Source organism: Drosophila subpulchrella, unplaced genomic scaffold (assembly GCF_014743375.2).
Source record: "Drosophila subpulchrella strain 33 F10 #4 breed RU33 unplaced genomic scaffold, RU_Dsub_v1.1 Primary Assembly Seq20, whole genome shotgun sequence".
Taxonomy (NCBI): domain Eukaryota; kingdom Metazoa; phylum Arthropoda; class Insecta; order Diptera; family Drosophilidae; genus Drosophila; species Drosophila subpulchrella.
Genome location: NW_023665530.1, coordinates 1,269,518 through 1,341,606, shown reverse-complemented (window position 1 = coordinate 1,341,606; position 72,089 = coordinate 1,269,518). Strand labels below are relative to the sequence as shown.

Here is a 72,089-nt window from a genome sequence, read left to right as displayed (position 1 = left end):
GCATATCTACATGTACATTGTACTAAGCCACCACGAATACCACTTTGAATAAATTTATACTGATCTATATCAGTTAATAAATCTAATTCAATTTTAGTACATTTTAACATAGCTTCCCATGATAATCCTGGTGTAGTGAAAAAATGTGCTGGATCGAGTGAATTAATTTTAGTACGGAAGTTTTCAAAGACATCAGACTTTAATAAAACATCTGTTTTCAAATATAATTCTAAATAATCTTTAAGATTCTTACAAGAAAACTCATTCCATACCTTTGTGCGTGAGTATAATTTTCAATTGAACATTCATTTTCGGTTAAGGAACTATAGAAAGCTTCTCTAGGAGGTAATTTACTTTCTTTTAATTTCTCAACTGAATCTAAATATTCATATGGAAATACACCCTTCGCATTAAGTTGAAATGATTTTCATTAGGGAAAAATGATCTTGTTATATACATTTGTTCACTATCTAGATTTGAAGCTAATGTATCTAATGCAGAAGGCATAAATCGAAACGAATCTAGAAAACGGATTTCAAAGTTATCACCATTACTTATAGTTATATATTTTGGCTTTTACGGAAACTTGGCTGAAACCAGACATATCAGACTCTGAAGTTCTGTCAAATAACTTTAATGCCTATAGGACCGATCGCTCCTCACGTAGGGGAGGCGGTGTGCTGATTGCCGTTACCACTAGCCTCACATCTGAAAAAATTTACTTTGATACCCATAACGAAATTGAATTTGTTAGTGTGAAAGTTTCCTTGCAATCCATATCTATTTTTGTAACATGTTCCTATATTCCACCTGGCTCTGATTTAATAATTTATGAGCACCATCTGTCTGCCATAAAATCTGTTCTATCCCTTCTTTCTAACAGAGACCTTTTGATTGTTTTGGGTGACTTTAATCTTCCTGATATCTCTTGGTCTTCTCCTACTGACTCACTTGTCGCTATACCCTTATCCGTCCATGATTTTGTAGATGGTCTTTTAGAATTATCGTTACAGCAAGTAAGCTTTATACGGAATTCATTAAATAGACAACTAGATCTTGTGTTTGTTTCAGACCCGTCTGAAGTCACGGTATCTAGAATTGACGCTCTTGTTGTACCTGAAGACCGATATCATCCAACAATGGAATTGTCAATCTGCCTCCCATGCGTTGATACCCTCTCTCCTTTAGTTCCTCAAACTAAAATGAGATGTTTTCGAAAATGTGACTATAAACAAGAAAGGAAGTTAGCTTCGGCAAGCCGAAGCTTATATACCCTTGCAGCTATAATTATTAAATTTAAAAACACAAAAAATGATATTCCCAATAGTATAAGATAATATGTCAAAAAACACCGAAGCTATAATTTGTTTCATATTATTTTCCTACCAATTTTCCGATCGTTCCTATGGCAGCTATATGATATAGTCGTCCGATTTTGATAAAATTAAATTCGAAACTCAGAACTAATTAAAAAATGTTATTTCCAAGCGTAGGAGGTTATATGTTAAAAAACACCGAAGCTATAATTTGTTTCATATTATTTTCCTACCAATTTTGCGATCGTTCCTATGGCAGCTATATGACATAGTCGTCCGATTTTGATAAAATTTAATTCGAAATTCAGAACTAATTAAAAAATGTCATTTCCAAGCGTTGGAGGTTATATGTTGAAAAACACCGAAGATATAATTTTTTTCATATTATTTTTCCACAAATTTTCCGATCGTTCCTATGGCAGCTATATGATATAGTCGTCCGATTTCGATAAAATTTAATTCAAAATTCAAAATTATTTAAAAATTGTTATTTCCAAGCTTAGGAGTTTATATGCTAAGAAACACCAAAGATATAATTTTTTTTCATTTTTTTGTCCGATTATTCCTATGGGAGCTATAAGATATAGTTGTCCGATCCGGCTGGTTCCGACTTATATACTACCTGCAAAAGATATAAGACTTTTGGGAAAGTTTCAGCCGGATAGCTTTAAAACTGAGAGACTAGTTTGCGTAGAAACGGACGGACAGACGGACAGACGGACAGACGGACAGACGGACAGACGGACAGACGGACATGGCTAGATCGACACGTCTAGTCATGCTGATCAAGAATATATATACTTTATGGGGTCGGAAACGTCTCCTTCACTGCGTTGCAAACTTCTGACTGAAATCAATATACCCTCTGCAAGGGTATAAAAACTTAACGATATGATTATAACGATAATTGGACAGACTTGTACAATTGTATGGATATTGAAAGTGCCACTGAACTATTCTATATAGTGTTAAATACTTTTTTTAATGAATGCGTTCCTGATAGGCTTCCTTCAAAGCTAAACAGGCCTCCTTGGTTTACCAATGCGCTTCAAAGACTTAAAAACCTTAAAACAAACACCTATAAAAAGTATAAAAAATCGGGTAAGCCATCTGATTTTTCGAAATATGTGGTGGCTCGATCGGACTTTAATGTTCTCAATAGTCATTGCTATTCTATGTATTTAAGTCGATGTAAATTCGAATTTTCAAATGATCCGAAGCAGTTTTATAACTTTGTTAATGCCAAGCGTAAGTCGTCGGCATTGCCTTCATCTGTACGTTTTAACTCAAAGGAGGCATCGACGGATTCTGAAATTGCTGATTTATTTGCCGAGTTTTTCCAAACTACTTATAGTTCGGTTGCTTGGTCAAATTCTAACTACCCTAATCCCTTAAATAGGGCAAACTGTATTTTTACCCCTGAAATTACGGAAAGTTCTCTCATAAGAGACTTAGCAACAACATCGCCAACTTATTCTCCCGGTCCAGATGGACTCCCCGGGTGTGTGCTTAAGTTTTGTGCGTCAACCATATGTAAACCGATTCTTAAACTTTTTAATTTGTCTATTTCATCATTAGTTTTTCCTACTATCTGGAAGGACTCTTTTATCATTCCACTTCACAAAAAGGGTGCAAAGGCGGATGCCCAGAATTATAGAGGTATTTCCAAACTGTCGGCAATTCCTAAAGTATTTGAACGTATTATTACTTCTCATTTGCAACATTTATGTTCCTCGCTAATATCACCGTGTCAGCATGGTTTTGTTAAGCGAAGATCGACCACCACCAACCTTCTGGAATTGTCATCTATTGTAATAAATGGATTTAAGAATAAAATGCAGACTGACGTTATATATACAGATTTTAGTAAGGCCTTTGACTCTGTCAACCACTCTCTTCTAATATTCAAATTAAATCAGCTTGGGTTTCCATGTAAGCTATTAACTTGGATTTCAAGTTATTTGAATGGTAGGACTCAGAGGGTTATATTCAAGAACGCTGTTTCAAAATTAATCTACGTGACATCTGGAGTGCCTCAGGGTAGTCATTTAGGTCCTTTGCTGTTTACTTTGTTTATTAACGATGTTCCCTCTACCATAAAACATTCTCGTGTACTAATGTATGCTGATGATGTTAAGCTTTGTTTATCATATAACGATATAGCGTCGGGTTTCAACTTACAGTCTGATATTGATTGCTTTCAGGGATGGTGTGAGTATAACCTTTTAAATTTGAACTGCCTTAAATGCAACGTTATGACTTTTTATAGGGGTACTCCTACTTTTGTTAGTTACTCTCTTCAAAATACGTCACTCGACCGTATATATTCCGTTAATGACTTAGGCGTTCTTCTGGACCCAAAACTTAAATTTGACTGCCACATATTGTCCACTGTCAACAAGGCCATGAGTGTTCTTGGGTTTATAAAGCGTTGGTCAAAAGAATTTGATGACCCTTATACAACCAAATTATTATTTACCTCCCTTGTCCGCCCTATTTTGGAATATTGTTCTTCGGTTTGGAGTCCACAATATCAAGTGCACATTGACCGTATTGAGTCGGTACAAAAAAAATTTCTTCTTGTTGCCCTTCGTAGTTTGAACTGGGATCAAAACGTAAGGCTACCTTCCTATCAGAGTAGATTACTATTGCTTAATTTACCTACACTTGTAAATCGTAGAACAATGCTTGGTACTATTTTTATGCAAAATCTTATTAGAGGTGATATTGATTCTGTAGAACTTGTAAACCGCCTAACTTTCAATGTCCCTGCTAGACTAACACGAAATTATTATCCCCTAAATTTGCCACGATGTACATCAAATTTTTGTCTGCACGAGCCCTTTCGCGTTCTATGTAATAATTATAACAATCTTTACCATTTAATTTGCACATCATCTTCTATCCCGGTATTAAAAACTAATATTTTAACTCATTTGCTTCATTCTTAGTTGCTTCTTTTATTTTCATTTGTGTCCCGTCTCTTTGTTTTTTGTATCTTCCTCGCGAACTCGCATTTTCGCCCAAATTTATAGAAGGGCCCCGCGCGTAACAAGCACGTGCTTGGTGTCGTTGGGCCACTTGTTTGTACTGCTCGTAGTGCATCAACGTCCATCATATATAATTTTTATACCCGTTATTCGTAGAGTAAAAGGGTATACTAGATTCGTCGGAAAGTATGTAACAGGCAGAAGGAAGCGTTTCCGACCCCATAAAGTATATATATTCTTGATCAGGATCACTAGCCGAGTCGATCTAGCCATGTCCGTCTGTCCGTCTGTCCGTCTGTCCGTCTGTCTGTCCGTCCGGATGAACGCTGAGATCTTGGAAACTATAAGAGCTAGGCTATTGAGATTAGGCATGCAGATTCCTGAGCTTCTTACGCAGCGCAAGTTTGTTTCAGTAGACTGCCACGCCCACTTTTACGCCCACAAACCGCCCAAAACTGTGGCTCCTACAGCTTTGATGCTAGAATAAAAATTTTAACTGAAATGTATTGTTCTCATCAATACCTATCGATTGACCCAAAAAAAAGTTTGCCACGCCCACTTGAACGCCCACAAACCGCCCACAAACTTCAAAAAATCGTAAATATGAACGCAGATATCTCGGAAAATATCAAAGATAGAGAAATGGGATTTCAGATTTAGATTCCGAAGGCTTGAGCGCAGCGCAAGTTTGTCCCGCGAATATGCCACGCCCACTCTGACGCCCACAAACCGCCCAAGCCTGTGGCGCCCACAATATTCATGCTAGATAAAAATTTGTAACTGAACTGTATTGGTCTTGTCAATACCTATCGATTGATCCAAAAAAAACTTTGCCACGCCCGCTCTAACGCCCACAACGCTTAAATCTGTCTACTGCCGGTAGGTGGCGCATTTCAACCTCGCTTTCCTGCATATCTCCATTTTCCTTTTCATTAGCTGAGTAACGGGTATCTGATAGTCGAGGTACTCGACTATAGCGTTCTTCCTTGTTGAAATTGAAATTTGTTCCTTATTTAATGGAATTACCTTCATATCACCAGGTGTGATTGCCAAATCTTTTATAAATAGATGGCAATCATACCTGGTGAAATTGTGGAAGAAAACAGGAATAAATTTTGGAACTTTATATTTTAAAATGCACTCATTATGTGCTGCACCCCTTAATATTCCTGTGAAGAGACAGTGATCCCTAACTGAATCTAATAAAAGAGGAGTGTTGCATATATGACAATTATTAGATTTTTTGAAATCATTTTCTTCAACATCTGACATTATTATAGGAACAGGTTTTGAAATATGGTTTTCGTATATAAAAGTTAAATTTTCTATTAGAGAAATTCATTCCTGAGTTGAATCTAGTTTCTAAAACAAACTTATCTAAACTGTTATAATGTGCACACTTTATATAGTATGCATATGAAACAGGCTTATGTATATTTATAATATTTAAATTTAACATTCCGTTTTTATTAATCGGTTGAAGGATGCATTGAAAGTTAGCGTAAACTGTGAATGGTACCATCACTTCCTTTTGAACATTCGTGTACCGTAAAGTGGCATCCTTCATGTTGGGTAAGTGTGAGACTTTTTTTCCACAGACTTCTGAATGTCGGTTGGCAGCATCTTCACTCAACGAGTAATTTAAACAAATTTGACAGAACCATTTTATTGATTTATCTCTCGAAACTTGAGAGGAAACCAAACTAAAATAAAGATAAACACAAGAAAAATAAATTTTTTATTTTTATACCCTTGCAGAGGGTATATTGATTTCAGTCAGAAGTTTGCAACGCAGTGAAGGAGACGTTTCCGACCCCATAAAGTATATATATTCTTGATCAGCATGACTAGACGTGTCGATCTAGCCATGTCCGTCTGTCCGTCTGTCCGTCTGTCCGTCTGTCCGTCTGTCCGTCTGTCCGTCTGTCCGTCCGTTTCTACGCAAACTAGTCTCTCAGTTTTAAAGCTATCCGGCTGAAACTTTCCCAAAAGTCTTATATCTTTTGCAGGTAGTATATAAGTCGGAACCAGCCGGATCGGACAACTATATCTTATAGCTCCCATAGGAATAATCGGACAAAAAAATGAAAAAAAATTATATCTTTGGTGTTTCTTAGCATATAAACTCCTAAGCTTGGAAATAACAATTTTTAAATAATTTTGAATTTTGAATTAAATTTTATCGAAATCGGACGACTATATCATATAGCTGCCATAGGAACGATCGGAAAATTTGTGGAAAAATAATATGAAAAAAATTATATCTTCGGTGTTTTTCAACATATAACCTCCAACGCTTGGAAATAACATTTTTTAATTAGTTCTGAATTTCGAATTAAATTTTATCAAAATCGGACGACTATGTCATATAGCTGCCATAGGAACGATCGCAAAATTGGTAGGAAAATAATATGAAACAAATTATAGCTTCGGTGTTTTTTAACATATAACCTCCTACGCTTGGAAATAACATTTTTTAATTAGTTCTGAGTTTCGAATTTAATTTTATCAAAATCGGACGACTATATCATATAGCTGCCATAGGAACGATCGGAAAATTGGTAGGAAAATAATATGAAACAAATTATAGCTTCGGTGTTTTTTGACATATTATCTTATACTATTGGGAATATCATTTTTTGTGTTTTTAAATTTAATAATTATAGCTGCAAGGGTATATAAGCTTCGGCTTGCCGAAGCTAACTTCCTTTCTTGTTTAATATGAAAGCAAATAAATGTTATGAAATTTAAAAACAAAAACAAAAACAAAAAAAATAGATATAATAATGATATGATAAAACAACTTACTTTGAGAGATTTTTAGTACAAGTATAGTGTGCTTTACATCCTTCCTCCAGTATCAACATATTTATAGAATTTTTCCCCACTTCAGGGGAGTAAAATATAGGTCCAAATATAACTCCATCGTCGAACCCGAAAAGTCTTTATTTATTTTCATAAATTTAGATATATCCGCAGGCTTAAGTGGAAATTGCAATCCAGTGAAATTTAATGTGATCCCATTGACTTGAATGAGTTCAGCATTTATATTAACTTTATAAGTTGTACATCTGTTTGCATGCTTATTTAGATTACTTAATGCTGCGATTAAGCTCCATTTAAAATAATATTCATCATTTATGTTTTTTTTTTACATTTATAATTGCTTTTTTAGCTTCCAAACAAGAGGGTAGTTTTATGTATGATGATCCTCTTAAAGGTGAATATTGATTAATATTCGTCTCCAATCGAATGAGATGAAGTAAAGTCCGTCCACTATCCCTTTCTTGGAATTTTTCCATCCTCACCAAAATTTTTTCCATATGTTCCTTGTATTCATTTCCTATATTGGAGTAGGCACTAATTATTGTCATCTTACTTTGAAATGACTTTATTTCAATGCATTCCCTTTCTTCCTTCAGCTTCTCCTGCTTCCTCCATAAATTGTGTTGGATAAATTACATCTCTGTTGGTGTTTTCATAGAGGTAGTGAATAATCCTTCCTTGGAATCCAGAACTGATTTGTTTAATCCTTGAATCCACCGGTTCAATATTATTCCTCTTATGTTGCTCCGTTCGCAGATGATGAGTCCACGAAATGTTACCCGATAGGGTAATGTTGCACTTTGCACAATACTTATTCATTTTTGTTTTGATTTTTTTGTTTTGTTTTTAGAAATATTGTATTGTTATTTCTACTTTTCACTTTATTATACTTTACTTTAACTGTAAAGAACTTTACGTTTTATCAATTTGATAAGTTCACACAAATCAAATCTGGGTAGCTCACAAGTTCACACAACTTTACTTTACAGTAAGTAAAGTATTTTAATTGTTATCAATTTGATAAGTTTACAACAAATCGAATTCGGATGCAACGTAAATTAACACGACTTTACTTTAACTTGGAAGTACCGTAGGGTTCGCACGACGACGATTTTAGATGTTTCACTCAACTCGAATAGTTTTCTTAAACTGAACTACTTTCCACATTTCTCCTTAACACATACATTTTTTGAAAACTTAGAAGGTAACCGTTTTCTCTTTCTAAAGGCGCGTGAGAAGAAATTTTCAAATATGATTAAATTAAAAACGTATTTGACTAAATAAACGATCTCATTTGTTTTTGTGTTTATTCTGTAAGGAACCACCACCATCACCACCACCACCAACACCACCGTTTTGACCACAAGTCCGTAGACCTTTTACACTAACAGATTTCATTTACAACCCTAATTGAATCAACAAAACTCCCACTCATAATAAAAAAACTTCCCCTCCTATTCTCCTCCTACACTTAGTATGCGGTCTAATATCCCTCAAACCAATACTTTTTGACCACAAGACCGTAGGCAGGTTACACTAACAGATGTCAACTACAACCCTAATTGAATCAACAAAACGCCCACGTATAACAAAACAACTTCCCTTCCTCCTTTACAAATTCATACGCATGACAAAACACCCCTCCACCCTTCTCTCACACTCCTACACACCCCTTGTAAAATGAATAGTTTTCTAAAACTGAACTACTTTCCACATTTCACCTTAGCACATACATTTTTTGAAAACTTAGAAGGTAACCGTTTTCTCTTTCTATAAGCGCGTGAGAAAAAATTTTCAAATATGTTTAAATAAAACCGTATTTGACTAAATAAACGATCTCATTTGATTTTGTGTATATTCCGTTAGGAACCACCACCACCTCCACCACCATTACCACCTCCACTATAGAATTGAAACATTTAAGATTACCCTCCCCTTAACTTAATACAAGTTAGAAGCAACATACTTTAAGTGACCTGTGTGCAACCATTACACTCCTACACACCCTATTCGGGTAAAAAACACTGTAAGCAACCGCAAAATCTTACGCATGACAAAACACCCCTATCACACACACACCTTTGGGGTGAGAAAAAGACAAGACAAAACAAGACATGTCAAAACACCCTTCTCTCACACTCCTACACACCCCTTTCTAACCTCATTAAGTGACTAATTAGGGTCGCCACCACCACCACCCCTTTTTCGTTGCAGGATACCCGCTTGCTGTCCGGGACTGTTTATTCGTTCACTATTCCGTGTTTGACTTCCCCCACCAGCTTATTCACAGTTGACCTCGAGAGAGGTCGTCCGCTATCCGCAACCTGCGACCCGCTCGGTTGCCCCAGCTAGGCGGCTTTGGAACCATCTCACAAGTCCCTCAGCCGAGAATCGATAGGTATTGATGAGAACAATGCATTTCAGTTAAAATTTTTATTCTAGCATCAAAACTGTATGAGCCACAGTCTTGGCAAGTTTGTAGCCTTAGAGTGGGCGTGGCACGCTGCTGAATCAAACTCTGCGTAAGAAGCTCAGGAATCTGCATGCCAAATCTCAATAGCCTATCTTTTATAGTTTCCGAGATCTCAGCGTTCATCCGGACGGACAGATGGCTAGATCGACTCGGCTTGTGATCCTGATCAAGAATATATATTATTTATGGGGTCGGAAACGCTTTCTTCTAATATACCCTTTTACTCCACGAGTAACGGGTATAAAAATGTGACATACAGAATGGCTCCCATAGAAGGACACAAAATTAAGAAAAATATTTTTTTGATGTAATTTATTAAGACTTTATTATTTATATTCATAAAAGTATTATATTAAGAAAGAATGGAAGATATTTTTCATATTCATCAAATATTCATCATATTATCAAAAAACTAAAATAAAAATCAACAAACAAGATTCAAGTATTTTATACACAGATGTAAGCAAACTTAACTTATCTTTTTTTGAAAGTTGTCTCTGTCCTGTTAAAAATGGATCTGAACGCAATAACAGGTTGTTCATGACATCTGTGTTTCTTAAAGTACGAGATACTTTCCGACAGTGCTGAAGTCTACATTTTTTTATTTCCTTGTTATTGGACACTGCAACTTCCTCCGAAAGCTCTCCAATCGATACTAATGCATGCTCTATTACAGCTGAACCATGAATTAATGCTTTATGGAAGGTAGCCGGTAAATATAGTAAAAAGAGTAAATAGTAATAGAATATGCAGCTATTAGATATTTAGCTGTATCCAGCGCGTAATTTTGAAACTTCTCCACATAATTTTGTATCCCGATGCCATGGCTTGCAATAATGTTTCTCATCTGTGAATCAAAGATGCATCGATTCCTGTTATCTTGGAGTTCAAAGCTGCATAAAAAAAAAATAATTTTTTTGGCGATATATCCGTCGCTTGACGATCCTCTACCACCATCTCCAAGTTTGTCCACTAGTATTCCCATTTTTTCGCGAAATTCCTCCTGAATGCGTTTCTTCCTGTTCAATACTTGAATCTCCTTTTCCTCATCTCGTACTTCCCACATTTTGACCTCTAGTTTATATAAAATGTGTAAAAAGTATGTGAATGTAGTGGATATAAGCCAAATTCATAAAATCTTGTGCGATCTTCATTCTCAAACATTTTTGTACATTGTTCATTTCTGTAGTCTTTGCTTCACATATATAACACGTTGCCGAGGATGATTCACTGATTGCATTGCACACTTTTCCATCTACCATAGTAAGATGCAAGCTATGCGTAATGTTTTTATTAGAGACGCTTAATTCTTTTGGCTTTAATTGTTTAATTTTTGCGTCAAAATATTCTGCTTCGTCTTTCGACACCTTAGCGGTCAAGGGACCGCTGATTGGTCGACGGTAACGAGCCGATGATGGGGGGCGGGGTTTTTTTTAGTTTTTTTTTATTGTATTATATATATTAGAGTAACCAGTTGGCTTCTGTCGTCCGAATCACCGTTTGAAAACTTTTGCTTATACTCGCTATTCCCCGTACTTCCATCAAAGCCCCATTTTCCAATTAAAGTTAAATTCTTAACTATATTTTCAGGAATGGTTTCAATTATGTTGGCTTGAAGCTCTATTATACTAGATGCCGTATTGTCTAGTATGCTCTGTAATTCGACTTCCGCACGAGATTTGAACGGTTTATTTGAATTAGTACTCTTTGATAACTGGGAAATAATTCAAAGGCTATTTTACTATTTACAAAGATTCTTATCAGCAAATATTAATGTTTCGTCATGGAGGTCTCCATTAAAAGCGAAATAGCTTCCATGGGATCTGCTGGCAGGAAATTTTGATTTTGATTATCATTGCATAGAGCAGAAACAGCAGACTCATCTATTTTGATTAGCTGACCTACACTTGGTCGCTTTGTTCTCTTTGAAGCCTCATCAAAATGAGGTTTAGGACGGCCCGATGAGCACTTTCCTCTATTTGATTTGATTTTTAATGGGGGCGTGTTATTGAAATTGATTCTTTTTTATTAAGCCATCCTGATTGATATTGAATAACTGAAGATTTGTTGCGTTTGAAATTTTTCCAAAAAGTTGCAATTGCTTTGCAGAGGTTCACAATTTTTTTTTGACACTTTGCTCAACTCTGGAATAATGTAGCCGTTGTTTTCAATGTTCGCTTGCACACCGGAAATCAATTTCTTCAATTTTTCTACGTTAATTCCATTTTCTGTGCACCACATATTAAAAACAAGGAAGAACGCAATAGTCAAGTACCTCGACTATCAGATACCCGTTACTCAGCAAAAGGGACCAAAGGGAAATGGAGATATGCAAGCAGCAAAGCGAGATTGAAATACGCCACCTACCGGCGGTAGGCATATTTAAGCGATATGGGCGTTAGAGTGGGCGTGGCAAATTTTCGATAGGTATTGACGAGACCAATGCATTTCAGCTAAAATTTTTTTTCTAGCGTGAAAATTGTGGGCGCCACAGGCTTGGGCGGCTTGTGGGCGTTAGAGTGGGCGTGGCATATTCGCGTAACAAACTTGCGCTGTGTACAAGGCTATGGAATCTAAATCTGAGATCCCAATTCTCTGTCTTTGATAGTTTCCGAGATATCCACGTTCATATTTACGATTTTTTTGAAGTTTCTGGGCGTGGCAAACTTTTTTTTTATGTCAATCGATAGGTATTGATAAGAACAATACATTTCAGTTAAAATCCTTATTCTAGCATTAAAACTGTAGGAGCTACAGTTTTGGGCGGTTTGTGGGCGTTAGAGTGGGCGTGGCACTCTGCTGAACCAAACTTGCGCTGCGCAGGAATCTCAGGAATCTGCGTGCAAAGTATTGTAGCTTTTATAGTTTCCGAGATCTCAGCGTTCATACGGACAGACGGACAGACGGACATGGCTAGATCGACTCCGGCTCTTACTCTACGAGAAACGGTTATAATAAAAAGACTTGGAAACATACACTTTTGCGATGCACCTATCAAAATCAAATATGATTCAAAAGGGAAAAAAACAACATTAAAATAGTAATTTATAAACTAAAAGTTTTGCAAAAACACAAACGACGACAGACGAAGACAAGGCAACAGCGCAACAACACAACAGGTAAAGAGTTACACTGCTTTGATATTTTTACACATCTGCAAGTCTCTGCTGTTAATATTAAAACATTTAACACCTTAAAAGTAAGACAAACACAATGCCATACATACCAATTTTTGGATTTTCTTGGAACATAACTAAAACTTTAACTAAACATAAAATAGTCTTTCACAAATTACACAAAAAAGGGTTATTCGATCAAATTAGTTTTAAGAAAAAACTTTGATAGTAAAGTTAACTATTAATAGCTCGATTTAAAGTAAAAACCTTCAATTTCAAAATTGATTTTAAATAATTAAATTCGGAGCACTCCAGCTAGCGGGTGATCTGTTAAAAGGGCGATTTGAATTAGAGAAACCACTTCCTGAGCGCACCTGTGTGGCGAAAATGAGCACGTGTTTATGATTGTAAAGCTATTTTTAGAAAGAACCGTTAGATTTCCAGTAAAATCTGGTATGCCAAAGAGAAGCTTAAACAATACCGCTCCGCCGGCAACGCGCACAACCCAATGCCGTTTGCCGAGCGTCGCTCTTTCAACCTTCAGCGGAAAGCATTCCCAATTTAAAAATTTTATTAGCCTGTTCGGAACGTTTGTTGACAAAGATGACACGCTGCACGATATCGAAAAATTTACTCATTTAATATCGTTTTTGGCTGGAGACGCGCTAGGAACAGTCAGGGCATTTCAAGTCACCTCGGATAATTATAATGATTGTTTAATATTCTTTGACTATATATCGACTCTGTTTAATTTGCCAAACATTTCCCAGCCATCAGATACCGCCTTGAGAAACCTCATCGACACAGTCACAGTGCTGTACGATTCTCTTTGTTTAACAATATACCGACCCTGTTTAATTTGCCAAAAATTTCCCAGCCATCAGCTACCGCCTTGAGAAACCTCATCGACACAGCGCTGTACGATTTTCTTTTGTCCATTGGGGATGACAAACGTATCACGAATGCCATCCTAATCCATTTAGTAATGGGCAAAGTCGATGCATGAACTAAAAGAAAGTGGGAAGAACTGCTGGACTACACATCAGCAGAGATTCGAGTGCGCACCATCGGCTGGATGGTGCCTGAAAATATTCAATTGGCATATCCATTCTTCTTCAAGCCGCAGAAAATGGATATGGTTATAGACGCACACTCGTTCTTTGAGCTGTTGTCAGACGGCCAAATATGTTAAAGCAAGGGCCAGAGTTTCCCTTTTTACAAAAAACAGTTCTCGGCTGGATAGTGTCAGGGAGATGTGCCTCAGAAAAAATAAGAGACACAGAAAAATGGGTACATCACAGCTGCCAGGAGGAAGTGTTGGAGTCAATCGGCACAGCCCTGCAGAAATTCTGGTCTGTGGAGGACTTGCCGTCCAAGGCCAAGGTTCATACACCTGAGCAGCAGATTTGTGAGCAACACTTTGAGAAAAATACTCAAAGATTGTTGTTCAGGAGAATATCTAGAATTCCTGGAAGAATATGTAGCCATGGGCCACATGTCTTTTACTGATAATAAAATTCCAGACAATCCGCACTATTTCATTCCGCTCCAATGCGTGCTGCGACCTCAAAGCACCTCAACAAAGTTGAGAGTGGTAATTGACGCCTCGAGGAGCTGTATTTGACGCTGCTTCTTGCAGCGGACGTAAAAGAGATGTGTCGTCAAGTTTTGGTTGATGATGCTGACCGAAACTTGCAGTTCATAGTGTGGAGACGAGATCCATCTGAGTCTTTAAAAATCTTTAAGCTGAACACCGTGACTTATGGAACTTTGGAACCACCACCCTATCTGGCAATCCGTTCTTTAATGCGAACTGGAGAGATTGCGCAAGATTCGTACCCAAGAGCCGCCAATGTCATTTAGAATGACTTTTATGTTGACGATTTGTTGACTGGCGCCAGATGCGTTGAGGACCTGTTAAGTCTCGGGACAAAGTTTCTCAGGTATTGCTAGAGGCAGGATTTGAATTGGCAAAGTGGTTTTCTAACTGCCCACAGTTGTCCGCATCTGAAAGCGCTCTCATGCCGCTAACGGCAAACTCAGACGTAACTAAAACCCTTGGCGTGGTTTGGTTCCCTTGTAAAGATTACTTTCAATTTCGGTTGGATGACTCTTTCCTGAGTCTTCGTGCGACAAAACGAAACATGATGTCGGTGACTGCCCGACCTTTCGATGCGCTTGGCCTATTGTGTCCTCTAGTGACAAGGGCATGTTGTTGCAGGAACTGTGGCTTCAAAAGTTAGACTGGGGCGAGTCGCTGCCGATGCAACTACAGACATCTTGGGATGCTTTCAAGGGAACGCTGTTGCAGATGCCCGAAATCATGGTATGGCGATTCGTTCATACAGACGCCAAAGTCCCGGGAGAAATACATGGTTTCGCTCACGCTTCCATGCGAGCATATGGAGCGTGCATCTACGTTTGCACTAATACCGCTGAAGCTCTTAAAGTATTATACTACCATACCAAAGTAGCTCCCCTCAAGACGAAAACTGAGCGACCTACGAAAGTAAACCCAGCGGACATCGGGTCACGGGGCTGTGACGTTGAGGAACTTAAAGCTTCCATTTGGTTTGCTGGCCCGTCGTTTTTGCTCGATGCAGATATAGCTTGGCCTGTAGATGGACACTTCGAAGTTCCTGCTGATGTCGTGTCGATGGAATTACGCAAATCAGCATTAGCGCTTGTGGTAATCCCAGAGCCCAATTATGTGCTTCAGAAAATAGAGTCCTTTTCGTCGCACATAAAGCTTCTAAGAGTTTTCGAGTGGGTCTTTTGGTTTATTCAAAGGTGCAAAAATGTGTCGCAGCCCTTTGATAAAAGTATTACTCCAAGAGAACTGAACTTTGCGTTCGAGAAAATAATGGAAGTGATCCAATCTCACGAGTTCAGTGACGACATAGGCAAAATTCGGTATCTACGAATATACAGAAGTTAAGCCCTTTTGATCAGGAAAAAAAATCAGATTGGTGTTCCTCGACATTGATGCGAGTTGGGGGTCGGTTATAAAATGCTCCTATCCCGTACGAAGCCAAATTCCCGTTGTTGTTGTCAAAAGGCTCACAGTTTGTTAAGACCTACGTGGCCCTCGAGCACTTGTAGGTCTGTTGCGTGAAAAGAAATGGTTGGTTAATGCGCAGGAAGTTTGCCGCCGAACAGTGGAACATGGGGAACTTGCCATCAGACAGACTTCGAGCACTCCGCCCATTTAATATCTGTGGTGTTGATTTATGTGGCCCATTTAACACAACGTATCGTATTCGTGGTAAGCCACCGTACAAGTCATAGGTGGCGTTGGTTTTGCGTCCAAAGAGGTCCACTTAAAGTTAGTGTCTGACCTCACCACTGATGCAATTTTGTTGGCATTTCAAAGGTTCTTAATTCGACGCGGGATTTCGGAGAAGGTGTGGTACGACAACGAGACGAACTTCATCGGAGCAGATCGCCACATGAAAGACTTCCGGTCCCGATTGGAAGAGCAGGGCGGCGGTATCGGAACATTCGCATTAAAAAAAGGATGCGAGTTTGCGTTCATACCGCCCAGGTCTTTGGGAGGCAGGTGTGAAGTCTGCAAAGCACCTGTTCCTTCGGACGGTCGGCGAAGACATCCTGACCTGAACTCTCCTCACGAGCGTTGAGGCAGTCCTCAACTCCAGGCCCCTCGGAGCGATCAACAGCGATCCGAACGACGGTGAAGCCCTAAGCCCTGACCATCTTCTGATCGGCGGCCCACTTCTGGCTCCACCATCAGAAGCGCTCCCGGACCAAGTCAGCCCAACCTGCTTGCGACGATGGAGCAGTGTCTCGTCTCTCAGGCACAGGTTTTGGCAGCGAGTACGTCTCCAGCCTCCAGGCGGGGAACAAGTGGCACCAGGAGGTTCCAAACGTCGCCGAGGACAATCTTCCGCCGCAGCAGTGGATGATCGGTTTGTTGATGAACGCATTACAGCCGTTATTTAATTTTGAATCTTATTCCATCTTTGGTATATGAAATACTAACGTTGCCCTTTTTAATATATTTTGGAGCTGCGTCACACATTAGAGATTTTTAAGGACTTATTGTTAAGACTACAACTGAAAGCATCGGACACCAAGAAAATGTGACAAAATGTTATATTTAAAATACAGTCCACTCAAATCGGGAAATAAAACGTTTTTATTCTACACCATATCTTTGGTCCTTCAAGCCAAATTTAGTTACTGATAAACATGGATCAGCTTAAACTTTTGAAGGCAGCTAGAAGTCGTGCGAAGGCAAGCATTAAGGGGTTGCTCACGGCATCTCAAGATCCACGTGCGGGATCAAAATAAGAGCTTGATGAAATACAAGTTTCATTGGAAAGGCTCAACATCGTATGGAAAGAATTCGAGTCCATTAGCGACCAAATTGCCCTTTTTTGACGAAGAGGAAGGGTACGTCGATCCAGCCATCGACAACGAAAGGTACGAGGACAAGTAATTACAAGCGAGCACATTATTTCGCAACCTCATACGCACCTGTGAAGAATCTCAGGAGAATGAAAGAGAAGGCAACAACTTCAGACAACCTGGCCCTGATGAGGCCGCATCAATGGCATCAGAAGTGGGAAACGAAAACTTAGTTCGTTTTCTGGAACAATAACAGCAGCTCAATGAGCTTTTGGCTGAGCAACAAGCAACACTTTTAAGGGCAGGCTCGGCAGCAAATGTAATGCATAATGAACTGCCAAAAATCTACATCAAGCTGTTCACTGGCGACTATAAGGAGTGGCCAGCCTTTAAAACATCTCAGAGTACGATCCATAGCAGCATTTGTCAGCAATACAAAAGATGCACTACTTGAAAACGTACATCACTGGAGAAGCAGCTGACTTGATTCGAGATATGCCAATAACGGATGCAGCTTACGAGGCTGCTTGGACTTGCCTAATTGATCGGTACAATAGACACATTGTTAACACTCTGCTGGAGACATTTGTTAACTTACCTTCGACCGCCAGAGCAGATGTAACAGTTCTGCGCAAGGTGACGGACGGAGCCACCGAAATTGTACGCAGCCTGGATGCAGCAGGGCAAACTAATAGGGACTGCTGGATTATACACTTCATCCTAGCCAAGATCGATGTTGAAACCCCTCGCAAATGGATCGAAGGAAGCCGGGAACTGGAATCTCCGTCTGTGGATGATCTACTAAAGTTTTTAGACTGACGTTGCGAGGAATTCGGGCTCAGCAAAAGTGAGTTAGACATAGACTCAAAGGTTAGCCCACAACATGGCAAGGCAAAGCGATCGTCACACGCTTTATTATCAACGGAAGCAAACACTTGTGGGAAGTGTAACTCCAAGGAGCACAAGATCTACGCCTGCTCAAAGTTTGGTGAATTGCCAATCGAGCAGCGTCTCTGCTTTCTCTCTGCCTTTCTTTGTTAAGGCAAAATCACTGTGCTTTAACTGCCTTAAGCCTGGACATGTGTCGCGAAAGTGTGAGTCCAAATTCACATGCAAGTATTGCCATAATCGTCACCCCTCTCTGCTACATGCAGATATTCTTAATTCGCAAGCCGCTGTCACTTCGACACACTCACGAGATGATGAAAGGCACATCCCAATCGCTCCCCATGATGCTACGGTCACCATCAGCCATATCGCACGGGCACAAGTGGCTTGCGGATTCTGACTATCAGTCGTTGGCGCCAGTTGATATACTCCTGGGCAGCGACTACGTTTGGACCGTGTTCACCGGTCAAAAGATGTTCGACAACCAGGGTAACATCATCGCTATTTCGACCATATTTGGATGGGTCATAACTTCTATCGTTTCTACCGGATGTTCATCTACAACAACAAAGCACACGGCTATTGACATTGACGCATCGCTACGGCGCTTTTGGGAGCTGGAGGATGTCAACCAGGGATTCCATGGGAAACCAGAGGACGATGAAGTTGAACAGCACTTTGTGAAGACGCACACTCGGGACTCTAAGGGGCGTTACATCGTCGAACTTCCGTTCAAAGTCTCCAAGGAACAGTTTTCGGATACATTACAGGGAGCGCTACAAGATTCAGGGGTGTAGAACGCCGCCTAAAGAAAGACCCCAATCTGCATTCACAGTACGTGCAATTTATGCGAGATTATCTTCAGTTGGGACACATGCGAGAACTATCGCCAGAAGACATTGATAAAAAGCCGAGCTTTTACTTGCCACATCATCCTGTAATTACCCAAAAATTACGGGTCGTCAAATAGGTTCATTCAAGGACACGATTGGGCGGTCATTAAACGAAGCACTGCACATTGGACCCAGCATTCTACGAAACCTTTTCTCGATTTGTATGCGTTTCAGAATGTTTAAGTTCGTCTTCTCGGCAGATATTGTCAAAATGTACCGACAAATCTGGGTGGCTGGCAACCATTGTGGCTATCAGCGAATCGTTTGTAGAGAAGATGAAACGACTCCTATTAAACACTATGAACTGTCCACGGTAACATACGGCACATCCTGCGCACCATTTTTGGTAGTGAGGGTCCTGGATCAGTTAGCTCACGACCATCAACACGACTTTCCTACCGCTGCAAAGATCTTGAAGAAGCAGTTTTATGTGGATGACGTACTTACCGGAGCACATACCGAGGAGGAGCTCATTCGCAATCAAAATGAGTTGATCCAGTTGAAAATTGGTTTCCAATTCATCACGTGTCGCTGATTGATATCTCGCTACAACCGTAGTACAAGGCAAAGGATCCAATTCTACAGCAAAAGTTCTTGGCATTCATTGAAAGTTTGCCTCACAACAAATCCGGACAACACCAAACGCCAAGTACTGTCAGATGTGGCACGCATTTTTGCCCCGCTGGGTATTCTGTCGCCAGTGGTAGTGCAGTTTAAAATTGTGTTCCAAGAATTGTGGTTACTCGATCTCGGCTGGGACACGGAGCTTCCTCCGAAAATTGCGGACTGGTGGAATAAATGCCGTAACGACCTACACATCCTTCAAGATCTACGCCTGCCGCGGTTTGTCCAAAACAATGAAGATCACATCTAACTGCATGGATTTTCAGATGCCTCCATCAAGGCATTTTCAGCAGTCAGCAGAGTGGTGCGAGCAGATGGCACCGTATCTGATTCACTCATAGAAAAAAAAACAGAGTTGCTCCGCTGAAGCAGAATTCTCTACCTCGTCTAGAACTGTGTGGCGCTTTGCTACTGAGCCGACTGTTCTTATCAGTCAAGGCTGCGCTACGACACAAGGACATTGAAGTACATGCAAGTTATCCAACCCGTGAAACCGGGCCTCATATGGAATTAATAAACAATTTTCAAAGTTCAATCTAAGCGATCTTTGCCTATGCCTTTGCATTTGCCTTTGTCTTTGACCTTGCCTTTGGCTTTGGGGTCCGCTCTCGGTGGCCCAGCCAAGATAAACAAACCAAACTTAAAGTAAACATCCCAATCAGTAATCAGCCCAATCAATTGCGTTGCAAGTTCAAACTATTGCGTTCCAAGCCCAAACAAATTGCATCGGTCAGCATATTTAAATTTTACAATAGGATGCCATGATTTCATCCCAAGCTTTTATTCTAAGCAAAAGAAAAGTTCTTGAAGCTCAAGGAAAAGCTTCTGGCCGAGGTTCGTTGGATAACGTTTTAGAATTAAGCCGGCAGTCCTATTTTGTCCGAGACCGCGATCGGTTCGAAAGTTAGAAATAAGTATCTTGTATGTCTGTTCTTCCCTTTTAGAAAAACCATGGCAAAGAAAAATTGAAGACCACCGCATTAACTGCACAGGAAAGCTGGTACGCGTTGTAACTTACGCCTTACGCTTCATCCAAAAGACCAAGGCCATTAAATCTGCAACGCTGGCAAATGGCAAGATGCTCCCCTTTGGGGAGATTCAGGCTGCTCGCATTCTTTGCCTGCAAGAGGCTCAGAAATGTATCATGGAAGACCGCTAACTACTGACGGAAAACAAGCCACTTTACAGCCGCTCCCAAGTGAAACTCTCGCCGATTACCTGCAAGAATGGCCTTCTTCGAGTTGGTGGACGAAGTCGAACCTCATCACAAGAATGATTTTGGAGCATGAGCATACACAAATCTTCATCCAGGAGTTTCTGCACTTTTTGTACTCGCTCGTCAGAAGTACTGGATCTTTGGTACGCGTAACCTGATAAGAAATCTGGTTCACAACTGCATCAAATGTTTCCGCCAACGTAATCTCACGGAACACCAATTAATGGACGATCTATCAGGCATCCGTATAATAGAAGCTTTACCCTTCTAGCACTCAGGCTGTGACTACGCTGGTCCATTTATAATAAAGGAAAAGAGAGGGCGCAATCCCCGAAAAACTAAGGGCTACATATGCCTCTTTGTTTGCCTTGTAACATCAGCCATACATTTGGAACTGGCCACAGATCTTAGTACAGACACATTCCTGGCATGTCTTCGGCGCTTCATGTCCCTTCGAGAAAAATGCTCACAGATCTTCAGCGAAAACGGGACGAATTTTGTTGGAGCCAAACGGTTATTAGATGAGATGCAGCAATTTTTAGCTTCGCAGGGTCATCAACGCACTCTAACACAATCGCTGGCCAACGATGGAATTAAGTGGTGTTTTATACGTCCTCATTAGCCACATTGGGGAGGGAAGTGGGAGTCATCAGTACGTTCCATTCAACTACATCTGCGTCGAGTTGTGGGAAAAACTGTTGCAACCTTTGAACAAATGCAAACTCTGATTGCTCAGATCAGTGCAGTGGTGAACTCCCGACCGTTACGCTATACACCTGACACAGACCTTACCTACTTGTCTCCGGCCCACTTTTTAATTGGACGCCCATTCACATCTGTTCCAGAGGGAGATCTGACTCAATTGCCGATCAATCGTCTGGACTATTGGCAGCACTTGCAATCAATGTATCAAGGGTCTTGGAAACGCTGGCACCAAGAGTATTTAACATCCCTGCAGCAACGCCAAAAGTAGAGCAACAAGGAACGCAACATCGCTGTAGACAATGTAGTCCTCGTCAAGGACTCAAATCTCCCTCCAGCAGCTTGGATACTAGCCCGTGTAGTGGAAGCTCATCCTGGACCAGATGGGCTTGTACGAGCTGTAAAACTTAAGACGTCCACTGGAGAGATGACCTGGCCCATCACCAAGTTAGCTGTACTGCCTAATTCTGAAACATTGTTTCAGGGAGGCCCGGGATGTTGATGAACGCATTACAGCCGTTATTTAATTTTAAATCTTATTCTATCTTTGGTATATGAAATACTAACTTTGCCCTTTTTAATATATTTTGGTGCTGCGTCACACATTAGAGATTTTTTAGGACTTAGTGTTAACACTACAACTGAAAGCATCGGACACCAAGAAAATGTGACAAAATTTACTATTTGAAATACAGTCCACTCAATTCGGGAAATAAAACGTTTTTATTCTTCACCATGGTTCGAGTGGCGGACGTGAAGACCAAGGATGGCACGAGCGATCCATAGGCTGGCGATGCTGCCTGTGGTGTGCTAAGGACGGCGGTCCTTCAGAGGGGCCGGTGTTTGCACACTTTGCGCGATTTTTATACCCATTACTCGTAGAGTAAAAGGGTATACTAGATTCGTCGGAAAGTATGTAACAGGCAGAAGGAAGCGTTTCCGACCCCATAAAGTATAAATATTCTTGATCAGGATCACAAGTCGAGTCGATCTAGCCATGTCCGTCTGTCCGTCTGTCCGTATGAACGCTGAGATCTCGGAAACTATAAGAGCTACAATACTGGGATTAGGCATGCAGATTCCTGAGATTCCTGCGCAGCGCAAGTTTGTTTCAGAAGAGTGCCACGCCCACTCTAACGCCCACAAACCGACCAAAACTGTGGCTCCTACAGTTTTGATGCTAGAACAAAAATTTTAACTGAAATGTATTGTTCTTATCAATACCTACCGATTGACTTTAAAAAAAATTTGCTATCTGGTGGTGCTGCAATACCTAATTGAACGCTTACTAACTGAGAGAACATGATCTTTAGCTCCTTCATCACATTTTGCAATTGGAAAATGGCCGCTGATTGTGCTGAAATCAATTCCTCTTACTGCATAATGAGCCGCGCTGCTGCTGGCAGTTTAACATCCTCCAAATGCTTAATCTCTATTAGTCGATTCGGCTCTGGTACCCGAAACTTACACATTAAAGTTCTGCTGTTCTGGGCATATTCCGCAATACTCTGAATTTTCGTTACTAGATGGGCAGTCCCCATTTGTGATCGAGACAACTACACAGAAAGAAAAATTTATATGATATGATGGTCAATTTGATGAAATCCCGTATCAATTCGGCCTTGACACGGACCATATCAATTTGATATGCTCGAAATGGTAAAAACGATATTTCGGTAATATCATTTTTACTATAGCGGTATAAATTTTTATACCCGTTACTCGTAGAGTAAAAGGGTATACTAGATTCGTCGGAAAGTATGTAACAGGCAGAAGGAAACGTTTCCGACCCCATAAAGTATATATATTCTTGATCAGGATCACTAGCCGAGTCGATCTAGCTATGTCCTTCTGTACGTCTATCCGTCTGTCCGTCTGTCCGTCTGTCCGTATGAACGCTGAGATCTCGGAAACTATAAGAGCTACAATACTGGGATTAGGCATGCAGATTCCTGAGATTCCTGCGCAGCGCAAGTTTATTTATAGTTTTTGCAATACCTTTCGATTGGTGTATCACTCGTTGCGATCGGACCATAATTGCAGATTTTCAATTCTGCGGCTATATATAGTAGTTGTCTTCGCACGCTCTCTTGCACGAGTTACCGCTGATGTCTTCCTCATGACATCACCTCCACCTAAACCCCCTCGGGCATTGTCCCACTAGCGGAGATGCCATTCAACCCGGACACCAAACCGCCGACACAGCAGACGGGATACCGAACCGAGTAAACAACTGGGCCACAGGTATCCGGCCGAGAACTGCTGACCTAAGGAGTTTCGCAATCTCAACATATGTACCCCTTTCCCAAGTTAGCTCTCATTTTGTATACTCAGAACAGAATAAAGTTAGTCGAAGAGTGACACTCGAACAGAGAAGTTTATCCTTGTCTTTATTTCATTGGAACAATAAAATAAGCACCTATATCTATAATACTGTGACCAGCCACCTCCGGACCACAGACGTAATTCGCGCTTCGCCACTACGTGTACTGCCGTCCACAGTGATTATAGTTTTTATACGATCGTATAAGATTCCAGTTCGGCATCCACCACATAAACTTGAAAGTGCTCGCTAAAATTTGAAACGTTTATTAATTGAGTAATAACAAGTATTTTTTAAAGACATTCAAGAATATGCAAAATTTTATGAAAGTCAATGAAAATCACGTGCATCTGTCCATACATACATATGTATGTACATGTGTACGTAACTATGTGTGTATGAGAAGCGACTTTGCAGGGCGGCGTTGAAAAAATAATTAATAGGAATGTACATTCATCTAAACATAAATGTAAGCGCATTTTAAAATATGTTTATGTTTAAATGCAATTATGTTTATTGTAGATACCCTGCAGTTCCACAATTGAGTTAGGCGCCTAATCGGCACGAAGCCGACTGCGACGTCGGCAGAGCAGCCAGCGACGCCGGCAGAGCTGAGCGCAACGGCGGCAAAGAGACGCGCTCTCAGTCGGCGTCCGCAAAGAGAACGCACAAAAAGTACTTTTGGGCTCTCCCTCTCTCGCAATGTCTCAGCTGAAGAAATGCGTGTGAGGGCAAGGAGGCCCAGCAATTAAAATAGCTAGACTTTTGTGCACCCTTTCCTTTTGAACCAATTAAAATAATATGTTTGGGTTTTAAACTATTTGTATTTCTTAAAAAATGTATATGTTTATTAATATTATTTATTAATATGTGAAGTTTTAAAAATATATTTTTTTACAACGATTTGCATAGTCGGATATGTCTATAAATACCCTGCTTCTAAGTGCAAGATGCATAGACCAAACGGGACATGCCAAAAAAACAGAACAACAACGGATTAGCGGAACCGTTGTTGTTGTTGCTTGTTGTTTTTCTGGAAGGCACGCGCCTTTTTTCGTCTTTTTCACTTGCGTTTACTTAAGTGAAGGAGTTAGAAGTGACAGAAATCTACGAGCAATTAACTTTGTCAAATTCAATAGTGTCTTAAAATTGAAATAGAAACAATTCCCAGGTAAGTCGTTCGCAGACCAACAGTCTGAAAACAGTGAGACTAAAAAACAAGATAATCTATACTTAAAATAAGGGAAATACAAGATTCCCAAAAAAACACGTGGCGGAAAAAAAATAGCTGTGAAAAATATTAATTTTTGATGTGAAAAGCAACAAATGGTGCATATAATAAACAAATAAACAAATCTGTGAAAGCATTTAAAAATCTTACTGAGTGCAAAGTTTCTAGGGACAAAAAATAAGAGATGTTTGTTTTTGAAACTTATGTTTGTGGTTAAAATTCGTTAAAAATTAATATTAATAACATTAAACCACAATTCTTACTTTTGTGTACGTAAACAAACGTGGCTATTTAAATAAAAATCTCAAACATCTCTTATTTTCAGTCCCTGGAAAAGTGTTATTTTTTTTTCCGCATCTGCAAAACCAATGAATGTTTTAATAAATAATAAAAAATACATAAATAGTGTGTGCTATATTTTTCTTAATAATTTTTTACAAAAAAATAAAATAAATCAAGTGACCGAAAACAAAAGTTTGCAAATTTCTTCTCGATATTTTTTTAATTTTCTTATATTTTTAGACAAGGCTGATGGTAAAAATGGATGGCTAAGTCAATCCATTTTAAGCATATTATCCGAGGAACTTGTTCTGTCCCACAACTTGGAGGGGGCCAAAACAAGAAGAAGCTCAAAGTCTACCCAAATTTCGTCCGCGCCTTGTTAAGTAAGTTTTTATTGGGGCCGAAAGTAACTATTGTTTGTAAGTTTAATTTTTAAATGACTTCTGGGATTTTTACATTGAATACCAAAGATAACACATCTTTTATTATAAATAAAACTTACAAATAATGATTACTTTCGATCACTCGTTTTTATTTTCGTCTCGTTCTATTTTCAAAACTAATTTTTCTTCTAATACTAGATTCAATCGCTCGGAGCCCTCGGAGCCTCCCGAAAAGGCACTGCAAAAAGCAATGAGGTGCGTGAAAAACCAGATGCTGAAGAACCGACGACTCCGATAACACCGGGAACCCCCGAACTGAAATTTTAAATAAAAATAAATAAAAATTACAATTGAAATTATATTTGCTGCTAAGCGCTCAACGGGTGCCGAATGTGTGCCTTTTCTACTGCCTAATCCAGCGCTCAACGTGTGCCGAATGAGTGCCTTTTCTACTGCCTAATCGAGCGCTCAACGTGCGCCGAATGTGTGCCTTTTCGACTGCCTAATCGAGCGCTCAAAGGGGTGCTCAAAAATGCGCCGAATGGGTGCTAGTTTTTATGCACTGATGAACCCTAGGACATGCCCATGTTAATTTGAGCACCTAATCACATATAAATTAGGCGCCTATTAGGCGCTGAGTGATGAACTTTTTGCAGTGATTGAGTGCCTGATCGGCGCCGAATGGTACTGCAGGGTATACATAATTATTAATTTTGTTTTCACGCTGGCACAGCCTCTACACATACACACGCCTACGTACATACGTATGCCCTGCAAGCAAAAGGGCGATATTTCTATCGCCTGTCGTCCAGAAGTCACTTCTTAGTAACTTCTGCGCGATAGAAACGCGATAGAACACATTTTACAAAAACAAAATATACATATATCGCGTAGAAGTCACTTCTAAGTCACTTCTGGACGATAGAAAGACGATAGTACACATTTTACAAAAACAAAAAGGGTCGGGATCGCGAAGAAGTAACTTCTGAGACACCTCTGCGCGATAGAGTGAGTAAAACACGCGATAAAAAGAGGTCGCGGTAATTTTCCGTTACCTCTTTTTTTCTAAAAATTTTTTGGGTTTTCCTTTTGACCCACGCCGTTATTTTTCGCCCGAGCGTCATTTCGTTGCGATATTTGTCTGTGGACAGTGCGGTTTTGTATCAAATTTGTGCGTTTTAAAAATATAGCGTTGTTTTTTCTAATTGTTTTTATTGCTTAACATATTTAAATGTCCCCCCAACAAAGCGTGCGAAATTACGTGCTTATCGTGAGCTGTACGATTATTTAAACCTTTATACGGACAAGCTAGCTGTGGACATTACTTGGCGTGTAACTGCGGAGAAACCCAGCATCCAACGATTCTCAACATATTTCATTGTAAAAGGTAATGTATTCTACTTTATTTTTACTTTGACTGAACAAAAAACAATTTTTGTTTCTGTTTCTTTTAGAAATGGTTATTAATAAATTTCTTATGTCGACGGAGCTGGACCTAAATAACGTTGTTCAGCAAAATTTCCTACATGCCAGGGACCGTGTATACAAGTGGACAAAGCACGTATACAAAAAATAAATGAAAAATATTAAAAATAAAAAAAAATATGTTTGTATTCAAGATTTTCCAATTGGGAAAGACTCTTCTAGGTATCTTCTACAAGCATATGTAAAGTCACTTTTGAGTGACTTCCATAAGTGAGTACGGCGACACTTCCAGAAGTTACTTCGGCGATATCGCATTCGGATCGCGGAAGTGACTCCCGTCGGGAAGAAATGTGCCACTTCGGCGACACTTCTAGGAGTGACTTCGGCGACACTACCAGAAGTTACTTCGGCGATATCGCATTCGGATCGCGGAAGTGACTCCCGTCGGGAAGAAATGTGCCACTCCCGCGACACTTCTCGGAGTCACTTCGGCGACACTTCCAGAAGTGACGCAGAAGTGACTTCGAGAAGTGTCGCCGAAGTGGCACATTTCTTCCCGACGGGAGTCACTTCCGCGATCCGAATGCGATATCGCGGACGATCGTTTTCATCTACCAAAAGAAATTTTTTTAAAAAATCCCGTTTTATGGTCTGCGAATTGGTTTCAAACTTTATAACTTATACGCACTGTTGCTCTTGATAAAATATACTATTTTCATATGGGTGGCCTTGATTCGGATATATTTCTCATATTCGTTTGAAAAACTTTTCTAGTTGCTAAAACCAAAAATTTCATGGTCGTACAAGATGGAATTGGATTTAATTTTTGAAAATATTGACAATTAAGTATAAAAATTCTCGAGTTGCATAATAAGTCATTTAAAACATTTCGCAAATAGTTTTATTTATTTTTGAAAAAAAACCGTTTCATAAATGGACGTATGAATAACTTTAAAGCAAACTTTGAGGACGATTCGCAAGGTCTAAATCTCAACAAAAATTTTTTTTATTTTTGATTACATTTTTATGTTAATTGGTGAGAACTAGAGTTCATTTTTTGGACCACCCTAATGTACATGCATAGTTGCACGTGCTTTCGTTGTCATAGGGCAGTCATACATAAAAAGCCACTCAGAAAACAGCACACGATTTTATTTGTTTCCATTTATTATGTTATTATTAATCTTATTACACTGTATACATATACAAATTATATATGAAGTTTACACACCTTTTCCTTTTCCTTTTTGCGCACTTAGGGAAACACTGATAGTGTACGTCTGACCGGCTTCACGATAAAACTCAAGTGTCAAAAAATTCACTAAAACGTATGTTAGTGCAAGCGAGACAACATGATCGAAGTAGGCGAATTCGAATTTCGAATATATCTTTTTCGCTCCCACCCACGTGATTGATGTCGCCATATTGCTATATCCTCTCTTTTTCGATGTCAAAGAATTTCTGAATAGAGAGAAATCGACAACTTGACATTTTTATACCCGTTACTCGTAGAGTGAAAGGGTATACTAGATTCGTCGGAAAGTATGTAACAGGCAGAAGGAAGCGTTTCCTACCCCATAAAGTATATATACTCTTGATCAGCCGAGTCGATCTAGCCATGTCCGTCTGTCCGTCTGTCCGTCTGTCTGTCGGTCCGGATGAACGCTGAGATCTCGAAAACTATGACAGCTAGGCTATTGAGATTTGGCGTGCAGATTCCTGAGCTTCTTACGCAGCGCAAGTCAGTAGAGTGCCACGCCCACTCTAACGCCCACAAACCGACCAAGACTGTGGCTCCTACAGTTTTGATGCTAGAATAAAGATTTTAGCTGAAATGAATTGTTCTCATCAATACCTATCGATTGACCCAAAAAAAAGTTTGCCACGCCAACTTTAACGCCCACAAACCGCCCCCAAACTTCAAAAACTCGTATCTATGAACTTGGATATCTCGGAAACCATTAAAGATAGAGAATTGGGATCTCAATTTAGATTCCGTAGCCTTGACCGCTGGTCGCAGCGCAAGTCTATTACGCAAATATGCCACGCCCACTCTATCGCCCACAAACCGCCCAAGCCTGTGGCGCCCACAATTTTCATGCTAGATAAAAAATTTTAACTGAATTGTATTGGTCTCGTCAATACCTATCGATTGACCCAAAAAAAAATTTGCCACGCCCACTCTAACGCCCATAACTCTTAAATCTGTCTACCGCCGATAGGTGGCGCATTTCAATCTCGCTTTGCTGCTTGCATATCTCCATTTCCCTTTGGTCCCTTTAGCTGAGTAACAGGTATCTGATAGTCGAGGTATTCGACTATAGCGTTCTTCCTTGTTTGGTATCAATTTGACATTATTTAATGGTAACAAGAAAGGAAGTTAACTTCGGCAAGACGAAGTTTGTATACCCTTGCAGATATAATTATTAAATTTAAAAATACAAAAAATGATATTCCCAATAGTATAAGATAATATGTCAAAAAAACACCGAAGCTGAAATATGTTTCATAGTATTTTCCCACCAATTTTCCGACCGTTCCTATGGCAGCCATATGATATAGTTGTTCGATCTTAATAAAATTAAATTCGAAACTCAGAACTAATTAAAAAATGTTATTTCCAAGCGTAGAAGGTTATATGTTAAAAAACACGGAAGCTATAATTTGTTTCATATTATTTTCCCACCAATTTAACGATCGTTCCTATGGCAGCTATTTGATATAGTCGTCCGATTTTGATAAAATTTAATTCGAAATTCAAAACTTGTTAAAAAATGTTATTTCCAAGCTTAGGAGGTTATATGTTAAAAAAAACACCAAAGATATAATTAAAAAAAAAATTGTTCCGATTATTCCTATGGGGCTATAAGATATAGTTGTCCGATCCGGCTGGTTCCGACTTATATACTACCTGCAAAAGATATAAGACTTTTGGAAAAGTTTCAGCCCGATAGCTTAAAAACTGAGAGACTAGTTTGCGTATAAACGGACGGACAGACGGACATGGCTAGATCGACTCGTCTAGTCATGCTGATCAAGAATATATATAATTTATGGGGTCGGAAACGTCTCCTTCACTGCGTTGCAAGCTTCTGACTGAAATTAATATACCCTCTGCAAGGTTATAAAAATAATATGTGCCTAAAAAGACACATATTTAACATGCGCATATCAAATTGATCCTGGCTCGTTTTTTTCCTGTTTATATGTACCTTATAAAGTTCTGCACTGTGCAAGCAAAAATGCGATAATTCTATCGCCTATCGTACAGAAGTCACTTCTTAGTAACTTCTGGAAGATGGAACACCTTTTACAAAAACAAAACATACACATATCGCCTTGAAGTCACTTCTGGACTATAGAAAGACGATAGAACACATTTTACAAAAACAAAATATACTTACATAGATCGCGTAGAAGTTACTTCTGGACGATAAAACACCTTTTACAAAAAAAAGGTTTGGGATCGCAAAGAAGTATATTCTGAGACACACGATAAAACACATTTTTCAAAAACAAAGTTATTGGGAAAAAAGTGTCTTCCAAATGACTTTTAGAAGTTAAAAAGAAGATATAAGGAAAACAAAAAACCACGCTCTCTACGCTCGATAAAAGAGGTCGCGATAATAAGCCGTTACTTTATTTCTGAAAATGCCTTGGGTCTCCCTTTCGACCCACGCTATTATTTTTCTCCCGAGCGTCATTCCGTGCGGACTTATATCAAATTTGCGTGATTACAAAGTATTGCATTGTTTTTCAAAATGTTTTTAATTTTATAGCATATTAAAATGCCCTTCTCAACAAAGGGTGCGAAATTACGAGCTTTGAGTGAAGCTGCACTATTATTTTAAGCTATTTACGGGCAAGTTAGCTGCAAAGAAGTTACTTCGGCAAAACTTCAGAAGTCACTTCTCCGACTTTTTTCAAAGTCACTTCTGCGTTACTTCTGGAAGTGTTGCCGAAGTGACTTTGCGGAAAGCCCCCGAAGTGGCATATTTTTTCCCGACGGGAGTCACTTCTGCGATCCGAATTTGATAACGCGGACGATCGTTTTCATCTTCAAGAAGTCACTAAATGCCTTCCGCGATAGAAAATGTTTGCAGGGTTAAGACTTCTGCGGACAGAGGTTTACTAGGAATCCTAATGTATCTGCTTTGCTTCCACAGGGTTCACTACGATTTCCGATCTTAAGCTTTAAATTCGCCAGCCACTTAGAAATGGAAGAAATCTGCAATTTGCAATCTCCGGTGTCCTCTTAACGTTGTTAAAATCTATTGCCATCGCACCTTTAACAAACAAAAGTTCTGATATAAGCTTTTGTGACAAAAATGTGTTATACTATCTACTAAATAAATACATTTTCTAAATTTATCTTACTCGACACGCTTTATCAAAAACGTACAGCTGAACACAGGCATATTAAAGTGCAGCGTGGCGAATGTAAAACATTTAGAACGTGTATTTATTTAGTAGATCGGATAGCACCACCAAGCATCAGAGGAGAACGTGTGCAGAACAATATATTAAAAAGTTTTCAATGTATAAGCCTAGTACTCACATCGACGAAAATCATAGGAGTGAGCTTGAGGCAAATAGGCGGCAAACGCTTTTCGTCGGATCTGCTTTTCAGCGCGGTACTCAGATGAGCTAAGGAAATGCCAGAAAATATACCTGACCTAGCTAGTGAATTTCGATGAACGCCGTTAGCCGCGTCCCAAAGAACAAGAAATTTAATCTTTGGAATGAGCTTACCATCTGAAATAATAGTTTTCTGTACAAAATAAATTAATGCGAAAACATAATATTTATACCCGTTACTCGTAGAGTAAAAGGGTATACTAGATTCAGACCCCATAAAGTATATATATTCTTGATCAGGATCACTTGCCGAGTCGATCTAGCAATGTCCGTCTTTCCGTCCGTCCGGATGAACGCTGAGATCTCGGAAACTATAAGAGCTAGGCTTTTGGGATTTGGCATGCAGATTCCTGAGCTTCTTACGCAGCAGCGTGCCACGCCCACTCTAACGCCCACAAACCGCCAAAAACTGTGGCTCCTACAGTTTTTATGCTAGAATAAAAATTTTAACTGAAATGTATTGTTTTCATCAATACCTATCGATTCACCCAAAAAAGTTTGCCACGCTATAGTGGGCGTTGCATATTCGCGTAACTTGCGCTGCGTACAAGTATACCCTTTTACTATACGGATAACGGGTATAAAGAGTCCCTGCTAATGTACAATGTACAAATACAAATGTGGACCGCCATAATTTTTATACATGTATAACTGTTATTTTATTTAATTTAATTTTTTTTTTTGGTATGTATTTTGTACATTGTTATTTGTAATTCGTAATTTACCTTTGCGGTAACGTTTTTCACTTTTACTCTATTATGTTAACATTGAACGTCATTAACTGCACTTAACGCACCTGTGAAAACACAAATGTAAAATTGGTGGCAGAAAGCAACAACATTTTTTAATAAACGTAGCAGGAACTTCACTTTTCGGAATTAAAAATGAATCTTACGAGAAATGCAAGAGACAAAAAAACCGCCCGCTTCCTTGTATGTTTGTCTTGGAAACTGATCATACGTTTTACTTTTCGTTTGGGCATGCATCTGAATGCACTATATTGAAACGCATCCAGACGGCCCCGCAATGCAAGCCACATTTGCCTTGCAAAAAATGCGAACCAGACTATTTTTTTTTTGAATGCGTTCCCGAACTTACGATGGGGTACCCAATACAGTCTGTTTTTACATAGTTGTAGAAACCATACATGGAAAGCGATTTCAGTTAAAATAGCGATTTTAAGATGCATCCACAAAGTTGCTAACTTAATCATTTAGTAAAAATAGAGAAAGATATAAAATTTTAAATGTAGGTACGATAATAATGGAATAGAAGCAAAAGCTCCCACTGCTAAGAGCAATATCTCCACCACGATCTTTAAATCAAGCTGCATAAGCTGTAGGCGGTGAAATCGAAAAAGTGACAGCAAATTGATGAGGGAGCCCCTAATAAGTTAAATTGGTTATTACAGCATTAATAAAAGGCTTAAATAGAGACAAATATATATGACATTTACTAGAATTTGTTTTGATAAGAAGGCAAGGTCACTGTAGCAATCGAACGTTAACTCTAAACTGTATAACTGTATAACCGATTTTAATGCTAGAGGCTTTTAAAATCAACTTATAAATAGGTATACAATTGTCGGTAATAATTAGTGTTCTTGCCGTAAAATCAGGCACTTTTAATACGACCTCAAAATATTTTGGTGCGGAACAAAGCTTCTAAATGTTTTTGTTTTTATCATCGCCGGCAGTATTTTTTTCTAAGTCTTGGAGTTTTATTTCTGAATGCTATCTTATTGTTTTGTCTTTGCTTATGAGTAAAGGCGGACTAACTAAGACGCTAAAACATTACTTATGTTGTTTTTATGAGCAATGAGCTAAAAAAGCAAGCAAAAAGCATAAAATAAGTTTTTTTTACTCTATTCGATTTTTACTGCAGCTCTAATGAATGGGCAAACTTGTACTTTTTTGTTTCAGTTTTGCTCATTGAACTATTGGTCCACGTAGTCCGTATTGAAGTATTTTAAAAAATTAAAAAAATACCAAAAGGGTCTATCAATTTTGTCAATTTAGCTTATTAGTGCTGACATGTGTCTGTCTTGCTCTCACTTGCGTAAAATCGTTCAGTCTGAGAAAAAATGCTCTGCTTAATAAGCCGACCAATGCCGTATAATAACTGCATTAGGATTTGCTTCGGGAAGGGACGCATTATGACTTAACAATCAAGATGGCTTCTTGGAATGTTTGTGTGCGGCTTAGACAGATAAAAAATAAAATACTTTATTTTTTCTCAACCATTACTTCTGGTAATGTGGGAGAGCTAAGATGCTTAACAAAAAGCCACACCATCGGTCGGGCACAACTTCCAAATATCGTCCATGAGCATATTCCTCGGACCAAAGATAATAAAAACAATTTTATGGTCTTTTGGATAAGGCACTTTAGGCTTTTCTATGTATACCCATTACTCGTAGAGTAAAATGGTATACCAGATTCGTCAGAAAGTATGTAACAGGTAGACGGAAACGTTTCCGACCAAATAAAGTATATATATTCTTGATCAGGGCCACTAGCCGAGTCGATCTAGCCATGTCCGTCTGTCTGTCTATATGTCAGTCCGTATGAACGCTCTCGGAAACTTTAAAAGCTAGAAATTTGTGGAATGTAGACTCTTGAGCTTCTTGCGCAGCGCTAGTTGTTTCAGGAGGGTGCCACGCCCACTCAAACGCCCACAAACGACTATAACAATACAACCCGTCTAGCGTCCACATGTTTTAATATTTTGTACAAATTTAAACGATAGTTTAAATATTTTGGAAATCGGATAAGTCATTAAAAAGTTTTAACCAAATAATCAATATTTTGCAATTCAACAAAGATTGCACACCACATGCAGCAAATTAGATGTTTTCACTAATACGCCGCCAGGCCGCTAGGGGCGCTACAGGCTAGTTGGCGCTGTAGGCCAAGTGGCGCTATAGAAGAAGGAGATAGGGGGCGCTTTAGGCTAGGTGTGTTAGTGAAAAAAACAAAGTTGCTTTAAGCATATCTACATCCCTCTCTCGTTCCCTTAAGCTGCGTAACGGATATCTAATAGTTGGGGCCATCGACTATAGCCTTTTCTCTTGTTATTGTTATATTAATGCATTAAAATATTTCGTTTAAAAACAATTTTTAAGTCTTTTTTTTTTGGTAATTTCAGCAAAGTTTTACTTCAAACTGGCCTCGAATGCTGTGGCTTGCAGTTGACCAACAAGGTATTCACTTACTGGAACATCGCTCAAGAAATATTTTGTGCTCTCACAGCTACGAATCCATAATGTCATTTTCCCCAAATTTAAATTCATTAATGATTTTTACTGGATCTGAAAAAAAGCAATCTAAAGTGATTTTAAGTACTTCCCAGGTAAGAAAATAAAAATAATTTATCCTTGAAAGGGAACTTAATTGTAAAGGGGTCTTAATTTTCACATATTCGAGTTATATGACAATTTCAGTGGCAGATCCTGGATTTGGTTGCAGACGAGGGATTTTCAGAACAATTTATTGTTGAGATTTACATCCCCCCGTGGACACTCCCTTGAAGGATTTGGTCAAATATATAATATTGACGTTAAAATTGACTTTTCGAATTATTTAGACATATTATACGAATCTTCCTTTGGCAGCTAAATGATATAGTAGTCCGATTTTTATCAAATTTAATACGTATTTCTAAAATATTAAAAAATGCCGGTATAGAAGAGACTTCATCAAAAACGCTATAGTCGAGTATCTCAACTATCAGATCAACCCAGCTAAAGGGACCAAAGGGTGATGGAGATATGCAAGCAGCAAAGCGGGATTGTAATGAGCCACCCACCCGCGATATCAATATATGGTTCCGTGGGCGGCACACAGATTTAAGCGTTATGGGCGTTAGATTGGGCGTGTCAAACTTTTGTCAATCGATAGGTATTGACAGCATGAAAATTGGTATTCGTAGCATAAAAATTGTGGGCGCCACATGCTTGAGCGGTTTGTGGGCGTTAGATTGGGCGTGGCCAATTTTTTTGGGTCAATCGATTGGAATTGATGAGAACAACACATTTCAGTTAAAATTTTTATTTTATTTTTTTTTTTTAATGCTTTGCCATTTTTTTATTAATTCTTCTTCCTTTGGATACTAACAATAAGTGTATCAAATCTTAAACTAATTAATCTAACTATTGTGCTAAAGGGGGCCCGAAAGTTATTGCTGGCTTGGCAGGTCGTTGCGTTGTAGACGGGATCGGCTGGAAACCCAAGTCAAGCCTCTTGAGAGGCGATTGGGGTGCACAGAGAGATTTTCATTTTAGGACGATTTTTGCTTGTCTATTTCATCTTTTACGGCAAGAATGCCTAGGTCCCTGTGGATGTTTTGGTTGCGAATATACCATGGTGCCCCAGTGATAGTTCGCAGGATTTTCGATTGAACGCGCTGTATAATGTCTATGTTGCTGCTGCTGGCGTTCCCCCATAGCTGTGAGCCATATGTCCAGAAGGGCTTGAGAGTGAAGTTGTAGAGCAAAACATTGTAGTCCAGACGAACGAGCGTTAAGAATCCAGTGGAAGCTGCTGGCTTTTAGTTTTAGATGTACTTTCTTGCGTTCGATGTGTCTTCTCCAGGTTAGTCGTCTGTCAAGGTGGACGCCGAGATACGTTACATCGTTGACTTGGGGAATCTGCGTATTATTCAATAATAGTGGAGGGCATGTTTACCTGTTAAGAGTAAACGTTATGTGTTTACATTTTGGTTCATTAATTTTAATCCGCCAATCAGATAGCCACCTATCTACTACGGGGAGGTGGTTTGCTAGCTGTGTTGTGGCTCGGGCTGGGCACCTCGAGCGACTTAAAATTGCGGTGTCGTCAGCGAACGTAGATGTTGTTAGCTGCTCGTTCGTGGGAATATCCGCTGTGTATAGGAGGAACAGAGTAGGCCCTATCGCGCTTCCTTGCGGGACTCCAGCTTTGATAATGTAGTCGTCGGATGTTGTTGTGTTGCAGCTTGCTGCGAAGGTTCTGTTGTATAGATACGACTCAAGAAGCTTGTGAGTGTAATGAGGCAAGTGTGTTTTGATTTTGTGCATGAGGCCATCTAGCCATACTCGATCGAAGGCTTGAGATACATCGAGGAATATTGCGCTGCAGTATTTCCGATGCTCAAAGGCTGTGCGTATTTCTGATGTTATTCTGTTAACTTGTTCGATTGGTCCATGGTTTTGACGAAAGCCAAGAGCATCTTCAAGAGCATCGGTAGAGCAGTCGATGTCCCCTTCGACTTTGAAGTGAGGGGTTAATTTGATGTGTGAGCTTACATACTTTTTATATTTTAACCAGTTGGTTCTGTGCGACGTCAGCCTGATGGGGTGATCTGTAGTTTTTATGCTTTGAAGGAGAGTTATTAGCAGTGGCGAATGATCTGACGACCGAAAGCGCTTTGGCGCTTATTATATTGCGGGGAATGTTTTTTGTCACTGCAAAGTCTATTAGGTCTGGAACTTTCCTGAGGTCTGTTGGCCAGTATGTGGGGCTGCCAGGGGAAACATAGTCTAATTTGTTGTTCGGTTTAATGATTGCATTGTATAATTGCCTTCCTTTGGGGATCACAAGGCGTGATCCCCAGTGCGTGTGTTTGGCATTATAGTCCCCTGCAGCTATAAAGCGATCTCCAAGAAAGTTGTGGAAGTCCATGAATTGTCCTTCAGAAATTGTAAAGCGAGGCGGGCAGTCGACAGGGGCTATGGTGAGGTTTACGTTGCCTGACTGCACTTTGATAGACGTGGCTTGCAAGTAATTAGTTGCAAACCTTCGGTGAAAGTGGTGCTTGATGCGTTCCCTGATTAGGATGCCGGTTCCGCCGTGGGCAGTCGGTTACGAAATAAGAGCCGTAGCTGTGGCTGTTGTTGGTTTTTTTGAGGTAGCTGTAGTTGTTGCTGACAAATTTAGCGCGGATGCAGAAGTTTTACCGTTGCATATTGTTGGTGCGCCAGGGGTCGTTACTGATGGTAGGGTGGTTTTGCATTGTTGACTCCACGCCGTCGGAGTAGGGGTAGCCGTAAGTAAGCATGGTGAGCAAGAACGTGCTCTTTGGCTATTGACCGACAGAAGGGTCGTTTCATGCGAAAAGTAACCGTCTCTTCGGCTCGCGGAGCTTAGTCGCTCTTTATTTTGTTCGTAGCTCATTGAGCTTTTATTAGCGTGGCACTTATTTATTATTATAAGAGTTGAAACCTAAATTTCTTTGGGTTTTTGCGTATATTCGCTTATTTTATAATAACCGATTTAGTTTTTGTGTTTTGTTTGCATTTAATTTATCAACATTCTTACACTTTTCGCGCAGCTCGCACGAGACACGTCCGCTCTCTTCAGCTGTCAAAATACTTTATTGTGTAAATGCAACGTTTTCTCTTGAGCTTGTTGCAATAATTTAAGTTTCATCATGTTTGATCTTCTTAAATAATATACCTATCAAAAGTTCGTTGGTTGGTTATTGAGTGAATTGTTAAAATGTATTTTTGTGCTGCTTTAATTAAAATTTCGGAGTTATCAATTAAATTAAGCTCATCTTCAATGCAGCGAGCAATTTCTGTTAAGGTAGAGTGTGCCCTTTCAATTTGTCCGTTGGACGTACTATGTCGAGGATCTGCAAAGAATAGAGATATCCCATTTCTTTGTGCAAAAGATTTAAGTTGGGATTAAGAAAAACTTGGTTCGTTATCTATCATCAAAGATTTGGCTAATGGAAATTGTTGTAAAATTTCCGAAACTTTATTTTCTATATTTAGTTTATTAGGGATTTCTTTTAGGACTAAGTATTTCGAATACGAATCTATACAGGTAATGAATATAAGATTTTGGGCGTAGTATATGTCAAGATGCAAATTTTCACCTTCTCTTTCTGGAATAGGTGATTGACCGATAGGAATTTGTGCTGGGTGTCTGTTGTATTTGTATTGATTGCAGATTGTGCAATACTTTATAAACTACTTAAGCTTTTTGTATAAATTAGGCCAACAATAAAGTCTAGTTATTTGTTTATAATTTTCATCAAGCCCTCTATGAGCTCTACAATGAGTTTCTGTGATAATGAGAGATCTGTCCTCAGCGTCTTCGACATCCTGTACAAATGTATAATATTGTATTTATAATATTGCCTTTAAGTGGTGTTAGAATTCTGTAAAAATCTTCTAGAGTACAGTGAACTCCTATTGTTATATTGGGTGGAATATATTCCCTTAAGATTGATATTAAATTTTCTGGAGTGTCATACTCTATTATATGTCTAGTATTTCCGAACACATTAATCGACTCATGTATTGTATACCTCCCCGTTGCTATTAGCAATTGTTGCTTAAACTGGTTTAAGGGTTTTCGGGTTTCTTGTATAACATTCTCAAAACAACTCTCTGCTAAATGCTGAGTATTTTGTTCTGAGACCGATTCATTACTTTCCGTTAAGTTATTAATTTGGATCCTTGATAAAGCGCCGCAACAACATTTGTTGGAATGGAGAATGAAAGAGGTTGGTGATCGGTATAGATCTCGATGTTGTTAGCCCCATATAAGTAATTTCGAAGGTTTTTAAAAGCCCAAAAATGTACTTTTTATTTGTTGCGTATAATTGATCGGTTTTGGTTAGAGTTTTTGAAATAAATGTAATTCGTTTTCCTTCCTGAAAAAGAACAGCACCAATCGCTAAGTCAGATGCGTCAGTTGTTAGGGTAAATTTTTATACTTGTTACTCGTAGAGTAAAAGGGTATACTAGATTCGTCGGAAAGTATGTAACAGGCAAAAGGAAGCATTTCCGACCCCATAAAGTATATATATTCTTGATCAGGATCACTAGCCGAGTCGATCTAGCCATGTCAGTCTGTCCGTCTGTCCGTATGAACGCTGAGATCTCGGAAACTATAAAAGCTGCAATACTGGGATTAGGCAAGCAGATTCCTGAGATTCCTGCGCAGCGCAAGTTTGTTTCAGCAGAGTGTCACACCCACTCTAACTCCCACAAGCCGCCAAAAACTGTGGCTCCTGCAGTTTTGATACTAGAATAAAAATTTTAACTGATATGTATTGTTCTCATCAATACCTATCGATTGACCCAAAAAGTTTGCCACACCCACTTTAACTCCCACAAACTTCAAAAAATCGTATATATGAACGTGGTTATCTCGGAAACTATCAAAGACAGAGAATTGGGATCTCAGATTTAGATTCCGTAGCCTTGTGCGCAGCGCAAGTTTGTTACGCGAATATGCTACGCCCACTCTAATGCCCACAAGCCGCCAAAATCTGTAGCGCCCACAATTTTCATGCTATATACAAAATTTTAACTGAAATGTATTGGTCTCGCCACGCCTACTCTAACGCCCATAACGCTTAAATCTGTCTACCGCCGGTAGGTGGCGCATTTCAATCTCGCTTTGCTGCTTGCATATCTCCATTTCCCTTTGGTCCAATCCAACAATTAAATCTTTGTAATGTTTTTCGGCTGTTTTTCAAAATATAATAATGTCATGTCATATATAAACATGACATGTTTTACCCACTTGTTCTCTTAAAATATCATCCATCGCTCGTTGCATTTTTTTTGGAGCATTTGTCAAACCGAAAGGCATTCTTAGGAATTCGTATTTCCCATTGTTTATTGAAAATGAGGTTTTCTGAATGTCTTGTTCATTCATGAGAATCTGATTAAATCCAGATTCCAAGTCAATTGTTAAAAAGTATTTGGCTTTTCCAAGATTTGAAAAAATCACTGAAGTGTCCTGCATTGGATATCTATCAGGTATAGTATTCTCATTAAGTTTTCTATAATCAATTACGAGTCTAAGCTTTGGAGTTCCATCTTCATTGAAACCCTTTTTTGGTACCACTAGTATAGGGGAATTATAAGGACTTCTACTTGGCCTTATAATTTTTTCTTTCTTTTCGACTTATTTCAGAATTTACAAAATCTGAAGCTGACATATTAGAATATTAGACATATTATACGAATCTTCCTTAGGCAGCTAAATGATATAGTAGTCCGATTTTTATCAAATTTAATACGTATTTCTAAAATATTAAAAAATGCCGGTATAGAAGAGACTTCATCAAAAACGCTATAGTCGAGTATCTCAACTATCAGATCAACCCAGCTAAAGGGACCAAAGGGTGATGGAGATATGCAAGCAGCAAAGCGGGATTGTAATGAGCCACCCACCCGCGATATCAATATATGGTTCCGTGGGCGGCACACAGATTTAAGCGTTATGGGCGTTAGATTGGGCGTGTCAAACTTTTGTCAATCGATAGGTATTGACAGCATGATTGGTATTCGTAGCATAAAAATTGTGGGCGCCACAGGCTTGAGCGGTTTGTGGGCGTTAGATTGGGCGTGGCCAATTTTTTTGGGTCAATCGATTGGAATTGATGAGAACAACACATTTCAGTTAAAATTTTTATTTTATTTTTTTTTTTTAATGCTTTGCCATTTTTTTATTAATTCTTCTTCCTTTGGATACTAACAATAAGTGTATCAAATCTTAAACTAATTAATCTAACTATTGTGCTAAAGGGGGCCCGAAAGTTATTGCTGGCTTGGCAGGTCGTTGCGTTGTAGACGGGATCGGCTGGAAACCCAAGTCAAGCCTCTTGAGAGGCGATTGGGGTGCACAGAGAGATTTTCATTTTAGGACGATTTTTGCTTGTCTATTTCATCTTTTACGGCAAGAATGCCTAGGTCCCTGTGGATGTTTTGGTTGCGAATATACCATGGTGCCCCAGTGATAGTTCGCAGGATTTTCGATTGAACGCGCTGTATAATGTCTATGTTGCTGCTGCTGGCGTTCCCCCATAGCTGTGAGCCATATGTCCAGAAGGGCTTGAGAGTGAAGTTGTAGAGCAAAACATTGTAGTCCAGACGAACGAGCGTTAAGAATCCAGTGGAAGCTGCTGGCTTTTAGTTTTAGATGTACTTTCTTGCGTTCGATGTGTCTTCTCCAGGTTAGTCGTCTGTCAAGGTGGACGCCGAGATACGTTACATCGTTGACTTGGGGAATCTGCGTATTATTCAATAATAGTGGAGGGCATGTTTACCTGTTAAGAGTAAACGTTATGTGTTTACATTTTGGTTCATTAATTTTAATCCGCCAATCAGATAGCCACCTATCTACTACGGGGAGGTGGTTTGCTAGCTGTGTTGTGGCTCGGGCTGGGCACCTCGAGCGACTTAAAATTGCGGTGTCGTCAGCGAACGTAGATGTTGTTAGCTGCTCGTTCGTGGGAATATCCGCTGTGTATAGGAGGAACAGAGTAGGCCCTAGCGCGCTTCCTTGCGGGACTCCAGCTTTGATAATGTAGTCGTCGGATGTTGTTGTGTTGCAGCTTGCTGCGAAGGTTCTGTTGTATAGATACGACTCAAGAAGCTTGTGAGTGTAATGAGGCAAGTGTGTTTTGATTTTGTGCATGAGGCCATCTAGCCATACTCGATCGAAGGCTTGAGATACATCGAGGAATATTGCGCTGCAGTATTTCCGATGCTCAAAGGCTGTGCGTATTTCTGATGTTATTCTGTTAACTTGTTCGATTGGTCCATGGTTTTGACGAAAGCCAAGAGCATCTTCAAGAGCATCGGTAGAGCAGTCGATGTCCCCTTCGACTTTGAAGTGAGGGGTTAATTTGATGTGTGAGCTTACATACTTTTTATATTTTAACCAGTTGGTTCTGTGCGACGTCAGCCTGATGGGGTGATCTGTAGTTTTTATGCTTTGAAGGAGAGTTATTAGCAGTGGCGAATGATCTGACGACCGAAAGCGCTTTGGCGCTTATTATATTGCGGGGAATGTTTTTTGTCACTGCAAAGTCTATTAGGTCTGGAACTTTCCTGAGGTCTGTTGGCCAGTATGTGGGGCTGCCAGGGGAAACATAGTCTAATTTGTTGTTCGGTTTAATGATTGCATTGTATAATTGCCTTCCTTTGGGGATCACAAGGCGTGATCCCCAGTGCGTGTGTTTGGCATTATAGTCCCCTGCAGCTATAAAGCGATCTCCAAGAAAGTTGTGGAAGTCCATGAATTGTCCTTCAGAAATTGTAAAGCGAGGCGGGCAGTCGACAGGGGCTATGGTGAGGTTTACGTTGCCTGACTGCACTTTGATAGACGTGGCTTGCAAGTAATTAGTTGCAAACCTTCGGTGAAAGTGGTGCTTGATGCGTTCCCTGATTAGGATGCCGGTTCCGCCGTGGGCAGTCGGTTACGAAATAAGAGCCGTAGCTGTGGCTGTTGTTGGTTTTTTTGAGGTAGCTGTAGTTGTTGCTGACAAATTTAGCGCGGATGCAGAAGTTTTACCGTTGCATATTGTTGGTGCGCCAGGGGTCGTTACTGATGGTAGGGTGGTTTTGCATTGTTGACTCCACGCCGTCGGAGTAGGGGTAGCCGTAAGTAAGCATGGTGAGCAAGAACGTGCTCTTTGGCTATTGACCGACAGAAGGGTCGTTTCATGCGAAAAGTAACCGTCTCTTCGGCTCGCGGAGCTTAGTCGCTCTTTATTTTGTTCGTAGCTCATTGAGCTTTTATTAGCGTGGCACTTATTTATTATTATAAGAGTTGAAACCTAAATTTCTTTGGGTTTTTGCGTATATTCGCTTATTTTATAATAACCGATTTAGTTTTTGTGTTTTGTTTGCATTTAATTTATCAACATTCTTACACTTTTCGCGCAGCTCGCACGAGATACGTCCGCTCTCTTCAGCTGTCAAAATACTTTATTGTGTAAATGCAACGTTTTCTCTTGAGCTTGTTGCAATAATTTAAGTTTCATCATGTTTGATCTTCTTAAATAATATACCTATCAAAAGTTCGTTGGTTGGTTATTGAGTGAATTGTTAAATTGTATTTTTGTGCTGCTTTAATTAAAATTTCGGAGTTATCAATTAAATTAAGCTCATCTTCAATGCAGCGAGCAATTTCTGTTAAGGTAGAGTGTGCCCTTTCAATTTGTCCGTTGGACGTACTATGTCGAGGATCTGCAAAGAATAGAGATATCCCATTTCTTTGTGCAAAAGATTTAAGTTGGGATTAAGAAAAACTTGGTTCGTTATCTATCATCAAGGATTTGGCTAATGGAAATTGTTGTAAAATTTCCGAAACTTTATTTTCTATATTTAGTTTATTAGGGATTTCTTTTAGGACTAAGTATTTCGAATACGAATCTATACAGGTAATGAATATAAGATTTTGGGCGTAGTATATGTCAAGATGCAAATTTTCACCTTCTCTTTCTGGAATAGGTGATTGACCGATAGGAATTTGTGCTGGGTGTCTGTTGTATTTGTATTGATTGCAGATTGTGCAATACTTTATAAACTACTTAAGCTTTTTGTATAAATTAGGCCAACAATAAAGTCTAGTTATTTGTTTATAATTTTCATCAAGCCCTCTATGAGCTCTACAATGAGTTTCTGTGATAATGAGAGATCTGTCCTCAGCGTCTTCGACATCCTGTACAAATGTATAATATTGTATTTATAATATTGCCTTTAAGTGGTGTTAGAATTCTGTAAAAATCTTCTAGAGTACAGTGAACTCCTATTGTTATATTGGGTGGAATATATTCCCTTAAGATTGATATTAAATTTTCTGGAGTGTCATACTCTATTATATGTCTAGTATTTCCGAACACATTAATCGACTCATGTATTGTATACCTCCCCGTTGCTATTAGCAATTGTTGCTTAAACTGGTTTAAGGGTTTTCGGGTTTCTTGTATAACATTCTCAAAACAACTCTCTGCTAAATGCTGAGTATTTTGTTCTGAGACCGATTCATTACTTTCCGTTAAGTTATTAATTTGGATCCTTGATAAAGCGCCGCAACAACATTTGTTGGAATGGAGAATGAAAGAGGTTGGTGATCGGTATAGATCTCGATGTTGTTAGCCCCATATAAGTAATTTCGAAGGTTTTTAAAAGCCCAAAAAGTTACTTTTTATTTGTTGCGTATAATTGTTCGGTTTCGGTTAGAGTTTTTGAAATAAATGTAATTCGTTTTCCTTCCTGAAAAAGAACAGCACCAATCGCTAAGTCAGATGCGTCAGTTGTTAGGGTAAATTTTTATACTTGTTACTCGTAGAGTAAAAGGGTATACTAGATTCGTCGGAAAGTATGTAACAGGCAAAAGGAAGCATTTCCGACCCCATAAAGTATATATATTCTTGATCAGGATCACTAGCCGAGTCGATCTAGCCATGTCAGTCTGTCCGTCTGTCCGTATGAACGCTGAGATCTCGGAAACTATAAAAGCTGCAATACTGGGATTAGGCAAGCAGATTCCTGAGATTCCTGCGCAGCGCAAGTTTGTTTCAGCAGAGTGTCACACCCACTCTAACTCCCACAAGCCGCCAAAAACTGTGGCTCCTGCAGTTTTGATGCTAGAATAAAAATTTTAACTGATATGTATTGTTCTCATCAATACCTATCGATTGACCCAAGAAGTTTGCCACACCCACTTTAACTCCCACAAACTTCAAAAAATCGTATATATGAACGTGGTTGTCTCGGAAACTATCAAAGACAGAGAATTGGGATCTCAGATTTAGATTCCGTAGCCTTGTGCGCAGCGCAAGTTTGTTACGCGAATATGCCACGCCCACTCTAATGCCCACAAGCCGCCAAAATCTGTAGCGCCCACAATTTTCATGCTATATACAAAATTTTAACTGAAATGTATTGGTCTCGCCACGCCTACTCTAACGCCCATAACGCTTAAATCTGTCTACCGCCGGTAGGTGGCGCATTTCAATCTCGCTTTGCTGCTTGCATATCTCCATTTCCCTTTGGTCCAATCCAACAATTAAATCTTTGTAATGTTTTTCGGCTGTTTTTCAAAATATAATAATGTCATGTCATATATAAACATGACATGTTTTACCCACTTGTTCTCTTAAAATATCATCCATCGCTCGTTGCATTTTTTTTGGAGCATTTGTCAAACCGAAAGGCATTCTTAGGAATTCGTATTTCCCATTGTTTATTGAAAATGAGGTTTTCTGAATGTCTTGTTCATTCATGAGAATCTGATTAAATCCAGATTCCAAGTCAATTGTTAAAAAGTATTTGGCTTTTCCAAGATTTGAAAAAATCACTGAAGTGTCCTGCATTGGATATCTATCAGGTATAGTATTCTCATTAAGTTTTCTATAATCAATTACGAGTCTAAGCTTTGGAGTTCCATCTTCATTGAAACCCTTTTTTGGTACCACTAGTATAGGGGAATTATAAGGACTTCTACTTGGCCTTATAATTTCTTCTTTCTTTTCGACTTATTTCAGAATTTACAAAATCTGAAGCTGATAGAGCATAAGGGTATTGTTTGCTGTAAATGGCCCTATCATTTACGGTGTTTATTTCACCGTGTATATCTCTCCTAAAAGGAATCTGCATATTTATTTTTGAATGCTCTTCATTGATAAAATTTAATATTTCTATCTGCAGATCTTTTTTTTGATCTGCAGATGATATTTTTATGTTGTTTATTTTTTGATTGCCGGATAATTCAACGACGGCGTGTTCAGAATTTTTAAATTCCAAACTTTTATTTTTGTCGGATTTTTCAACGACGGCGCGTTCAGGATTTTTACTTCCCAAACTTTTATTTTTGTCGGATGTTTCAACGACGGCGTGTTCGGGATTTGTAATTCCCAAACTTTTATTTTGTCGGATATTTCAACGACGGCGTGTCCAGGATTTGTATATCCCAAACTAAATTCGCTTTGATTACCCATTTCAGATTCGGATCTGATTTGAGCCTTTTCATCAAAGTATTTTTTTAATTCCTTTCCTTAATTCATTTCCTTTAATGGAAGAATGGTGTTTTCTTCTGTTAAAGAAAGTTGGTTTAAAATGTTTCCGTTATCATAATTTAATTTTTCTTCTATTCCATTATATTTAATAACTCCCTTAGCTGTATCAACTACAGCTCTATTTTTTTTATAGGCTATAGCCGACCAGTAAATCTGAGTCTAGCAAATCTTTTTCATAAAAAGTATATCGCGTATCAAAAATAGTTATCATATGATAATATTTAATTATTGAATATCCACTCACTAAGTAGGGTAAGCCTACTCCTGACTTTTGTCTAAAAAATGGTTCTCCTCAATATTATGTAGTCTCATCGTCTTGTTAGCCGGTGGGTTATCAGTTACAGTTGGTACCCTTTTATTTTGGGCTTGGCCTTGCTGAGTGTTCTGGGTCTCAATTTTTTTAGAATGTTCCCACTTGTTCTGGCTATAATTATTATTATGATATTTATTATGTCTTTGATTGTTGTTAGCCCTGTTCTGAACTTGGATAGACTCGTCTACCTTCATTGGTTCTGGCTTATTTTGTGGCTGCCTATAAGTGTTCCACTGATTTTCTTGGTTATTATTAAATCTACCCTGGTTCCAAGAACTATTTTCATTCTGATTATAACAACCATAAGTATTTTTGTTCTGGTTGTTCTCATGGTTAAACCTTAAATTATTATTGTTTCGCTAATTATTGTAATTATTGTTTTATCGTCTTGTCTTGTGGTTGAAATGTGTTTGTCTATTTCCACCAGAGCACAGTGGGCCAGAAAGTTCATTTTTTGGCCAAAAATCTGTAATTTCTTTCCTGGGATAGTTAGAAGGATGCAGTTTTTTGCATTTATCTCTTAAAAGATTGAACTTTGCAACGAACTAAAAGTAAAATTTATTGGAATTTTATATGGTATAGATAATCCAAACCAAAATCCGAAAATTTTACATACTTTTCGGTTTTTTATTTTTTTAACAATAACTAGAAGAAGCACTCAATCCATTTTCATACACGATTAAGTATGAGAGAAAACAAATTAAAAAAAATTAACACCACTATAAAATATAATGTCGTTTGAGATTTATGAACCGTTAAAAATTGCTACTTTCGGAGGCTCCCACTTAAACGTTTATTTAATAATCGACCTAACAAAATTTTCTATTTTTTTCTTCTTGTTATCTGTTTAGAATCTTATAATCAAATTATTTGAAAAAAATTGTTTGTAAAATATTGTTTTTTAATTTGTTTAATGTTAATTTGACATTTTCTGAAGTCATCACAAAAGTATGCTTCATTTATTTATTTATTTATTAATTTGAGATTCATGTAAGCTACATTTATGTTTTTATAATATATTTTAGTTCTTCCCCGACGAAAGTACAAGAAATGCAGCATACCTTTAGGCCATGGTGTGTTCGCTTCGAGTTTCGAGCACCAAATGACAGAAATTGTGAACATTTTTTAGAGAAGAGCCAACAAAGTTGATATTTCTCTTTTCGATATATCGATATAACATTCGATTGTTGGGTTTCAGAAATAAAAGAAACGGGAATGTATGAAAAAAGTAGATTTTAGATGTTAGGCAGACTAAAATCAAGTTTTGGCGCGCAAAACGTACATTAAAACCTGACGAAAAAAAATACGGCATACTTTTAGGCATTCTTAGTAAAGCTCATCAAAATGGTTCGACTTCAAGTTAAGCCATCAATTAAAACTAAAATTAATGAAAAAAAAGGCAAAACCGCATCGAGTCGGCGATGAGCGATTTTAGTAAATTAATTAAAGAATTTATTTTTGATGTAATGACTTCATTCGGGGATGGCACTCAAAAGCACTCGAAAAGCAAAGTACTCATTTGCTAAAAAAAAGCAGTTAAAATCAACGAAAAAGTTTCTTTTAGGAAACAAGTAAGTCATAAGAGCTATTTAATATTTTTACTTGTTGAAAATAATAACTTCTAAAAGTTTTGTGAAGAAGTCGAACAGCTACATCAGCATCTTCGACTTCTAGATTTTTTTTCATTTTCATCAATATTTGATACATTTTTAACTTTAAAAATACGGTAAAAAAAAACTACTTGCCCGAATTCTTTGAAACTTTGGCATAAATTAGTTTAATGTATTATAAAAAGCACTCCATACTCGGTTTTGTCATTTTCTTGAAAAAAAAACGTATTTGAGAAACTATTTGCGAAATGAGCCCTCATGTTGTTGCTTTCCAATTCCTGAACTAGGACCATTGCATTTGGTAGGTCAGGTGGATTCATTGAGAAAATAGTATATGAAATTTGGCCGTTGAGGCCGGTTATGAAACTCTAAGAGCAGTCTTCCTATGTTTTTCATCCATTCCGCTGTTATCGGTTTGTTCTACCATAGGTCATAATTGCTTATATTAACTAGTATAGTTAATTTTCTATTAACTGTACCATAATAATCCAATATGGATGATTTCCCTGACTCAATACACCTAATTCCTGTTCAATAATATGATATGGACGTTTGTCGCTAAAGACAAAATTTAATACCGTATCATCGTTTGCCCGTTATTTTGTTTCTTAATATTGATAAGGCAGAATAAAACCTTTCACTCACTCTGGCATATTGCCCCATGGCTATTTCAGCTGATTCACTCCAGCTTACATATTTATCTTCTTCAACTTTATGTTCCCTAACAGATTTGATGATTTCATAAGATGTGTCGCACTTGATATTTGTATCTATAATCTCTATCTGATAATCCTTAACCGATTTTATTTTATGAGAAGCTGCGATCTTAAGTTTACGATTTCCTCCTTTATTGGATTTCATTCAAAATTTACAATTTGTTTTATTAAATCTCCTTCATTTAACATTGTAATATTTGTTATCGCCTGATGGTTTGTATGTTCTTGAGGCGGATTCATGTGGAGCCTTTACTTGCTCTAGTCGGGCTTGTTGAAGGTTCTGACATTTTGAGAATTTTTTCGAAATCAGTAATTTATTCTTCCACTTTGATTTTATATATATTTTTTACAAATATCTTATATAATAATAATAATAATACAAAAAGATAGTATCGCTAACGAATCGTCCTCCTTATTTTTCTTCTCGTTGTTTTCTGATCCAAGTCCTTGGGGGATGATCCTGCTTGGGGTCGTCCTTCCTTTTTTGGTTTTCAGATTTTATTTTGGGGTCTTCCTTCCTTTTTTTGTTTTCCGCTTTTAACTTGTGGTCTCCCTTCTTTTTCAATGTTTATTTTTGGCGAGGGATTGCCCTTCAGCCTGTTTTTTTTAATGTTTTTTGTTAATGTTTTCGATGATAATTTTTGTTAATTTTTGTTTTAAAAATATTTTTTTAGTTAAATTGTTTTTTCGATGGTTATTTGTTCCAATGATTTTTTTGACACTTTTTTATTTTTATTTTTATTTTGCCCGAGCAAAGAATTTATTGTTACGATCACTGTTATGTAATTTGAGATTTAAGGGGATTATTTCATTAATTATTTTCCACCTTAGTTTTTTGATCAACACAAACTTTCTATTTTTTTTCGGTTGTATAGACTTTAAGGGGATTATTACTTTTATTAATTTCCACCTTTTTTTATCAACACAGGCTTTATATATTCGTCGGTTGTATCGGGTTTTTGGCCGCGCTAAATTCCTTTTTCACTGTAAATGATGCTTTTTAATTTAATGATTTTATTTCTTCTCTTTTAATGTTCCGCGTGTTCTCTCTTCTTCTTCAATTTCAAGTGGCCTATTTATCTCGACAATCGAGTTCACCATCGATATCTGTTATCTTATCGATGTTTAATATAAAGTTACATTATAGAAAGTACACACTAAAATACAATGCATAACATTATGTTCACACTTAATACTATTTAGTATATATTTACATATGTTTACAATGTTCACACGTAATACTATTTAGTATATATTCACATATGTTTACAATGTTCACACTTAATACTGTTTAGTATATATTCACATATGTTTACAATGTTCACACTTAATACTATTTAGTATATATTCACATATGTTTACATCACTTTAAATCTTTTTTAGCGTTTAAAGCTTTGTTTTAGAATTTTTTAATCACACGGCCCCACGTTGTGCGCCAATTAAGTTACTCACTAGTGAATTAATTAAAAATGTATTTTTATTTTTTATAATCACTTATTCACTATTACAATTTTTCAATAGACCGACTTATTTTATTCACTGCTCTTTTACTTTTTCTCGATTTACTCTACTGCTCGATTCGGATCTCAAAATCGGACTCCTGCTCTCTAGTTCAATGATCAATAATCAAACCTCGGCTTAAGAGACTTATTCCCAAAAATTGATAAAGAGAATGACTCAAGAGAGTCGGAAAATAGGATGATGCAATTTGCCAATTAAATTTGAAGTCCAATCTTGGCAGGAAATTAGTGTTTACATTAGCGGAGTTTAGGGACCGCTTTGGGGATCTTTTTGTTTCCGTTAGCGGACTCGGGGCTCGCTTTGGGGATCTTTTTTTTACGTTAGCGGCTTGGATGTTTACAGCATCCGTTTGATACGGACTGCGTGAAATTGATCTGAGTGGGAATGATTTGGAGGCCTGGCTGACAGAAATAGCTGACCACGGGTTTATCTCGGGTCTGTCAGAGTTATTTGGAAATAAACTCTCGGCTCAAAGTTCTTTATAAATTGGCTAAGAGCCCCTAAATAATGTGTCATATAACTTGAATGCTTATTGATGTATGCACGTACTTGTGGCCGTCCATTTCAACATATGTACATAAGGAGAAACGTAACGTATCGCAGCGCAACCACGGTAACGCACAAGCTTCCATTCGTTGTACACCCTACACGAATTTTGACAGCGATATTTACAATACAGTCCACACATATTTAATTCACACAAATTCAAGCAAAAAGCCTAGTACTTACATCGAAGAAACCGCGAGCTAGCCATAGGCAAGAGTGAGGCAAATACGCGGTTAACGCCTTTCGTCTGGTCTGTTATTAAGCGCGATACTCAGATGAGGTAAGGAAATACCCGAAAAAATACCAGATTTAGGGAATGAATTTCGATGAACGCCGTTAGCCGCGGCCCAAAGAATGAGAAATTTAACCTTTGGTGGTGTTCGTGCAAAAGCGGTGTGGAAAGTAAAAATTAAAAATGGAGGAAAACCTCAAAAACGCCTGCAGCAGGTCAGTGCAGATGATGAATGCATGCGGGTGAACTCTGAAAACTTAGGTCACACTACAAAGAATAATATTTTTCGTCTAGTGAAACTCTTAGCCGTTCTAAGTACTAGGCTAAAAAATAACGGGAAGATTTTCATTGTAAAGCCTAGTACTCACATCGACGAAAACCGCGAGCTAACCATAGGAGTGAGCGAGAGGCAAACAGGCGGCTAAAGCTTTTCGTCGGGTCTGTTTTTCAGCGCGGTACTCAGATGAGCTAAGGAAATACCAGAAAAAATTCCAAATTTCGGGAGTGAATTTTCGATGAACGCCGTTAGCCGCGGCCCAAAGAATAAGAAATTTAATCTTTGGCGGTGTTCGTGCAGAAGCGGTGGGGAATTAAAAAATTTAAAATGGAAGAAAAACCCCAAAAACGGTTAAGGGAGGTCAGTGCAGATGAAAAAGGACGCCTATTCCAAGCTGTTGCCCATTATTGTGGGACTTCACCGACAGGAAGTAATACCATAACAGGGGCAAGTTCGCAGAATAGTTGAAGTGCTGGAGGAAATCCTCTAGAGAATCCCAGGGGGAAGGAACATGCCGAGTGGGACTTCGCTCTTTACATGGACATCCTGCCGAGCGTGTTCTCGCAAAGAAAGTAAGATCTGGCCAAAATAATTTGGTTGCGTTGTACTAATAGAAGGATCTTTTTAGCAGAACCACCAGTAATATGATCTCCGAAGTCCTCTCCATTAGGACTCCGTACACCACCACCACCAGCTACTTGGCAGCTAAAGCGGAGCTGGAGGACGCGGTGGCTTCTATAGGGAGGAGGAAAATAGGGCGCCCGCTAAGGAACAGTTGGAGAAGCCATGGCCAGGATGCTGGGCGACTTCCTGCAGCATCAGCGGATCAACCCCGTTCCCAATCCGACTCCCACTTCCTCAAGGTCCAATATGCCCATTGGGACTCGGAGCTGAACTGCGGTGGCGCGGGAAAGATGGCGAAGCACTCGTGGACGTTAAGGAAGCTTTAAACTACAAATGTACATAAATAAAAACATTCGTTGAACATTCCATTTATTTTTATTTTCCTTTCTTTGTGTACCAGCAGACTCCTCCTTTTTAAATTTCTCCAATTGATTTGTTTTCCGTGTGCCAACAAGCCCAGCCGCTTGACAGTAAGACCATGCTAAATGCATCGCGGGTGAACTTTAAAAACTTCTGTCACACTACAAAGAATAAGATTTTTCCACTAGTGAAACTCTTAGCCGATCTGAGTACTAGGCTTTAACCTTAAAAAATCAAATACAGGCTTACTTTTACTTATAACCTATTTCCACTGAACAACTGGAGTTGTAAAATGTTATATTATTGTTATTGTCAAAAATATCTGATTATAGCCTGAATCCACCGAATACATCTCCAGCGATACACCTTTCCAACATATGCACGATTTCTATTTCTGCAGCGCTAATTCGCAAACACCGTCGGCCCACATCCAGTAAATAAAATAAATAAATACATTTTTTATTGTGCATGCCGCTTATTTCCACAGCTCAGCAACAAACTTATGGTATTTCGTAGATTATTTTTCCGAAATACGTACATCAAAGTAGTTTTTCCTGAACTTCCAAATGTTCCAAGGGAAACATCGTTCCACAAGATATTTACATTATTTACATTCCGCTATTAAGATTTTCGAGTATTTTGGGGCTGCATCTGTGTTGAAACGCGATTGCTATACGCATCTCCCCGCGCGCGCATATCTTGTCCAGTTGCCTCAAAATCGATTACGAAGGCAAAGTGCGAAACTTTGTTATACACCCAAGGAGACGATAAAAAGCTGTCTGTTCCAACAACCAATCAGAAACGATCGTCTCTGAATCTGTCAAGTCCGTAATGAACAAGTCCGCTCGCTCTGGGACAAAGCCGAAAAGGAATTTGAAGCTTGTCTAGACACTATTTCCACTATTTCGACTGAGGGGGCGAAGGAGATTTTGGTAACTCTCCACCGAAAGTACGGTGTACGAAGAGCTAGCGGTTCAGCTCAACGAGCTACTCGACCGAGCCAATTTTCACCAGGCACTAGCCATTACAAATAATCCGCCCACTTACATTCCGTCAGGGTGCCGTTTGCCTCCCTGGCAATCGCCAACATTCAGAGACCTTTTTACAGCTGGTCCCAATGCCTAATATTTTTGCAAAAACCTTTTTTTTTTAAGTTACGAAAAAAAGCATTTTATCCCCTTAGAATAATATACGTTGCATTTAAAAATCGCAATTTCGTTACTGAATTTGCAGCCCTGCTAAATTCGTAGGCCCTAAAAGTCAGCTGTTCGTTGATCAGAAACTTTGACTTTTTGGCGCGCTAAATAATAGCACATTTTAAAGTTAGATTGCAAAAGTTCTACTTAACATTTTAAAACAAAGTAAAATGGAAAATATTAATGAAGGTATGTAAAATTTAAGTGTTTAATGTCGATTTCCTAAATAGTTATCCTACTACAGATAACGATGATAAAGATGACTTGGATACATTAACCGATGCCTATTCCTTTGACTTAGATGTTGAAAGTGATCAAAAATTAATTAAGTAAATATATTTTAATTGTTCAAGATGCATTATTTAGTTTGGAAGTTGAAGATTGGTAGGGCGGGAGGGGATAGGTGATTGAGGGGATATTTACTAATGTTATTTTATGTATACTTGTATTTAAAATTTATTGGATATATTGGCCCAATTTTCATGGATATTTTGTAAATTTTTTTTCCCAGGGTGCATTGGGCGGAAGGGAAGGAGTGGCCCGATCGGCACAAAATTTTGTCCAGACTTTGCATTTATAATAACTATATAGTGTGCCAAGTTTCAAGTCTGTAGCTTCATTTTATTCATTCTAGTTTATGCAAGAATATTGGGCATTGGGACCAGTGTGCAATGATGGGTTCGCTTCTGCTTGGGAGTCGCTTCGAGACCGTTTCGAAAACAAAAGACTCTTAGTGAACAGCCAACTCAAGCTTCTATTCAACTTGCCCCATTGCAAAATATCCCCAGCAAAACTGGATTGCCTGCTGGTATACCTGTGCGCTAGTAAGTTGCCAAGGTTGACCCAATCCTTACATCCAAGTCTGATATTCCTTCATGGGAAGAAATGAACGCGTTTCTTAGCGATAGGTATAGTTAAAGCTATTGAGGATATGAAGCAGAGTCTTAGTTGTCCGTCAACTTCAAAAAATTCTCAGGTTACCAAGAAGCTTTTCTCCTTTGAAGCCAAAGTAAGTGCCAAACCAAAGAGCTGTGATTTGTGCTCTAAAGAAAGTCACCCAGTGCGTTTGTGCCCACGCTTCATCCAGATGGCAATCGAGGCTCTGGAAAATTATATAAAAAATAGCACGATCCCTTTTGCGTTCTTTTTAATAATTATAACACCCTATATCATTTAATTTGTTCCTCAACTTCTATCCCTGTATTAAAAACTAAAATCTTAGCTCATTTGCTTCAGTCTTGATGATCTATGCTTTGTCCTTTTTTTTGTTCTATGTACCTTCCTCGCGAACCGTAATTGCCCGAAATTAATATGGGCTCGCGCGTAACAAGCACGTGCTTGGTGTCGTTTGGGCCACTTGTTTGTACTGCTCTTAATGCATCAACGTTCAACAATAATAAAATAAGCAGTTATGCTTAAATTGCTTCGCGAGAGGCCATCAGCTTCGGGATGCCGAGGTAGACACCACACGCTGCTTCATCGGGGCAATTCTAATCCAAATGGGTCAAATTCCGCGTCGGGTACGGCTCAAAACCAACAAAATTCATCAAAACCAGTGGGTAGTGACCTATCTGAAAACTCCGCTAGTTTACATAATTATTTCGCAGCTGGGACTAAGACGGTTTTATTAGGCGCGGCCATAGTTAATATATGCCACATGGGGATAAACTATCGAGCTCGAGCGCTGATCGACTCAGGTTCCGAGGCTACATTAATTACGGAACGCCTTTTCAATATAAATTAACTCCCATTCCGCATCATCCAAGCCCAAATCTCGGCCGTAAATAAGACAGTGGCAGCTCAGTCGACTCGGCCATGCCATTTTAGCATTCGATCACCTACGAAGCCGGGCCTGCAGTTACATACAGCAGCTTACGTGCTACCGGAATTGGCAGGAAAACTGCCGTCTTATCCGATTCCAATTTTTGCCCAACCTTCCTTTGGCAGATCCCATGTTTCCAAAGTTCGCACATAGACGTTTTGATCAGAGCAGATATTTTGCCATCCGTGTTGCTGAACGGCACATGATATAACTTATGTTGCTCTCTCATGGGTCAGGAAACCACTTTCGGCTGGGTACTCACAGGCCCATTGTACAATTTGTCCAGCACCAATCGGGTCGCAGCTTATACAACGCAAGTCCGAGAAACTTCTGAGGAGTCCTTTGACAAACTTCTCACAAAGAGTCGGATTCCAAAAGCAATTTTCGCCAAACCACTACCAGAGACGCATGCGGAAAATACGTGGTAACGTTGCCTTTTCGCGACCCAGTCCTTTGCGGATCCAATATAGGATATTCAAGATCCATTGCTTTAGCTCAGTTTCTGAGAAATGAGAATCGCTTTAACAGAGACTGTCCTTTGAAAGAGCAGTACAATTCCGTTGTGCAGGAATAAATGGATCTAGGTCACATGATTGAGGTTCCTTCGACTCACGACCCTTTAAACTACCTCCCACATCACGCTGTAATTAAACCCGAAAACACCACCACTAAGCTACGAGTTGTATTTAATGCTACCAGCCTTCAGCAAATGGGACAAGCTTGAACGATGTTCTTCATGCCGGTTCAATCCTACAGTCTGATTTGACCATTTAGATCTTGAAGTGGCGATATATCCAATTCGTTTTTAGTGCGGACATTACGAAAATGTATCGTCAAATCTGGGTCGATCCAAAGCATACTCCATTTCAGAGGATCCTATTCCGAATAAGATAGAAAAAATACGCTATTTTGAGTTGAAGTTTTACTGGAGCAATTGGCAGATGACGTTGAAGAAAAGTTTCCAAGAGCTCGCCACATTATTCGGCATTTCATGTACGTCAATGACGTTCTGGCGGGAGCAAATTCATTACAAGAAACCCGACTAGCCATTCGAGATATGCAAAACGCTCTCAGCTCCGCAGGTTTCCCGTTCCGAACGATCATCTTCTCCTCGATGATTTCCTTAGTATCGATGCCGAAAGTACTACGAAAACTCTTGGTATTCGGTGAAAGGCCATGTCTGATCAGCTCTTTTTTATACCGCCAGAGATTACCATCGAAACCTCCTATACAAAGCGAGATGTTCTCTCCAGGTCGCCAAGCTTTTCGACCCCGCCGGGTGGCTGGTTCCCTTTATAGTACGGTCCAAAATCTTCATGCAAGAGATTTGGTTGTAGGAGGTTGGTTGGGATGACAATCATCCTGAAGAAATGACTCACAGGTGGCCAGATTTCCTGCGAAGCTATTCCGATCTCGATCAAATACGTATTTCGAGATGGGTCGGTTATCAGCCCCAGGTAAAAGTCGAGCATCATATGTTCTGTGACGCTTCCCAAAAGGCTTATGGGGCTGCGCTACATGTCAGGGCTGAAGTCGGTCGCCAGATAATGATTACGGCAAAGACCCGAGCTGCCCCTGTGAAAACTGTGTCTCCGACTTGAGCTGTGTGGTGCCCTGAGACGGCATCCACCATCCTTCCAAATATGCCAACAGCCAGCTCTGAGACTTTCTGCTGGACAGATTCCACCATCGTACTTGCATGGTTAAGAAAACCAGCCTTTTCTTGGACCACAATCGTGGCAAACCGCGTAACCAAAATTGCTCAATCTACAAAGATTGAGAATTAGTCGCATGTGCGATCAGAACAGAATTCTGCGGACCTAGCCAGGCGTAACGTGTCCCTGCAGAAGTTGGGCGATAGCACCTATGGGGAAGGTTCGTTGAGTGAGACACATGTTGTACATCTCCGTGAATATACCAGGGGAGTTTTCCACCAGTGTGTGCAGTGCACCATTGGGAATGCCGTCGGGGCCAGGGGCTTTTCCGACTTTGGTTTTCCTTAGCGCAGCCAGGACTTCGGCTTCGCTGGTGAGAACAGTATCGCCTTCCCCGGTAGCTTTCCAGGTAAGGGGCGACTGGGTGGGGAACAGGGTGGACACTATTTGGCCAAGCTGTAAGTGGCCGGTAGGGGTCGACTGTCTGTTGAGCTTACCCATGACCATCCTGTATGCTGACCCGAATGGTTCTGCATCCGCCACTTCGCACAGCTCCTGGAAGCATCTGGCCTTGCTAGCCTTAATCGCGTTCTTCAGCACCTTTCTCTTGGCTCTGTAGGTTGTTTCCCTTAGCTCCTGGTTTCCGCGTCCTCTGCTTCTCTGACACCTGCGCCGGGCCGCTAGGCAGTCTCTCCTTGCGCTGCCTATCTCGTCATTCCACCATGGTACTGGTCTTCGCCCGTTACCACCTTTCGTGGCCTTCTCCATAGATGCATCGCACGCCTCCTTTACTCTATCGGCTATGTTCCTCGCGCATGTGTTAGCGTCTCCTGTAACGCAGACGCCTTCCATGTGTGCTAGGAGGGACACTGTGTTCAGGGTATGCGCTTTGTATGTCAGTTGGCGGCTGCTTGGGGCGGCCAGTCTGGGGCTTGTCTGGGTGATGATCAGTGTGGGTGTATGTGTCTGACACCCTCCATACACAGTTGCGTGCCAGTTCAGGGCTAGCGAAGGTCAGGTCGATGATTGACTCCCGACCTGACTTGCTGAAGGTTGGTCTATTACCTTCATTGAGTAGGCATACGTTTAACGAAGCCACTGCCTCAAGGAGGATGGTTCCTCGCTGCGTCGTACTGGCGCTGCCCCATGTTGTGGACCATGCGTTGAAATCACCTGCGATGAGGATAGGGGACCTACCGCGTGCGTCATCAGCGATCTCCTGCATTATTGTTCTGAACTCGCTAATGTGTGCGCTCGGAGCTATGTAGCAGCTGTAGAATGTTATCCCTTTGATCTTCGCTCTGGTGTATCCCGTCCTGGAAGCCCTTTGCGATAGGTGTCCAGGGGGCTGCCCGCAGCTCCATATTGCTGCTCTGCCGTCCGAACTACGTTGCCATACGCCTTCGTGCTTGTCCTTGTAGGGCTCGCTGAGTATTGCCACCTCAGCCTGCTGCTCGATGACCGCCTGTGCTAGCAGGTCCTGCGCCGCTCTGCAGTGGTTAAGGTTTAGCTGTAGGACCTTAAGCATTCAGTTTTTTGTGCATGGCTCTCCGGTATTCAGGGCGCGCACTGCTGAGGGTCGAGTGTTCGGCCTCTCCTCCAGATTTTCCGCTTCTTGTGCAGATGATGCATTTTGGTTTGGCCTGGGTACAAGTTTTATACTTGTGGCCATCCTTGCCACATCTGAAGCAGGATTGCTGCCTGTTTTTGGCTGTTGCCTCTGACGCTGGGCATCTGGCAGACATGTGGCCTAATCCCATGCATTTGTAGCATCGCCTGGGCTCCATTTTCTGTCTTATGCGACAGACGACCCATCCAACCCTGATTTTCCCCTTGTCGAGGATCCGCTGCGCATGCTCAGGTCTGAGGTGGACCGTCGCCGTTTGGGTTCCGCCATACGCCTTTCGCATCCTAGGTGCAGCGCCCGCCAGGATGTCGCACTCCTCCTCAGCGTTAACTGCCTGTAGTACCTCCTCGCAGGTGCTCATTAGGTCTAGGTCGCGGATTTCCACTTGCACCGTGTCCTCCAGCATAGCCACTTCGGATTTGCTGCTGAAGGCCGACTTGATGGCTGTATGCAGTTTCTGCTTGGCTGGGTCTAAGGGTTTCTGCATCTTGAGTAGCAGACTCCCCACACCATCCTCAAGCCCCTGGAGGGTAGGCTCGGTTTTGACCAGCTTGAGCATGTCTGCGTACGTTCCTTCGCTGCATTTGATTAGGATAGCGTCAGAGCGCTGATTCCTGCGCCTCGCGGTGCGGCTCACGTGGTCTTCGCCTTCCCCAATACTCGCTGCAGTCTCGTGGGGCTTCTTGGTTTTACGTATCACCTTCTGCCAGGACGGGTTTCTTGGCGGGACCCTGCCTGGGTTTCCCGCTCCAGTAGGCGTTCGCTCTACGCCTTCTTGCCGTGGGGCAAAGAGCGATGGTGTTGTCTGCTGGGTTGCGCTGGCGGTCTGACCCCTGGCTCGGGATTCATCCAGCGTTGCACTGATCTCGCTTTGCAGCTTCTTCATTGCATGCAATGAGTCGATCGTGGCCTGTGTGACATGGCGGAGGACCTTCTTATTGTTGCTTTTTGTGTCCGTGAACTTCGCGATCATTTCATCGAGCATCTTGCCCAGCTCATCGGTGAGAGCAGCGGCGCTTTTCTGCACCCGCTGCTTCTTGTGGACTCCATCGATCGCCTCTTCAGGGCTGGTTGGTTCCCGACTTCTCTTCGGGGTGGTTTGTTCATCCTCATTACTGCCGAAGTTGAACACTGCCGGTCACTTTGGGAGGCGCTGACACTGGGTGGGCATCGGGAGCCTGCTCCATCCCCGTTGGCGACCGCTGCACCTTCTGTTTCATCATCTGAAACTTCTTTAGCAGCTCTTCTTCTGCCCTGGCAACTGCAAGAGCCTGGGTCTCGTCATGTCCGGACGATTTCTCCTTATCCATCGCCTGCACTAGCCGGAGGTCCCTCGGTGAGCCGGGACTTCCCCCGGTTACTGCCTGATGGGAGCTATACCGCTCCGACTCGGTCCCCAGAGCCCCGTTTGAGCTGGCGCCGCTATCGCGCGGTGGGGTTGGAAATTGGCCGGACTTCGTAGAAGCTCGCCGCTTAGCCGCTGTATAGCTCACCGGGGAAAGCTCGCTGTTAAGCTCGCTGTTAAGCCCGCTGTTAAGCTCGCTGTTAGAAACGGCGCTGTCCAGCACTGCGATCAGCTGATCGATGTTGTTTGCTTGTGCCGGAAAAACCGCGCGTGTGCGGCTTGTGGAAGCTGTGAGCAGAACCAAATATATGTGGCGCTCTGGAGTGGAGCGTTGCTGTGTGGGTGCGGGAGAGTGAGGATCCCCCTTTCTGTCCACCAAGCTTGGCCACCCTTTGCAAGCGTAGCAGTGTGGTTTGTTGGCTGGGTAGAACCTTCCTGTCGCGTCTGTGGTACGTACCTGCAACCTGAGGTGTCCCGCACTAATCAAACACACTTTTAGGTATTAAACACGATTTACAACGACCAAAAACTCGATATATTGGCGATCGATGTTCAGGCCAACTTAACTGGGTGACTGTTGAGCCCCCAGTCCATTACCAAGGGGTACGTTTGGGTGTTCGTGTGCTTTGCAACGAGGGCCATCCACTTGGAATCCACTTCCGACTTAACGACCGAAAAGTTCCCCGCGGCCTTCGCCAGATTTGTAGCTAGGCGAGGGTGCCCTCAGCGGGTTCATGCGAGCAGTCCAAGAATCCGTGGCTGATACCTATAGCCATCAGGGACTCGTGTGGCGGTTCATCCCACCGGGGGCTCCACACATGGGAGGACAGTGGGAAGTTGGGATGAAAAGTTTCAAAGCACTTTTCTACAAATCCAATCCCACCCGCAAATTTACTTTCGATTTTAGCCAAAAACGCAGCCTGCTTGAATTCTAGGCCGTTATCTCCAATGTCTGAAGATCCGCCACCGACGACACAGTTAGAGCGGTAGATATCCGCACTGCGCGTGGGACCATCAAACGTCCGGTCCATAAAGTAATTCTCCTTCCTATGGAGGCTAAGGCAACCTCCGAGTCTCCACAATAATGCCTTCTGTTCCCGCTGTCCACTCCTTAAACACCACTAAAACGACTTCATCTTGGATTTGTTTGTTTTTTGCTTTTTAAAAAGTAAAAGTTCAGAATGGCTCCTCTTCCTCGCCCTCGCACTAGTCCGACTCTTGTCATCAGATGTTCTCGAGGTATAAAGTCCTACCGCTGCCGAATCTGCCAGGATATACATCCTCTACGGAAGTGCAACAGATTCCTGAGGCTCAGTTCCGAGAAGCGTCTCCGAGCAGTACTGGTTAGCAAGTATTGCCACAATTGCCTGGCCCACCAGCACTCCGAAGGGAAATGTCGCAGCGGAGACACTTGCAAAAATATGTGGACAGGACAATCATACGTTGATCCACATGCACGAGATGCCCTCGATACCTCGCCAGTCGCCGTCCCCGTAACGTCGTCAGTCGCCGTCCCCGCATCGTCGCCAGTCGCCGTCCCCGCAACGTGGCCAGTCGCTATCCCCGCAACGTTATTAATCAGCACAGCAGGAACCATCATCATCCGCATCGCAGTCTCGATCGTCCTCCCCAGCTGATCAAACTCGCCCCTCAGGTCAGCGAGCTGCGAATACTTCGGCCCCATCAATGGCCTCTCTCCTGCAGCACAGGAGTGTGCACATTCTGCCGACGGCTATTATGGTCAACGACACGGTCTTATCGATTCGTGCACCCCCGTAAGCAGCATCAACAGGTCGCTGGCTGAGGCTTTTCGGCTGCCAACCACAAGCGTTGGAGAGGAAAATGTTTGCTCAACGACCATCAAGTCGATGTCGGGCAATTTTTAAATTGAGATGGTCCTGAAGATCGACCCCAGCTTACGGATCCGAACACAAATTTGGACGCTGAGGGCTGAGGTTCGGGCAAAATTCAACGACATAAGGCTGGCCGATGAACAATTCCACCGAGCAGCAGTTTCCTTCCAGATGTACTCTCATCTCGCTCTCGGGATGTTCTCAGTGGCTCTCCGCTCACTTCATTAGCTTTAAGCATTTTTTATTTCTGTGCCCTGAAGTATATATCTCCTAGGAAATTCCCAACCGCCTGAGGAAACCAAAAGAAAATCCACCCCACTTCATTACACACATAAAAGTCAGATTGAATAACTTCAGTAGCTCTAGGAAAAGAAGGTTTGGCAGACTCACTGTTGGTGTTGGGCTTATATAATCTCAAGGGCTCAGAGGGGTTTCTTCTCCACTTCATTTAGCATCACTTATTCGAACCTATGCAGCCGGTAGCGAAGGAACGTTGGATTTTCGGCCCAACCATCAAAATATCATTTAGAGAGATCTGAGTTGACAATTTAAAGGACGCATCGAAAACGACACGTAACTTGGTTGACGTACTTTGAGGTCTCAACACATTGTAAGATAACATAATGTGAAGCAGAAGGAATTATATCTGAAGGAAACATAGTCTTCCTAAGGAAAGATTCTCTTCCATGACTCCTCTTTACGGATCTGCAAGCGATGAGTAAGGTCTTCTGTTATAAAATTTGTTTGGGACCCAGAGTCAAGAAGTGCTCGGGCTAAATTATATATTCACCAATTGTGGAAACGCTAAACTATTATCGGAAACTTTATATCTGTGTAGTAAAACGTGATGCAAACGGCCACAAGCTCGACATTTATTAAATTTGCATTTAGAAACAGTGTGGCCCTTTCGCATACAATTGATGCATAAAGATGCAGACTTTACAAAGTCTATCCTTTGCATTACCGAAAGACGACCGTCCATTTGGTTCGCTAGTATGTATATGGTCTACGGCATTGCAATAGATACAACAGCCAGGCTTTGCTGTTGGACGAAGTACAAGAAAATGAGCTACGATTATGTGGCTTGCTTAATTATACCCGTTACTCGTAGAGTAAAAGGGTATACTAGATTCGTCGGAAAGTATGTAACAGGCAGAAGGAAGCGTTTCCGACCCCATAAAGTATATATATTCTTGATCAGGATCACTAGCCGAGTCGATCTAGCCATGTCCGTCTGTCCGTCTGTCTGTCTGTCCGGATGAACGCTGAGATCTCGGAAACTATAAGAGCTAGGCTGTTGAGCTTCTTACGCAGCGCAAGTTTGTTTCAGCAGAGTGCCACGCCCACTCTAACGCCCACAAACTGCCCAAAACTGTGGCTCCTACAGTTTTCATGCTAGAATAAAAATTTTAACTGAAATGTATTGTTCTCATCAATACCTATCGATTGACCCAAAAAACAGTTTGCCACGCCCACTTGAACGCCCAAAAACCGCCCACAAACTTCAAAAAATCGTAAATATGAACGCGGATATCTCGGAAAATATCAAAGATAGAGAAATGGGATTTCAGATTTAGATTCCGTAGGCTTGAGCGCAGCGCAAGTTTGTTACGCGAATATGCCACGCCCACTCTAACGCCCACAAACCGCCCAAGCCTGTGGCGCCCACAATTTTCATGCTAGATAAAAAATTTTAACTGAAATGTGTCGGTCTTGTCAATACCTTTCGATTGATCCACGCCCACTCTTACGCCCACAACGCTTAAATCTGTCTACCGCCGGTATGTGGCGCATTTCAATCTCGCTTTGCTGCTTGCATATCTCCATTTTCCTTTGGTCCCTTTAGCTGAGTAACGGGTATCTGATAGTCGAGGTTCTTCCTTGTCTTGCTTTGGTTTTATCGATTATTCGCGGATAAATGCTGATATCGGCGACTTGAAATTTTTTCTAAATCGGACCAAAGCGGTAACCTTTCATAAGCTAGCTGTTCTTCCCATTTTTGTTTGGTCACTGGGTCGACACGGATCAAGACAAGATAGATCAACATTCGAGCATTTGCATTCGAGCTGCAAATAACAAAGAACCGTATATTGATGACACGGTATCGATAAGATTTCTTAGACACGGCGCTGCATGTCGCAATATTTTTGAAAGACTAATCAATGTTGAACTATTATTCAAAAAAATTAAACATGCTGACCATAGCCTTTTCATAATTGCTCTTGGTGCCTTGGTATGCCTTAATAGTTCCCAAAGCTTCACTAGAAAGACAAGAGATTAAGTGATTGAATGTTTCAATAACGGGAATGCGATCGTCTTGAAAAACAAAAGTTTTGAAAAAGCTAATGTAATTCTTAAACTCCGAAGCTGATCCTACAATTTTGGTTTCGCTCGCTGACTTCAAGGCCGAGATAGGTGATATTATTTTTGCGTTGCCATTGAAAGGTTTTCCAACTCATCTCCGAACTCATCGCCATCATCTAAATGTTATATCTGTGCTTGTAATTGATTTGTCTTATTAATTGCAGCATTTAAACTCTCAAGCCTACAATTTATTTCTACTTCTTGAATCGAAATCTGGCCGGCTTCTAGTCGATCATTAAATTGGCGGATGCTCTTCACTGGTTTTTTGAGCTTGGTTTTAAGGTCAGCAAGAAGTTAAAGACATTTTTGCCAATCTGCCCTCATTTCAAATACATTTATATATATAAGTCATGAAAAAATGTATATTAACAAATTCTATATATATAGAATAAATCATTTATCCACAAAACATTGTAAATGGATAAAAAAGTAATTTGAAAAATAAATTTTCGAAACAAAACGAGAGTAAAATAATAATTTTGTATATAATTATTAAATTTGATTGAAAAATGTTATTCGATAATTATTCACAATGAAAACAACACATAGAAAATTGAATATCATGCCACGAAGTATCAAAATTAATTGAGGTTGCAAATGACGTCCAAAATCAGTATACCCGACCAATTGCAGGGTAGCACGTCACTTAACGGTCAACTAGTCGTCAGCGCGCCAAACTGAAAATATCACAACAATAACAAACAAGCGAGGCGAAAACGAAAGATTAACCGTTGCAGCTGCTTGTATATGACAATGATTGCAATAATATTCGTAAGAAAACACATTTAAAATGTTGCATCCAATGGCGGTACAAAAAAGTGTAAATAAAAAATAAATTGTAAATATAAATTTGATTTATTATTATGTGTGTAGGCTTGCAATTTTGTATTATAAAAGCACAACTAGCTCTACTACATCGATACGTCTGAGTCAGGAATTGAAAGCGAGGTGCTCAATACAAGAAACAATAAAATTGTTTTGTTTACCAACTCTAGCTTTCAATTTTTTGCATAAATGCCTCAGGTTCTGTGTTAGGGTCTTTTAATCCATCTGTGATTTTTCTTTTGCAGTTAGAACAATCGCAGGGCATCCCCCGATAATGACATTACTTTGGCAAATTGAAAAACATTATTTGAGCAAGAGCTGCTGTGAATTTAAGGAATTTATGCAATTTGTTTGCAACGAAAACATCACCTGCACTTTTTGTTTTAATTGTGTCACTGTCATTAATTGTTTCCTTTAATTGTTGATTTATTCGTCCACTAGACCAGAATAGTATTTCCTAATATAATTAACAAAGAAAACCAGAAAACTAGGATGACTATAAATTTTTTAATTTTGCAAATTCGAAAAAGAGCAAAAATTTGTGTAGTCGACTTAAATCTATTGCAATGGTTCAAAACTCTATTTGCGACAATTAGTCTTAGAGCCTAACTTAACGAAAGTTGACAAAGACGGGGCGAATTGCCTTAAACTAACTTACACTAAGCTTCACGAAATTTACAACTTCAATGTATATCAAGTTCAGCATTTAAAATTCAGCCAACACTGTAGTAAATTATCAGTGAAAAAAGTTTTGGGAAAGTCAACGATAAGAGGGGGTGCACTGCTGACTTGATATTAAGTTAGCAGAGCAAACACAAAGTTTAAAGAAAATTAACGAGGTTTTCATAGGAAAGATTCAAAAGTCGACCGATAGAAAAACTTTTCTACGGAAATTCAGAGTCACTGGCCTCATCTTTAGTCTCACACGTCGTTCTTAAGCGTTGGGCACCTCCGTGACGTCGTTGTGGCGACGATTGATGAACTTCGTCCGAATATTAAACGTGAAATTGCAGCAGTATCGACCGATCTATGCTTGAAAACAATTTTTATAAATTATAAAGGCAAATTGATATCAAGTTAACAGAGCATCCTTTTAAGCAAATTGTGGTTAAAAACGTTTTTTAAATCAAAAGTTTGCACTGGTAATTCTATGCACATGGTATTCTCTTGAACTCCTTAGGCCTGGTGCTTACCACAAGATCAGCCTTAGTAAGCCCCCAGGTTGGTTAGGCTGGTAAGCCGCCTCTCCGCTGGCGGGATATTTAGGCTGGTCGTTGCGGGGTTTTAGGGCTAGACGGCTGCGGTGTGCGCTGGCCTTGTCTGGTGTTGAAGTAGCCTAGAGCTTTAGAGAAGGGACAGGTCCCAGGCAGAGATCCACTGTACCGGGTAAACCAGTTTTAGAACAGGCGTTCGCCACTTGCCTGAGCCCACCGTTCAAAACTGAGTTATTTATATATACTTGCAAGCGTATAACTACTATTGATATTTTTGTGAGCTAGATATTGAACAACTTAATTTTGTCAATTTATACCAAGAACTTAAGAAGACATCTTTTAGCGACTTTCGCTTTTAAACTTTTGGAAAATACTTATTTTTGGAAAAGTGACATTAAAAAAACGAATCGTTCGACACTATACCCTACACTTCCCCCTATATATATTCTTGACAAGGATCACTAGCCGTGTCGATCTAGCCATGTCTATATGTGCGTCCGTCCGTATGAGGGCTGAGATTTCGGAATCTATAAAAGCTGAAAAGGCACGCGCACTCTAACGCCCATAAAGTTAAAAGCTGCCTAGCTCTCACATTTTTACATGTTCTTTAAAGTTATCTTTGATCATTATTATCATTATATTTCATTATCAATTATCATTATCAATTATATCATTAGGAACAATTGTTTTGATGCTTGCACTCCCTCGCACTCCATTTAAAGTAAAAGGTTATATTAGATTCGTCGGAAAGTATGTAACATATTCGTCTGTCCGTATGAATGCTGAGATCTCGTAAAATATCAGAGCTCGAATGTTAAGTTAAGCATGCAGATTTTCGGGCTTCATGCGTAGTCATGACTGTATGTAATTTTATTCTTGCCAGTTGCGAAGCCTATTTGATACTTGCCAGAAACGAAAAAGTATATATATATATATGTATATCGGTTTTCTGTTACATAGGATAGAGATGGCATTATGCGCCTAAATATGAGAGTTTATTAAAGACTGCAACCGTTCACGAACATCCCGGCCCGCCCTGAAACACAGTTTCTAAATGGGGCAAAACAGCAATCTTCGTGATCGGTCTGATCATCTCTCCAGTTGATGTCTTCAAATTGACTGCTCGAACGAGGTTGTCCTTCCCTGGATAGGTTTCCATAACCCGTGCGATGTGCCAAGATGCTGGTGGTGTGCTGGACTCCTTAACGAGAACTACATCACCAATCGAGAGGTTGGGTGTTGAAGTGGTCCATTTCGGACGTTGTTGCAGAGTAGTCAGATACTCCTGATGCCATTTCTTCTAGAATCCTTGAAGCATAGCCTGGATGCTTTGCCAATATCCTAATCGGCCCACATGTGGCTTAAGTCAGGATCTGGCACGGTAGTTAACGGTCGCCCAATTAAGAAGTGGGTGGGTGATAAGTAGTTGTTCTCGGTATCCGATGTGTAGCACAAGGGACGTGAATTTATCACTGCGCTGATTTGAGCAATCAAGGTGCGCATTTGTTTGAAGGTGAGCGTTGAATTGCCGGTGACTCGTCGCAGGTGCAGTTTGACACAGCGAACTGCCGACTCCTATTTTCCTCCCCAATGAGGAGATCTAGGGGAATGAGTACCAATTGAATTCCATCATCCGCCAGAGTGGATGTGAAGATGTCCTTATGTTGTTGTGATGAAAGCAATTCTTGCATTTCGTTGAGGGATCGCTTAGCTCCAATAAAGTTTGTTCCGTTGTCGCTGTAGATCTTGAAGCGCCGCAAGGCAGCCAGGAAGGTTTCTGTTGTCAGGTCTGTGGCAAGTTCCATGTGTATGGCCGAGGTGACCATGCAGACGAACAGACAAATGTAGCCCTTGCTGATACGTGGCTTCCGAACTTTGGCATCCTTCAGAAAGATTAAACCTGCATAGTCGCAACCAGTATTGACAAATGGAAGGGTTTGCGTGACACGCACGCTGGGTAAATCAGCCATTTGTTGTTGGGCAGTGTGGTAGCGTAGCGAAATATTACAAACAGAGAGGAAACGCCAGAGTGAAGATTAACTCGGTGCTCGTGTTCCAGGATCAGCTTCGAGATTTGGTGGGTTTTTGGCAGCAAAACTGGGTGTTTTGTGAAGTCGTCCGTCTACCCTCAGCAAATCGTTTTCGTCTATCGTTGGTGCAAGTGGGACCAGCTACGATGAATGTGAACGAGCTTGAGCCAAGAAGAAACTCGTGCGATCAGCCCATCGAGTTGATGAACCTGAGTTGCAACAGCCAGTGTAGCCAAACAGTTTGTCTTGACTTCTCCTTGAATGCGTTTGTCTGAAAGAGATAAGCCGAATCGCGAATCGTTCAACTTTACCAGGTATTGATCTTGGTCCCGTAGCCACAAAGGTCCATTCCACCACAAATGGAAGTCGATGAGGTCAGCGCCATCAGACCTCTGGAAGCGCAGTCAGCTGGGTTTGATTTGGAGTCTACGTGCCGCCAGGCCTTAATAGGAATAGTGTCAAGGATTTCCGAGGTTCTGTTTCCAACAAAAGTCTTTAGTTGGGCTGGTGCATAGGATAACCAGGAGAGCACTATTGATGAGTCAGACCAAGCAAAAACAGTTATGTTCTTGTGGCGTAATCCATAAGAGATCGAACGAATGAGTTGGCTTAGAAGAAGCGCTGCGCAAAGCTCCAGGCGTGGCAATGATTTATGTTTCAGTGGCGCCACCCTTGTCTTCGCAGCCACAAGGGACACCGAGATGGATCCGTCGTCATTTGTAACTCTGCTGTACACCACAGCGGCATACGCCTTGGTTGAGGCATCCGAAATTTTGTAGAGTGTCTAGATCTGCTCTCCACCTCAGCCAGTTGTCCGCTAGTTTAGTTGGGAGCGGGTCATCCCAATCCAAGTTTAAGAGCCAGAGTTTTTGGAAAATAATCTTAAATTGGATTACAATGGGTGCCAGGAGTCCGAGAGGATCAAATATCCTGGAGACGTCGGACAAGACTTGTCTCTTTGTGCAATCAGGATTTGCTGCTAGACTTATGTTGTACGTTAGAGTGTCTTTTCCAGGATGCCAGTATAGTCCGAGAACCTTAACTGGCGACGATTGTGCGTCGGTATCATCCGTTTGTATGAATGAGGTATTGGATACCCATTTCCCGAGTTCAAGATTTGCGCACGACATCAGCTGAATCAACTCGTCTCGGTTTCGACGTAGTTCATCCTCATTGTTTGACCCAGTAAGGACATCATCGACATAAAAATCCTCCAGTAGGATATTTGAAGCATTCGGGTATTCCTCTTGATGATCCACAGCGAGTTGTTCCAGCACTCGTACCGCCAGGAATGGTGCACATGACGTTCCGTAGGTTACAGTACACAATTGGAAATGCTTGATCGGATCGGATGGATCCTCTCTCCAAACGATCTTCTGGTAGTTTATGTGCTTTTCGTTCACCCATATTTGGCGGAACATTTTAACGATGTCCGCTGAGAATGCGAACTTGTACATTCGAAAGCGTAGGCACACAGCAAATAAATCGCGTTGGATACTGGGTCCCGTAAAAAGAGAGTCATTCAAGGCCTTACCATTGGCGTCGCGAAAGGATCCATCAAAGGCCACTCGCAGTTTTCGGCCTAGTACTGGGTGGTGGGGAAGAAAGAACTGATTCGCAGTAGCGATTTCCTCTGGCGGCACCTCGCGCATGTGCCCCAGGTTGATATACTCCCGCATAAAGTATACGTACTGTGTCCGCAGCTGCTCGTTTTGTTGTAGTTGTCGCTCCACCGATTTGAAACGTTTAAGAGCTCCATTTAGAGTTTCTCCAAACTCAGGATTTTCCGTGTTGAATGGAAGTTCCACCACATACTTCCCGTTTTCATCGCGACTGTGGGTGGCGAGAAAGTGCTTCTCGACCTGTTCGTCTTCCGGTTCCAATTTTGTGTTGCTTTAAACGTTCTCCAGTTCCCAAAACCTTTGTAGCGTGTTGTCGATATCCATTGTTGTGGTTAGTGCAATAGCGTTGCTTGCGTTAGATGTGATGAGTGAAGTGATAACCCATCCGAATACTGACGAAATAGCGATAAGATTACCCTTGTTGTCGTACATCTTTCGTCCTGTGAACACTGACCATACGTGTTCGCTTCCCAATAGTATATCAACTGGTGTGTTTGCGTTGAAATGTGTATCCGCCAGCTGCAGATCCTTAAAAACCTCTAGTGTCGATGCGTCGATATTTTAGCGTTCCAGAGATGAGGTGATTCTGCCTAGCACGTGAGTAGATAGGTAATACGGGAGCTGGCTCACTAGGTAATAAATCATGTCAAAAAAGGGGGTGGGGGTGACCCTAATTAGTCACGCGTGGTTGCACGCAGGTGTTTTATTGACCTAATTAGCATGATTAAGTAATAAATCATGTCAAAAAAGGGGGTGGGGGTGACCTAATTAGCATAATAAAGTAATAAATCATGTCAAAAAAGGGGGTGGGAGTGACCTAATTAGTCACGCATGGTTGCACGCAGGTGTTTTAATGACCTAATTAGCATGATTAAGTAATAAATCATGTCAAAAAAGGGGGTGGGGGTGACCTAATTAGTCACGCATGGTTCAACGCAGGTGTTTTAATGACCTAATTAGCATGATTAGAAAAGGGGGTGGTGGTGGTGGCGACCCTAATTAGTCTATTAATGAGGTTAAAAAGGGGCGTGTAGGAGTGTGAGAGAGGAGTGTTTTGATATGTCTTGTTTTGTCTTGTCTTTTTCTCACCCTAAAGGTGTGTGTGTGATAGGGGGTGTTTTGTCATGCGTAGGATTTTGTGGTTGCTTAGATTGATCTTTACCCGAATAGGGTGTGTAGGAGTGTAATGATTGCACACAGGTCACTTGAAGTATGTTGCTTCGAACTTGTATTAAGTTAAGGGGAGGGTAATCTTAAATGTTTCAATTCTATAGTGGAGGTGGTGGTGGTGGTGGAGGTGGTGGTGGTGGTGGTTCCTAACAGAATATACACAAAAACGTTGTTTTGTTATGCGTGGGCGTTTTGTTGATTCAATTAGGGTTGTAGTTGACATCTGTTAGTGTAACCTGTCTACGGTCTTGTGGTCAAAAGGTGTTGGTTTGAGGGATATTAGACCGCATACTTTTGTGGTGTTGGTTTGAGGGATATTAGACCGCATACTTTTGTGTGTTGGTTTGAGGGATATTAGACCGCATACTTTTGTGGTGTGAAACAAGCGTGAGCTCGATAACCTCTCCCTCTTTAGCGAGCATTAGATGGGGAAGTGAGCGTAGGAATATAAGAGGTGTGTTGGTGGTGGTGGTGGTTCCTAACAGAATCTACACAAAAACGTTCTTTTGTTATGCGTGGGCGTTTTTTTGATTCAATTAGGGTTTTAGATGAAATCTATTAGTGTAACCTGTCTACGGTCTTGTGGTCAAAATGGTGGTGGTGGTTGTGGTTCCTAACAGAATATACATAAAAACAAATGAGATCGTTTATTTAGTCAAATA

At 40.4% G+C, this 72,089-nt stretch overlaps 1 long non-coding RNA gene across 1 annotated transcript; it reads left to right on the top strand.

Moving 5' to 3' along the window:
- The first annotated feature begins 24,616 nt into the window (after window positions 1–24,616).
- Window positions 24,617–25,955, top strand: LOC119559299. The gene is made up of 3 exons (XR_005220706.1): window positions 24,617–24,906; window positions 25,489–25,631; window positions 25,830–25,955. It is a non-coding gene; the product is annotated as an uncharacterized LOC119559299 (long non-coding RNA).
- Window positions 25,956–72,089: the final 46,134 nt, after the last annotated feature.